Source organism: Phyllostomus hastatus, unplaced genomic scaffold (assembly GCF_019186645.2).
Source record: "Phyllostomus hastatus isolate PE091 unplaced genomic scaffold, TTU_PhHast_1.1 phas_scaffold_200, whole genome shotgun sequence".
In the NCBI taxonomy this organism is placed as follows: Eukaryota; Metazoa; Chordata; class Mammalia; order Chiroptera; family Phyllostomidae; genus Phyllostomus; species Phyllostomus hastatus.
In genome coordinates this window covers 11,576,845-11,645,034 of record NW_025334016.1, presented here as the reverse complement: position 1 = coordinate 11,645,034, position 68,190 = coordinate 11,576,845, and the positions used below count along the sequence as shown (strand labels likewise).

At 39.0% G+C, this 68,190-nt stretch overlaps 1 protein-coding gene, 1 non-coding gene and 1 pseudogene across 2 annotated transcripts; 1 reads left to right on the top strand and 2 right to left on the bottom strand.

Annotated features, from left to right (window-relative positions):
- Nucleotides 1-21,570: 21,570 nt before the first annotated feature.
- ZNF157 (zinc finger protein 157) lies at nt 21,571-47,587 on the bottom strand. The gene is made up of 5 exons (XM_045860438.1): nt 47,558-47,587; nt 32,351-32,527; nt 24,083-24,209; nt 23,696-23,791; nt 21,571-22,796 (listed from the first exon to the last, which is right to left on the bottom strand). The coding sequence occupies exons 2-5, from the start codon at nt 32,363-32,365 to the stop codon at nt 21,571-21,573; spliced, it is 1,464 nt and encodes a 487-aa protein (XP_045716394.1). The 5' UTR covers nt 32,366-32,527; nt 47,558-47,587.
- On the bottom strand, nt 41,601-41,707 carry LOC123832852. The gene has a single exon (XR_006788114.1). It is a non-coding gene; the product is annotated as a U6 spliceosomal RNA (small nuclear RNA).
- Nucleotides 47,588-61,032: 13,445 nt separating the features above from the next.
- On the top strand, nt 61,033-63,805 carry LOC123832823 (annotated as a pseudogene).
- Nucleotides 63,806-68,190: the final 4,385 nt, after the last annotated feature.

Here is a 68,190-nt window from a genome sequence, read left to right as displayed (position 1 = left end):
CCCCATTCTGGGTCAGGACACATCCTAGGTTACATGCAAGAGGCAATCAATTGACGTTTTTTCTCTCATATCGATGTTACTCTCTGTCTCTCTCTCCCTCCCTCTCTCATCAATGGCAACATGTCCTCGTGTGAGTATTTTTAAAATTATACACACACACACACACACACACACACACACGTTTAATGGTTATCATCACTTGTGTCCAAGTGGGTTGAACGGTCCCCATGCACATTAAATTCTGTAAATAAAAGCCACCTTTTGTTGAAATTTTGTTCCAATAAAACTTACCAAAGCCTGAAAAAATGTATTTAAATTTTTTTTTAAAGAAAAAGAACAGCCCTGGCCAGTGTGGCTCAGTGGATTGGGCATCATTCCACAAAGCAAAAGGCCACTATTTCAATTCCCGCTGAGGGCACATACCTGGGTTGTGGGTTTGGTCCCCAGTCAGGGCATGTATGAGAGGCAACTGATTGGCTTTTCTCTCTCACATCAATGTTTCTCTCCCTCTCTCCCTCCCTTCCTCTCTCTCTAAAATAAACAAATAAAATCTTTACAAAAATAAATAAAAATGAAAAAAAATACACTTTTGCTTTTTAAAAAAATCATTGAAATGTACAATTTAAATATGAAATGTAAATTATACCTCAATAAAGTCTCTTTTTCAGTTATTTTGGCTATTCTAGGTCCTTGACACTTACATGTGAATTGCAGAATAAGTTTGTCCATTTCCACAACAACAAAAAAGCTACTATGATTTTCATTGGGATTGGTTTTTTAATCATTTTTATTTTCAATTACAGTTGTCATACATTACTGTATTACTTTCAGGTGTATACCTCAGTGATTAGACATTATATAACTTAATAAGTGATCATCCTGATAAGTCTCACACCCATCTGACACCATATGTAATTATTAGACTATTATTGACTACCTTCCCTATGCTGTATTAGACTATATTATTGACTACCTTCCCTATGCCCATGACTTATTCTGTAACAACCAATTTTTATTTCATAATCCCTTCACCTTTTCTGCCCATCCTCCTAACCCCCTCCCATCTGGCAGCCATCAAAATATTCTCTATATCTATGATTCTGTTTCTGTACCACTTGTTCATTTATTTTGTTTTTTAGATTCAATTGTTGATAAATATGTATTTATTGCCACTTTGTTGTTCATATTTTTTATCTTCTTCATGAAGAAGACCCTCTAACACAAGGGTGTAGCCCAGAATGGCTACAAACGCAGCCCAATATAAAATCATAAACTTACTTAAAACATTATTAGATTTTTTGTGATTACATGTCACAATGTCATATAAAATAAATGTGCAATGATGTGTAAAATAAATGTATGTACAATGATATTTTATTAGATATGTACACTTTCTATATTAGTGATCACAAACTTGGGACCTGCTTGATGATTTTAAAAGATTATCAAGCCCTGGCTGGTGTGGCTCAGTGGATTGAGTGCCAGCCTTCGAACCAAAGGGTCACAGGTTCAAATCCTAGTCAGGGCACATGCCTGGGCCACAGATGGGGCCCCTGGTGGGGGGCACATGAGGGGTAACCACACATTGATGTTTCTCTTCCTCTCTCCCCCACTTCCTCTCTATCTAAAAATAAATTGAAATCTTTTTAAAAACGATTATTGAAAGGGCTGCTGCATAATGAGGTTATTATGTGAGGATTTCTTTGCTTATCTGTGGTGGCAGACATCATGAAAATTATGCACAGGCCTGTTTTTTTTTGCTCATCAGTTTTCATTAGTATTTGTGTATTTAACGTGTGGCCCAAGACAACTCTTCTTTTTCTAGTGTGGCCCAGAGATGCCAAAAGGTTGGACACCCCTGCTCTAACATTTCATATAATACTGGTTTGGTGGTGATGAACTCCTTTAGCTTTTTCTTGTCTAGGAAGCTTTTTATCTGTCCTTCCATTCTAAATGATAGCTTGCTGGTTAGAGTAATATTGGTTGGTAGGTCCTTGCTTTTCATCACTTTGAGTATTTCTGCCACTCCCTTCTGGCCTGCAAAGGTTCTTTTAAAAAATTAGCAGACAGTCTTATGGGAGTTCCCTTGTAGGTAACAAACTGCTTTTCCCTTGCTGTTTTAGGCTTTTCTTTAACCCTTGACATTTTAATTATGATATGTCTTGGAGTGGGCCTCTTTTGGTTCACCTTGTTTGGGACTCTCTGTGCTTCCTGGATTTTTATGTCTATTTCCTTCACCAAGTTAGGGACGTTTCTCTCATTATTTTTTCAAATAAGTTTTCAATTTCTTGTTCTCTCTTTTTTTCCTTCTGGCACCCCTATGATGTGAATGTTGGTATACTTGACATTGTCCCAGAGGCTCCTTACACTATTTTCATTTTTTAATTCTTTTTTATTCTTACTGTTCTGATTGGGTGTTTTTGCTTCCTTATATTCCAAATTGCTGATTTGATTCTTGGCTTCTTCCACTCCACTGTTGATTTCCTATAACTTATTCTTTATTTCAATTAGTGTATCCTTCATTTATGACTGGGTTTTTTATGTTGTTGAGGTTCTCACTAAGTTCACCAAATATCATTATAACCAGTGTTTTGAACTCTGCATCTTATAGATTGCTTGTCTCCATTTTGTTTAGTTATTTTTCTGGAGTTTTGATCTGTTCTTTCATTTGGGCCATGTTTTTTTGTCTTCTCATTTTGACAGCCTCCTGTGTTTGATTCTCTGTATTAAGTAGAGCTGTTACATCTTCCAGGCTTGATAGAGTGGCCTAATGTAATAGATATCCTGTAGGGTCCAGTGGCACAGCCTCCCCTATCAACTAAGCTGGGTACTCAAAGTATAACTTCTGCGTGGACTGAGTACTCTCTCCTCTTGCAGTTGAGCCTTGATTGCTGTTGGCATGTCAATGGGAGGGATTTACCCACGAGAATAAGCTGCAAGGAATGGCTGTGACCACGGACAACCAACCTCCATCCACCATGGAGGATCATCTGTGCAGAGGCCCAGTCCACAGAGCAAGACTAACTTTAACAGAGCTCTTGTACCCACTGAGTCTGCTCCTTGAATGTGTCACTTGTGGAGGTGGTTGGGTGGTGGTGTTCCAATGCAGTCTGAAGCTGTCCACTAGATGGGTTGACTCTGGGGCCTCCCAGGAGGGGCAAGCCAAGGTCAACCACCATCTGTGCTCTTCTTGGAGCAGCCCCCACCTCAGCATAAGCTACAAAGTGATCTTCAGGTGGCTGCTATTTGTACTGGACTTGGAGGTATTCAGGCAAGGCCAAGCTGTGAACCAAGGCTGGCTGCTGCTAGTGCCTGTCCTGCAGCCACTTAGCAAGAGGTATGAGGCTAGCTGAGGCCAGATACTGCTTCTTTGAAAGAATTTAAGACAATCTGAAGTGTGAGCCAAGATAAGCCATTTGCATGGAAAAGCCACTGGTATCATCTTTGCTGGCCCAGAAAGCTGGGTGATGTGAGGGCCTCAAGCAATCACGGGGGGTAGGGCAAACAATGTGAGCCAGGGTGATGGAGTCTCAGATATGGCATCCGCCTGCCAGTTTTGAGGGGGGATGACTCAAAAAAGGAACAATGGCCTCTTCCAGCAATTCTGTCTGGGAGAAAGCTGCTCCCCGGCTCTTGCTTTAATGCTGAACAATTCAGTGCCTCTCAGTATGTCTCTGGTGCAGTGCCTTTCAAGCTGCTTTCCCCTGCACTGGAGCTCAGAGGGAGTAAGTCCAAGTAAGTCCATACATGGGCCCTTTAACAGGAACTGCCTAGGACTTCATTAGTTTCCATCTTCCTCAGCCTCAATCTGCTGGTTTTTACAGCCAGAAGTTATGGGGTCTTCTCTTCCTGGTACTGGAACCTTTGGCTGGGGAGTCTGGTGTGGGCCTGGGACCCCTAGCTCCTGAGATGTCCCTTCTGAATTTTATCTGCCACACATGGGTGTGGGACCAAATCATTCTGTGTCTCCACCCCTCCAACCAGTCTCAGTGTGGTTTCTTCTTTAATTCCATAGTTGTAGGACTTACATTCAGCTAGATTTCTGGCAGTCCTGAATGATGGTTGTTCTGTAGTTTAGTTGTAATTTTGATGTGGTTGTGTGAGGCAAGTACCGTGTTTACCTCTTGGGACTGGTTTGAATCTATAGATTAATTTGAGGAGAATTGAAATCTCAGCAATATTGAGTTTTCTGACCCATCAATAAGGTACATCCCTCCATTACTGTAAGTATTCTTTGATTTCTCTCAGAAATATTTTTTTGTTTTCAGTGTACAGGTCTTTCACATCTTCTGATAAATTATCCCCTAAATATTTTATATTTTTGATGCTGTTTTGCTTGGTGGTGTCTTATTTCAACTTTATTGTGTGGTATTGGTTTTTAATTTCAATTTCTTGCTAATTACTCATATATTGAAAATCAATTGATATTTGTATGTTTATCTTGTGCAGAAGTTAGAAGAAACAGTCCCCACAAAACTTCCCTCCTAATACCAATTGCAAGTTCAAGTTCAAAGCTCTCCAATACCACCCTCGGGTTCAATAATTTACCAGATTGATTCACAGAACTCACAGAAAGCTATTATACTCATAGGTATATTTTATTACAGCTAAAGAATAGAGATTAAAATCAGCCAAGGGATGAAGCACATAGGGCAGAGTCAAGGATGGTAAACAAATGCAGAGCTTCCACTTATTATCTCCCCACAGAATCAAGACAACATTACTCTCCAGGCACTGATTGCAATAGCATGGAGTACTACCAACCAGGGAAACTCACCAAAACCTTGGTGTCCAAAGCCTTTAATGGTGCCCCATTATTTTAAGCACAGGTGACTGCTTGCTCACATGGCTGTGTTCAGTTTCCAACCCTCAGGAGGACAAGTTTCATGACCCAAAGGCCCCACCCTTCATCATGTTGTTGATGTGGCTCTGAGCCCCCATCCTAAATCATAGATACTGTCTGGATAGCACAAGGCCCCCAGGTAAACAAAGACATTCCTACCAGGTATGACACTCCAAAGGCCTAGAGATTACCTCCCAGAAGGTGAGGGCAAAGGCAAGGTCTCTCTGTGGTTAAGGTTGAATACTTTACTACACATGCCACCCCTAGCCTTTGGCCAAGGCTCTTTCACAGCAAAATATATTTGTCTGGGCATCTAGTTTTAGTATAGCACTTATATAACACACAGCAATAGTAAAAAATTAATTTATCCTACAAAACAATTATACACATGTTCATATTTTAATACTAATGATAACTCTTCCCCTTTGATCTACTTCTATTTGTACCTTATGATACACTTGTGCTGAATTATTTAGCATAGAAATTAGTTGATGACCAGCTAAATCCATTTCTTCCTCAAGCCAGTCATTTCCATTAGTATTCTATCCTGAAAAGTCTTTAACTCAACTCCCTGATATATTACACCATCAATATAAATATAATCTTAGCAACAATGCTAGTGTTACACCATATCATAGTATGGTAGTAGATGTAAACTGCATGTAACACTATACCTATAGTCAAAAATAATATACTATACTTTTAAATATTTGTTAAAAGGTTATATCTCCTAAGTGTTCTTCCCAAAATAAAACAACAAAATAAAATACTGAAAAGATACTGGCACATTACTAGAGTCCCACTTCGCAACAGCATGGATGGAACTGAAGAGCATTATGCTAAATGAAATAAATAAGCCAGGCAGTGAAAGACAAATACCATATCATTTCACCTACAAGTGGAACCTAATCAACAAAACAAACAAGCAAGCAAAATACAACCAGAGAGAGTGAAATTGAGAACAAACTGACAGTAATGGGGGGGGGGAGATACTGGGGTAAATGGGGGAAGGGTTTCAGAAACATGTATAAAGGACACATAAAAAGAACAAAAGGGGGTAGGATCAAGGGTGGGGAGTGGGGATGGCTGGGGTAGGGAAGAGTTGGGAGGAATGGAGACAACTGTACTTGAACAAATATATATGCTTATAACCACTCAGTGAAGACAAAAGTCCTGACTCCATGATCAATTTTTTTTCTGACACCACCTTGACAGGGGTTTGGCATGACTTTTAGGGCCTGTTGAGGGTAAAAATATAAGCTACTCACTTGGCATGTGTTAGTATGAGTGGGAATTGGGCCACATGTTTTTTTCTATATTGTTCAGATGCAATAAAGCAACTATTTTCTATAATTTTACTGTCTTGTTAGGCTGCCCATTTCCTGGTTCTTTGACTAGAGAAAACTGGCTTTTTTAGGGTCTTTTTTTGTATGGGTCCACTGACATTCCAAGTTGCCAGGTTTTCCAGCATAGTCTCAGATATAGGAGGCAAAAAGGGAAAACCCATGAAACTCACCAATATACCCTTTTGGGGGTCCTAAGGTCCCTATCCAGTCTACATTCTATACTCCACCTTTTAGAATCATATTGTTTGTTGTATGAATATCATTTCCAGGGTTTTTTGTTGGACATAGCAGCAGGAATAGGGAAAAGTACATCTCCATTTTCTCAGAAGTAGGAGTCTTATATTTGAGCCTTTCCCCCACTATTTTCCATGTCTCTACTAACTTTCTCAGCATGTGGAATACATTTATAGTAACTTTTTATATATCCCTGTTGACTAATTCTAACATTTCTGTCAGTTTTGGGTTGGTTGATTGCTTGATTATTCTCATTATGTGTCCTATTTTCCTACTTCTTTGCATGTCTAGTAATATTTGATTGAATGCCAGACGTGAATTTAACTTTGTTGGCACATTACTGTGTATATTTATGCATGCCTATAAATTATCTTGAGTTTTGTTCTGGGACACAGCTAAGTTACTTGGAAACAGTTTAATTTTTACAGGTCTTGCTTATATAACTTTTAGATATATCTAATTAATCCCCGCTACTGAGACAACAGCTTCCTGAATTCTCTACCCAGTGACCTATTTTTCCAGTCTAGCTAGTGAGAACAGCCCTGTGTGAGCATCAGTTACTATTTGCTCTTATCCTTCCAGATGCTTCTTTCCCTGGCTTTAGTTTCCTCATACACATGTGCTGATCAGTACTCTACAGAACACTCAAGGATACAGAATACCTAGGCAAATCAACTGGGTCTTGTTTCTGTGAAGTTTTCTCCACTCTGATTGCATGCCCTATGAATTCTAGCTGTCTTGTTCTCCTTAGACTTTCAGTTCTTTCTCAACTTAGGGAATTCACCAACGTCTTCCTCAGTTCCCCCTCTTTCCAATGCCTTGAAATCCCTCTCAAGGAAATAATGCTGGACCAATCATAGGGCTAACCTCATTTGTTTCCCTTTTCTCAGAGATCACTGTTCTTCATTTCCTGACATCCAGTGACTTGAAAACCATTTTTTTCCAACATATTTTGTCTATTTTTGTTTTCTTTGTTTATTCCAGGCATGAGGGTAAATCCAGTTACTGTGACTCCATCTTGGCAGGAAAAAGTCACAGGCAGGAATTTATGAATGTGGAAATTTGTCAGTGGAGGTCATCAATACAAGATATATTCAAAATGGTGTAATTTTATGAATAGGGAATATTGTAACCTGGGTTTGTGACAAGTATGCCAGTGAACTTGATCTGTGAATGGGGAACTTGTATCTTAAGTGCTCATCAGTGTGAGGTATAGTGAGAAGTATTTAAGAAAGGGGATATATGTCAATATAGACTATCAACGAGAGGTACTCTCTGATAGCTAAATAGTTATGAGTATGTTCAACTGGGATTCTCAAAAGTAAAAAAATCCAGTGGGCAGGTGTTTGCATATCAGATTTATGAATTGAGTTGTCAATAAGAGTTTTGTCCTTGGTGAATATTTAAGAAGAAAGAGATTTGTCAACAGTGATCATCAATGGAGTTACACTTGGAAGGAAGGTAGTTATTAGTATATAACCCAGTAAATATGGAGCTGTCAAACAGTGATACATTGATAGATGTATATGAATGAGGAAATATACAATAGGTATTGCCAACGGGGTACATACATCAACAGAGGTATTTATGATGGATATATTTGTAAAATGACCTGGGCAATATGACATATGCCAACAGGCAGGTGTTTAAAAATAAGGCCATTTGTCAGCAAAGGTTATAAATGGGTTATACCACAAGGTGGGTTTTTATGAATATTGATATTTGCCCTGGTTGGTGTAGCTCAGTGGATTGAGCACAGGCCTGCAAACCAAAGGGTCACCAGGTCAATTCCTAGTCAGGGTACATGCCTGGGTTTCAGGCCAGGTCCCCAGTAGGGGGTGTGTGAAAGGCAACCACACATTGATGTTTTTCTTCTTCTCTTTCTCCTTCCTTCCCTCCCCCTCTCTCTAAAATAAATAATAAAATCTAAAAAAAGAATATAGATATTTTCCAGTGGTCAAGCAACAATGGAATATGTATTATAATGGTTATTTATAAAAAGAGATTTTTCAACAGGGGTTATAAATAAGAAATATGCCTGTGGGTGTTTATGGATAAGATTTTTTAAACCCTGGCTGGCGTAGTTCAGTGGATTGAGCGTGGGCTGGGAACCAAAGTGTCCCAGGTTCGATTCCCAGCCAGGGTACATGCCTGGGTTGCAGGCCATAACCCCCAGCAACCGCACATTGATGTTTCTGTCTCTCTCTCTATCTCCCTCCCTTCCCTCTCTAAAAATAAATAAATAAAATATTTTAAAAAAGATTTTTTAATGGCCAGAATATAATGGTTGATATGTCAATGTTTTTTATTTCTCAGTGGGAAGATTTGTCAAGAGGACTCATGAATGGAGATGTTTTAATGGATATTTTTTAAAAAATATATTCTATTGATTATGTTGTCCCATTTACCCCCTTGACTCCCCTCCACCCTGTACACCCTCTCCTACCCACTTATCCCCCTTTAGTTCATGTCCATGTGTCATACTTATACGTTCTTTAGCTTCTACATTTCTCATACTATCCTTACCCTCCTCCTGTCTATTTTATGCCTACAATCTATGCTACTTATTCTCTGTACCTTTTCCCCCTCTCTCCTCCTCCCACTCCCCTGTTGATAACCCTCCATGTGCCCTCCATTTCTGTGGTTCTGTTCCTGTTCTAGTTGTTTGCTTAGTTTCTTTTGGTTTTGTTTTAGGTGTGGTTGTTAATAATTGTGAGTTTGCTGTCATTTTTAATGGATACTTTTGAATGAGGTGATCTTTTCCCCAATGGGTTAATTGATGAAAGATTTGCCAAAGGGTAGGTATTTATGAAAGAGGAGGTTTGCCAAAGGGGATCATCAATAGAGATATTCCAGTGGGATTTTTATGAATAAGAAGACAGTACAACAGTGGTTAGGGTAGGCAGAATTATAAGACCCCAAATATCCCTCTCACCCCTATATAAACTTAACCCCTTAAATGTGGGTGGAACCTATAAATATGATGAGATATAACTCTATGATTATTTTATGACAAAAGGGGTCTTATAAATATAATTAAGGTTACTAATCAGTTGACCTTAAAATAGGGAACTAATCCAAGTGAGCCTAACCTAATTAATTAAGCTCATAAGCCCTTCAAAAATGAAGAGTTTTCTCCTCTTGGTGGCAGAAGAGGACCTCAGAGAAACTAGAAGTATGAGAAGCATTTGGCTCATCCTAATTGGCTTTGAAGACAAAGAGGCCCATGTGGTGAGGCATGCAGCTGGCCTCTAGAAGCAGAGAGCAACCACTGGCTGTCAGCCAGCAAAGAAATGGGAATCTCAGTGCTACAACTGTAAGGTACTAAATTGCCAATAACCTGAATAAGGTTGGAAATAGATCTTTCTGAGAGCCTCCAGAGAAGAATCCAGTGTGGCAAGCACTTTGACTTTGGGTCTGTGAGATCATTAAGCAGAGAACTCTGCCAAACTCACTTGGACTTCTGACATACAGAACTGTGAGATAATAAATGGGTGTTGTTTTAGGCTGCTAAGTTTGTGGTAATTTGTTACACAGCAATGGAAAACTAATATAATATTTGCCAATTGGGTATTTGTGAAAGAGGGGATATGCCACAATTAAGAGAGAGGACTTTTCAAGGTAATGATTTATCAAGGGCTTGGGGATTTGTCATCTGTAGTCTTGGAAATAGTAGAGATTTATAAACATTAGGATGTGACCATAGCGAGGACTGCATAATGGTGGACTGTTATGGGTTGAATTGTGTCCTCCAAAAAGATACATTGAAGTCTTAACCCCCAGTACCTCAAGATGTGAGCTTACTTGGAAATAGAAAACAGGAAAATTATCACTTGGGGGAATGGTTGTCCTCAGAAGTCTTTGAAAATGTTAGTATTTGTCAGTGGGGAATCTACACACTAGAAATTATTGTATGAGCAACATCATTAGTAGAAAAATATTATAGTAAGCATATGAAATATTCAAAGTATCTTTGGGAGAGATTATTAAAATGTGAGTTAAATTAAAGGTGCCAAAGTATATGAAATTATTACTATGATGTATTGTTTATAATATTATAAATTATCATTCTTAATAAACATTATTCACAATATTATAAATAATCATTACTAACATTTATCACTACTAGGTTATAAATTAAATTATATTTACCATTACTACTACAAGTAATAATACATACAGCTATGTGCCTAGCACTGTTTTAAGCATTTACATATATAACTTGATTTAATACTCGCTTTGTCCCTATGAATTAATAAGCATTATTTTATCTCCATTTTATAGATGTAGAAACAGGCATAGAGAGGCAATATGATTTCTCCAATAACACACAGAAAGTATAAGAAAAAAAGCAGAATTTTTTTTCAAAATGCAAGATACTAATTAAAATTTTTTTGTTATGACCTAGTTAAAATCTTTTTATTTTATATATTTTTAAAACTTTATTGATATGCAATTCACATACAGTAAAATTTATCCATTTAATGTGACAATTAAATTAATATATTCACGAAGTTGTGTGATAATCACAATAGAATTTTAGAATATTTTCATCATCCCAAATGAAACCCCATACCCATTAGCAGTCACTCTACATTTATCCCACCTCTCCCCACCCCAGCCCTATACAACCACTAATCTACTTTCACCATAGTCTCCAAAGATTTGACTATTCTAGACATTTCATATATATAGAATCATACAATATGCGGTATTTTATGACTGGCTTCTCTGAATTAACATGTTCTCAAAATTCGTTCATGTTGCAGCATGTATCAGTACATTTCTTTTCATTACTGAATAATATACCATTGTGTGAATAGACCATATTTTTATTATCCACTCATCAGCTGATGGACATTTGGGTTGCTTCCACTTTTTGACTATGAATAATATTGCTGTACACATTTGTGTATAAGTTTTTGTATGGAACTGTTTTCATTTTCTTGGGTGTGTACCCAGGAGTAAAATTCCTGAATCATGTGGTAACTCATTTTGAGAAACTTCAAAACTGTTTTCCAAAACAGCTACACCACTTTACATTATACCAGCAATATAAGATGGATTCAATTATTCTACATCCTCGTTAACATTTATTATTATCTATCTTTTTATCCTAGCCATACTGGTGGATGTGAAGTGGTATCTTTTGGTTTTGATTTTCATCTTCCTGAATGCCTAATGATATTGAGAAGCTTTTCAGGTGCTTAGGCCATTTGAATATTTCATTCAGAGAAATGTTTATACAGATCCTTTGCCCATTTTTAAGTTAGGTTATTTATTAGTTTTTATTATTGAGTTTCAGTTCTTTATATACTCTGGACAGAAATTATGCTTATCAGATATATGATTAGCAAATAATTGCTCTCATTCTGTGGGTTGACTTTTTACCTTATTTACAGTACCATTTGCAGCATAAAAAATTTAAATTTTGATGAAGTCAAATTCACCTTTTTGTTTTATAGTGTGTGCTTTTTGGTACTGTGTTTAAGAAACTATTAAGGGTCAGGCTATCAATACAGATTTGGCTCCAATGTTCATGTTCTTCATTAATATATTACACAGCCTGTCTAAAAATCAAATTGCTGTTAGTAATATTATACATGAAGTTATTGTTAGGAGAGTTTCATGTTTTGACCTGAAAAATTACTGAGGGGTGAATACATCCATGGATCATATTCCAACCCTAGCGCAGACCTTGGAAGGATTCTGGGTAGGGACTGTGAAGCCCATTTTTTATGGAGAAGTACTGAAGCTTGACTGAGGGAAAAGCCAGCCCCCAGACTACCCATTGAGCTAGACCCCATGCTGAACACCTCACAGGGCTGTCACCCCCATGTGCTTCCCCTCAGTATGCAGGATCTCTCCCAAGCATAGATTCACAGACACACAGAATGCTGGGGTAGGGGTAAGGGTAACTTACTTTACTCTAGTGGGTTTTCTAGAAGTGTGATGGGGAGATATAGTGACCTCAGGACTACAGATACCCTGCCAGGAGCCACACCAGGAGCCTGAAGTAGGCAGCCTCTCTGTGGTGTGTATGTCTCCATAGCAGCTGTAGCTAAAGGGATCTACCTGAAAGAAAGGTACTACCTGAGAAGCCTGAGAGTTCTACTTGCTGTTTAATGTCTCTGGCCATATCTAGTATATGTAAAAGTCTTGGTGATGAGAAACAATTGGAGAAACCAGAATATAGGTAGAAGGAAGATGTATAAATATATTCAGGACTGAGGTAATAATTGGGAAGGTAAGGTAACCTATTTCAGGTACTGCAGAACAACTAGAAGCAGCAGGAAGAGTCTGTGATTCCAGACAATAGGCCAGGGCTGGGGAAACATCCCAGAGCACTACAAAAGAGCCAGAAGAACCAGGGAACACTCACTGCAGTGATGTGAACAGTCAGAGAGACTATTAAACAGCCAGAGTGCCAGAGAATAGTCCTTATAGTTAAATGACAGCCAAAGAAGCTGTAGAACAGCCAAATGGAAAAGGAAATCATCCCTAAATCTCATGCAACAGCTAAAACTACACAGGAGAGATAAGGGAACAATCTTGGGATGAGGGAACAGCCAGAGAAACAAGGAAATAGTTGAAGGGACAAGGGAACAGTGTTTGGACTTGAGGAACAGAGGAATTATCAAACATCTGGAAAGACCATAGACAACCTTGTATTTAGAGGATAGTCAGAGAGAGGCTCTACAAAACAGCCAGAGCAACAGGAGATAAACCCTCAGGATCAACCCATAGCCCAAAGACCAAGGAACAGCCTCTAAAGTGCAGAAAATAGAAAAATAAGAAAGCAACCTGTCCCTGGCTGGCGTGGCTCAGTGGATTGAGTGCTAGACTACAAACCGAAGCATTACCAGTTCAATTCTCAGTCAGGGCACATGCCTGGGTTGCAGGTTGGGTCCCCATTTGGGGGCATGTGAGAGGCAACCACACATTGATATTTCTCTCCCTCCTTCCCCAATAAAAACAAAAGAAAGCATTCTGAAAGACTGAGGAACCACTAGAGTCCAAGGAACAATTGCAGGGATTAAAAAAACAGCCAACAAACATACAAAGATCCAAGAACAATGATTGGTCCTATGATAGGGTAATTACAAAATGTGGGGAATAATTACAAAGATCAAAAACACTATACTGATGACTAGAGGGAATTCAACAGACATGAAAGCTAATATAGTACCAGCAGACATAGCTATGGGGACTCATGAGGGTCAAAGACACCGTGACTCATACAAGATCATCTGAAGCCATGAAGTGTTCTAATGTAGGGTAGGCTCTAATGAGTCCCAGCATAGTGCCTTATGCTGCCACTCTTTAGGTCAATACATTGTACCAGTGGATAAGGAAAGACCAGCATCTGCAGGGATGGGGGTAGTGAATGGGCTGATGCTGGGATGGAGACAAAATCACTTTAGTAGTGGCTAATGGCTTATCAACAGAATGATACAGGGCTAAAATGGGGTCAGTGGACACTGAATTGATTTTTTATGAAGATCAAAGACAATACTTGCAACCAAGATTAGCAGATACAGTGATGATACTAATTAATACAAGGTCAGCAGCACATACCATGATTCAGAAACATGAGGCAAAAACTAAACTAGTGGCTAGTCGTCAGCAGTCAGTATTGAGACTAATATAGAGTTAGCATACACAGTGAAGGGCTCAAAGGTATGGCCAGCATGCACTATACTGGGGCATCATCGCATTTATTTATTTGTAAAAAATATGTATTTATTTTTAGAGAGAGGGGAAGGAAGGGAGAAACAGAGGGAGAGAAACATCGATGTGAGAGAGAAACATCAATCAGTTGTCTCTCACATGCTACTTCAACTGTGGACTAAACCTGCAACCCAGGCATGTGCCCTAGCTGGGAACAAATCCACGACCTTCTGGTTTGAGGGATAACTCTCCAACCCCCTGAGCCACACCAGTCAGGGTGTATTTAGACAGTATAAGTGGCTAATGGGGATCAATAGGCACAGTGATGAGAGTTAATGCGTGGTCAGCAACACTGTGATTAGGACCTATGAGAATCAAAGACACTGTAGTCATGGCTAACAGGTAGTCAGTAAGGTGATACTAGTGTGGAATCAGCAGAGACTGTGCTGGAAGCTCACATAGGTTAGTCTCCACTCTTGTGGCTAAGTGGGGATCACCAGAATGATGGCAGCCAATGTGGCTTCAGAAAATACATGCTAGTCTCATGGATGTCAAAGAAATTGTACTGTTGGCTAATGGAGGATCAACAGACACCTTGATGGGAGCTAATATGGGGTCAGCAGACTACTCAGGTTTGAATGGGTCAAAGACACAATACTAGTGGCTAAAAAGGGTGGGATTCAGCAGACATAGTAATTCAACTATGGAAATGACCAAAAACATGGTGCTGGGACCTAAAGGTTGAACTCTGTGTTGCTGACTAATAAATCAGAAGACATTAATGTATGGTCAGCAGATACACTGATAGTACACTGACAGACTATAATGTAGGGTCAGAAGACACAGTGATGATAGCTATTTTAAAGAAAACAGACACTACTGGGTCCTCAGGTTTAAAAAAATTGAAAATTAGTAAATGGGGAATCAGAAGACAATGTGATAAGGTCATGTGAGTTCTGCAGACATTGTGCTAGGGCTCAGGAGGATCAAAGTCACCATATTGGTGGCAAATTGTGGAACAGCAGATAAATATTGCTGCAATTGTGCTGTACTGTGGGTTTATGGGGGTCAAGACACTGTACTGGTGGCTAGTGGAAAATCAGTAGACATAGTAATGAGAACTAATGTAGGATGATCAGACACCATGATTAGAACACATATGGTTAAATATCTTGTATAGCCCTGGCTGGTGTACCTCAGTGGATTGAGTGCCGACCTGCAAACCAAAGGGTTGCTGGTTCAATTCCCAGGCAGAGCACATGCCTGGGTTGCAAACCAGGTCATCAGTGGGGGGCATGTGAGAAGCAATTACACATTGATGTTTCTCTCCCTCTCTTTCTCCTTCCCTTCCCTTCTCTGTAAAAATAAAATATTTTAAAATAAATATCTTGTATGGTAATCAATGGAAGATCAATAGACAAAATGGTGAGGACAGACATGGGGTCAAGCAGACACTACATGAGATCTAAAGAAAGGTGATAGAACATCCCTGTGAGCTAATGGGAGGTCAGCATTCACCATGCTGAGTCTAAAGGAGGGTAAAAAGATACGATACTGAGTTAATGAAGGATTATCAGTCACCAAGCTGGAGGTGAAATGGGTGAAAAAACACTATGCTATGAGCAAATGGGGATCAACAAAAATTATAATTGATCCTAGGCTTATTGGGGTAATTAATTCCTGAGTTATATAAAAGTCTAATCACTATGTTGTACAACTAATATAATATGGTATGACAACTGTAAATGAAAAGTTAAAAATTAAAAATAAATGTACACTTTAAAATGGATAAAGCTGTGAACCTCATGTGAATTTTATCTCAATAAATGTTTTTTCAATAAAAATTTTTAAACAAAAACTATAATGGTAGCTAAAAGAGGTTGTGAGACATGATGCTATGAGCAATGGTGGAGGTGGTCAGCAGACCCTGATGGAGCAAAAAGTAGTGATAAGATTTTGTGAGCTAATGGTGGGTCAGCAGACATTGTGCTCTGGACTAAAAGAGGTTATAAGAACTGCTATTAGATAATGAGGTGTTTGTAGATACTGTGCTGCCATGTCATCGGGTAAAACCTACTGTGTGGTAGGTAATGGCGGTCAGGAGAGACTGCACTTAGGATACTGAGAGTCAAATACACACAGTAGGGGGATGACTATGTAAGTGATGGTAGCTAAGAGGACCAGGGCAATCTATCATGGGCCTCAGTAAAGGTCATTTTCATGGAGTAAGACAATTTCTAAAGCCTTAGGAGGACTAAGTCTCTCATTGCCAATGTCTTTCATTTCAGCTAGTGGTCAAAATTCCTGTTTTTCTCCCAGGCAGCTCCTGGTGTGGGAAAGGGAACTTTTTATTGTTTTTAATTTTTAAGTAAGACATAATTTACATACAATAAAATACACAGATTTTTTAAAATTTTATTTTAATCATTGTTCAAATACAGTTTTCTCCCTTTTACTCCCAAACCAGCCCACCCTCCCACCCCTCCCCACTTCCCTCCCATTACCGCCCTCCCCCTAGTTTTTGTCCATATTAAGTTTGTTCCCATGAACCCTTCCCAATGTCCCCTGAAATTCCCTCTACTCTCCCCTGTGGTCACTGTCAGCCTGTCCTCTATTTCAGTGTCTTTGGTTATATTTTGCTTGTTTCTTTGTTTTGTTGTTTAGGTTCCTGTTAAAGGTGAGATCATATGGTATTTGTCTTTCACTGCCTGGCTTGTTTCGCTTAGCATAATGTTTTCCAGCTCCATCCAAGCTGTTGCGAAGGGTAGGAGCTCCTTCTTTCTTTCTGCTGCATAAAATTCCATTGTGTAAATGTACCAGTTTTTTGATCCATTCATTTACTGATGGGCATCTTGGTTGCTTCCAACACTTGGCTATTGTAAATTGTGCTGCTATGAACTTTGGGATGCATAGGTTCTTTTGGATTGGTGTTTTAGTATTCTTAGGATAGAGTCCCAGCAGTGGAATCACAGGGTCAAAAGGCAGATCCATTTTTAGTTTTCTGAGGAAGTTCCATACTGCTTTCCATAGTGGTTGTACCAGTCTGCAGTCCCACCAACAGTGCACTAGAGACCCCTTTTCTCCACAACCTCTCCAACACTTGTTGTTTGTTGCTTTGTTTATGATGGCCATTCTGACTGGTGGGAAGTGGTATCTCATTGTGGTTTTAATTTGCATCTCTCTGATAGCTAGCGATATTGAATATTGTTTCATGTGTCTTTGGATTTTCTGTATGTCCTCCTTGGAGAAGTGTCTGTCCAAGTCCTTTGCCCATTTTTTAATTGGATTCCTTGTCTTCTTAGAGTGCAGTCATGTAAGTTCTTTATATATTTTGGAGATTAAACCCTTGTCTGAGGTATCATTGGCAAATATGTTTTCCCATACAGTTGGTTCTCTTTTAATTTTAATACTGAAAATACACAGATCTTAAGTTTACTCTTTTGATGACTATTGTATACACCCATTAACAAACATTCTAATCAATATACAGAATAGTTCCATCATCCCAGAAAGTTCCCTCTTACCACTTATGAATTAATTCTCACTCCAGAGATGACCACTGATCTGCTTTCTATCATTATAGATTGTTTTATTTATGCTTGGCATTTTCCATAATAATAATTTTAAAACATCAAATTTGTCAGTAAAAAAGAAGGAAATCTTACTCTTTGTGACAGTATGGATGGACCTAGAGTACATTGTGCTAAGTGAAATAAGCCAGTCAGAGAAAGACAAATACCATATGATCTCATATATGGAATCAAATGAACAAAAGTAAACTAACAACCAAAATACAGACAGACTCATAGATGGAGAAGAGACTGACAGCTATCAGAGGGGAGGAGGATTGCAGGGCTGGATGAAAGGTGAAGGGATTAAGCTATAACAAAACAAAAGAAAACAACTCATAGACACAGACAACAGTATGGTGGTTACCAGAGGGAAAGTGGGTGGAGGGAGGTAGTAGAGGGCATAATGGGTTAAACAGTGATGGAAGGATACTTGACTTTGGGTGGTGAACACACAATACAGTATACAGATGGTGTGTTATAGAGTTGTACACCTGAAACCTATATAACTTTATTAACCAATGTCACCCCAATAAATTCAATTAAAAAGTTAAAAAAAGAACTCTTGGCAGGGGAGTGGGGCTGGAGATTAAGTTATTAAGTTTAACCACCAATGATTTAATCAGCCATGTCTATGTAATAAAACCTCCATAAACACCCAAAATGATGGGTTTTAGAGAACTTCAAAGCCAGTAAACATATAGAAATTTGGAAAGAGTGGTACACTCAGAGGGCATGAAAGTTCCACATCCTTTCCCCATAACTTGCCCTATGCATCTCTTCCACCTGTTAAATAAAATGTTTTCTGAGCTCTGAAAAAAATCAAATTTAATGTTTTAAATAGGTAAGTTGAAGGTTAGAAGAATTGATGAGATAACATCTTCATAAATTAATATTTAGCAAATGGAGGTGAGGCATTCTGTATACAAAATTCAGAAAGTGTAATATGTATATTCAAGTTTATGCTATATTGGGGAGCCATCTGATAATTAATTCAAATATCCTGGATCATCATAATTCATTATAGGACATTCAGGGGAAAAAAGCAAAAAAGAAAAAGGCATTTAATTTAGCATCAATTTACTATGGCATAGTCACCAAATGCTAAAGGTAAAAGACTTGCTTTTGCTTATCAAATAAGGTGCAATAGAAAACATTCTCAGACAAAGTTGAGGTTTGCTGTTAACAGACCTCCACTACAGAAAACTCTAATAGGTATTTTTCAGAAAATGATCCTGGAAGGAATGCAGAAAGGAATAAAGAGCAATCAAGGTGGAGAATATGGGAGTAAAACAAAATGAATGTATACAGCAAAAATTTGCATGTGTGTGTGTTTATACACATAAACATCATTATACATCAATATATTTTGAATTACAATATATACATTATGCTCATGTATATGAGCAAAGTTTCTATTAAAAGATTAACTTTCAAAGATAATTTATTGGGGAAAACCATAAAATATTATTGAAGGTCAAAAAATATGCATTAAAAATAAAAAAGGCAAACCACATTCATGAATGTAAAGGTTTAAAGCCATTTTATACTTTTCTGATTGGCAACAATTTGAAAGACTGATAATAAGTATTGATGAATACATGGGAAAATGTAAATTTTTTCTCCAACTGCTCATTAGATTGTAAATTAGTACAATTTGGAGGGAAATTCAATTCTTATTTTTTATTCACTGATTTGAGAAAGGAAAAAACATTCATTTGTTATTCCACTTATTTATACATTCATTGGTTGATTCTTATACATGCCCTGATCAGGGATTGAACCTGCAACTTTGGCATATTGGGATGATGCTCTAACCAACTGAGCTAACTGTCCAGGGCTCAATTATTTAATAAAGTTGAAAAACTTTTATGTTAACTAGAACCCAGCTAGGGGACAGAAGCCTTATCAGTTATTTTAATAGAAAGAACTTACTATGAAGAATTCTTAACTGATTATGAAGTTATTAATCACATAAATGAAAAGTCAAAAAGAGAACATTAAAGTTATCATGGAGGTAGCAACTTCACAAAGAAGCCAGGCTGGAGTAGTAAGGGAAGAAAAGAATCCATTAAAAATTAGAAGGTTGGGGGAGGGGGTCTCATGTGGCTAGGACTCATACCTCTAGTGGCACCAGCCAGATGCTGCTAATGACTCTAGAGGATTAGGGGACCATAAGGCTGTTGTGTGAATGGTGGAAAGCTGCAAAGTGGATTAAACTGCTGCTACTCTGAGGAACTGCTTACTGCCCCAGTGAAGAAGTAATGCCAGCCTGACACTCAGATAAACAGGGAGGCCCAAAAGGGAGCAGCTGACAAGACAGAAATGTGCTTTGTAGAGTCATGGCCCCACATCACAAAACACAGTATAGAAGGATAGGTTTGGAGCTAGTGCACAGTAGCTTAAGCACACCTCCTATACCCTATGACCAATCAGTTTCACTTCTAGATTTAGACACTAAACACAGAGACATCACAAATGCCTTTCACTAGGGGAATGAAGACAAATGAATAAACCAGATCTATATTTATCAATATGGATAGATCCTAGAAAGGAAACATTTTGTGAAAAAAAAAAAGAAAGTTGTGGAAGTTTAAACATAGTGTGATATCATAATTAAAGTTTTTACACAGACACAGAAAGACAACAGCATGATGGTTACCAGAAGGAAGGGGGGTGGGCAGGAGTGAAGGGTAGAGGGAGTCAAACATATGGTGATGGAAGATGATTTGACTTTGGGTAGTGGCCACACAATATAATATACAGATTATATATCATAGAAATGTACACTTGAAATCTATATGATCTTATTAACCAATGTTACCCCAATACATTTAATAAAATAAAAAACAATATATCTATAAATAAATAAACTTTTAAAAAGCAATATATCATTCTATATTGCAGAATTCATACTATATTTTAAAAACTCAGGATACATTAAAATTCTAAACACTGAAAGAAAAATTTTAACTTTGGAGGAAAGTATAAGAGAAATACTATCACCTTGAAACTGACAATATTAAAACATAAAACTTGAGCAGAAAAAAAGAGTTAACAAAATTCAAGAACCACTCATAGTCTGGGAGCTCTTTGCAACACACATGACTAAAAAAATTTTATAGTCTCATATATTAAAAAACAACAACAAATAACATTTCAAACAAGAGGTAAGCCTGACTGGCATGGCTCAGGTGGTTGGGGATCATTTCGCAAAGCAAAAGGTCACTGGTTCGCTTCCCCATCAGGGCACATGCCTAGGTTGTGAGCCAGGTCTCTGGCTGGGGTGCATGTGAGAGGAAACCAATTGATGTTTCTCTCTCCCATCAATGTTTCTCTCCCTCTCTTTATCCCTCCCTTCCCCTCTCTCTAAAAATAAATAAAGTCGTTTAAAAAAACCCAAGAGGTCAAAGATAAACTGCCCATTAGAAAACAATGAGGAGTCCTAGCTGGTGTGGCTCAGTGGATTGAGTGTTGGCCTGTGAACCAAAGGGTTGCCAGTTCAATTCCCAGTCTAGGATACATGCCTGGGTTGTGGGCCAGGTCCCCAGTAGGGGGCACACAAGAGACAACCACACATTGATGTTTCTCTCCTCTTTCTCCCTCCCTTCCCCTCTGTCTAAAAATAAATAAAATCTTTTTAAAAAGAAAAGAAAACAATGAGCAAAAGGATATGAATAGAGGATCAGAACAAAAACCCAAATAGCCAATCAACAGAGAGGAAGATGTTCAACTTCACCACTAATTAAGAAAATCCAAATGAAAGAAAAACAACAATGAGCTATCCCCTAAGGGGATCAGGACATATTTTCACACCAATGTAGGAGTCAAACTGTAACAGGTGCATTCTGTGTGCTCTGGTGATCAGATGGTCCAAACGGGCTTGATCAAATGATGAGGGGAGTCTTCACAGAGAAACTTTCTCCACAGCATAAGGCAAGCGCTGACCTATGTGCATTCTCTGATGTTCTGTGAGGTGTGCTTTGCGGCAAAAGGCTTTCCCACATTCTTGACATTCAAAGGGTCTCTCTCCTGTGTGAATTCGCTGATGTTCAATAAGACGTATTTTCAAATAAAAGGCATTTCCGCATTCACTACACTCATAAGGTTTCTCTCCTGTGTGAGTTTTCTGGTGTTGACAAAGGGATTTCTTCATACTAAAGATCTTTCCACATTCACCACATTCATAAGGTTTCTCTCCTGAATGCATTCTCTGATGTTCAATGAGGCGTGCTTTAACATAGAAGGCGTTACCACATTTATTACATTCATAAGGTTTCTCTCCTGTGTGAATTCGCTGATGTATCCCAAGAGATGAGTGCACCCTGAATGATTTTCCACATTCATTACACTGATAGGGTTTTTCACCTGTGTGAGTTCTCTGATGATTATTGAGAGTAGTCCTCATTCTAAAGAATTTCCCACATTCCTCACACTTATAGGGTTTCTCACCTGTGTGAGTTCTCTGGTGTTGATTTAGGGATTTCTTTGCACGGAAGTTTTTCCCACAGTCACCACATTCATAGGGTTTCTCCCCAGTGTGAGTTCTCTGGTGCTGGGTAAGGGATATTTTAACACGAAATTTTCTCCCACATTCCCTACACTCATAGGGTTTCTCCCCTGTGTGAGTTCTCTGATGAATTGTGAGGGTTGCCTTCTCAGAAAAGGTTTTCTTACATTCAGTACATTCATATGGTCTCTCTCCTGTGTGTGTTCTCTGATGTAGAATGAGTTGTGACTTCCTACCAAAAGATTTCCCACATTCATTACATTCAAAGGGCTTTTCCCCTGTGTGAGTTTTATGATGAGCAATGAGGTATGATCTTGCACTAAAGGTTTTTTCACAGTCATTACATTTATAAGGTTTCTCCCCTGTGTGTACTCTCAGATGTTCAATAAGGTTTGATTTCCTACAGTAAGTTTTCCCACATTCATAACAGTCAAAGGTTTTATCTCTTGTATGTGTTCTTTTATGTCCAACAAAGCCCATTTTCTTGTACAAGACTTTCCCATATCCACTATATTCAAGAGTTTGATCCAAAATTTGAATCTTCTGATGCTGAAGAAGGTCATTATCATGCCTGAGGGCATTACCCCCAACAGAATTGTTGCCACACAGCAGTGAAAGAGATCCTTTTAAAACAAATTGGATCATATCACTCACTCAAAACCCAACATGGCTTTCCTTGTCACAATACAAAATTAAGTTGCTTAACACAGCCTATAAAACTCTACATAATTTGGCCTCTAGCTAATGTTCTGATATTACCTCTTAACACTCTCACCACCCACACTTAAGCTACACTGTCCTCTTTGCTATTGCTAGGATATATCACTCAGACTAGGCTTGGCACTTACTGATCTCTGTGCCCAGAATATTCACAACCTACATGGCTACATCTCTTTCACTTCACTGATATTGGTGCAATGATGTTAACCTTACCAGAAAGTCTTCCCTGACCACATTCCTTAAAAGTTCATATCTTGTCATTGGCTATCCTTCTTATCCTACATTGATTTTCCTTTCACTGCCAACCATTATGTATTTGTTTACTTCTGGTATATTGCCCTCATGTAGAATTGCAAGCTCCAGGAGAAAAGATATTAGTTTATTCATGCTGGACCCCCAATACCTGGAACATAACCAGCATATAGTTGACACTCATGAATGTATGAATGAATGCCCACAACAGAAGGCATCCAAGGCAACAGAAAGAAGGAAGGCACTGAGAATACTAAAGAGAGACTAGGTAAGGATAAATGTCTAAGATGAGGCAGGCAGAGATTGATAAGTAGTAAATAACCACAAAAATCAAGATAAAATAGGAAAGAGCACTTAAGTGTGTACATGATATTGGGATATGTGATTTAGGCATCTGGAGCATACAGCCCTCTGTCCTCCAGTCATTTTCAAAGAACAAGGGCCTCTAGAGAAAGATTCCTGAAAAATACTGCCAAAAGGTAACCTTAGACCTGAATTTCTAGGCTCTTATCTCCCCTATTATCCATATGTCCAGTTCTTGCTCACTCACCTGGGTAACCATGGCCTGAGGATTCCTCCTCTAATACCCAGAACTCTTCTCCTTGCTCCAGCTTGAAGATCATCTCTGGTTTGGCCACGCAGAGGCCTGTTAATGGGAAATGGCACAGGACATGGGCCAACTTGTCTGAGCTTTAGGGCCTCTGATGGAGGAGGAAGGTGCATCTTCATGAGCTGCACAAGGAAGGGGGCCCATTTAAACCTTTCAGCGGGGGAAGTAAGAACATACACACTCTTCCTGGTGCCCCAAACTGATCAATCATCTGTGATCCTTGAATCTAAAGCTAAAGTATCATTAAACTTTACAAAGGCTGTACACATACAGCAACCGAAAAAGGAAACACATGATACAAGGAGTTACATGGACAATAATCCTCACCTACAGATGCCAAGTTGCTGTAGTTCTCTAGCATCACATCCTTGTGCATAGTCCTCTGAGCAGGGTCCAGTTGCTGCCACTCCTGTCGAGTAAAATCCACAGCCACGTCCTCAAAAGACACAGATCCCTGTAACAACAATCTGCAATGATCAGAATGGGACATATGGAAAAGATGTTGGGGAATTAATTATGTCAATAGCACTATTGAGAATTGACTAGGACAACTACACAAGGCACATCTCCCTGTATTGCTTGATATTATACTTTGTGGGGGCAGAGGGACCCAGAATAGCCCTGCTTCTATGTTACTTTATCAATTCATGAAGAAAAGACTACATAGTACTGAGTTAACACTAAGCACTTTAACCTGCCCCAGTTGCTGGGGAAAGAAAAAGGAAAAAGGAGGAGTGCCTACTCTCAAGGAGCTTATACCCCAGTAAGGATACTTGTATATGAACACATATACAAGTAATGAGCTGTGATGAGCTGTTACAGGAGCTATACTGGATATGTATACAGGGTGCAATGGGCTTTCACCAGAGAAGGAACCAGATTGCATTTTGTGTTATGAGACTGAACTTCACTTGGGGAGGTAGCACTTTGAATCCTTAAATGAGAATATCATTTCTCTCATGAATATGGGGCAATAACATAAGAAAAGGCAGGAAGACACAAACCAAAGATAGTGAGTTATAGAATTATGTAGCACAGTATGACAGGAAAACAGTGCTTCAAGCTGTGATGAGATAAAAGGCTACAGCAGCAATTTCAACTGGTGTGCCACAAGTATTTTTAAAACATGCAATACCTGACTATTTTAGTCAGGAGCACTGACCTCTTTTTCCTTAGACTATCAAATAAAAAATGAAAACAGCAATACAATAGCCATCCAGTGTGAATGAGCCAAATTATACATATTTTTCTCAGATTGGCAAAAAAAAATTTTGGTGTGCTGCAGAATTTTAGTTATTAGTTCATGTGTGCCATGAGATGAAAAAGGTTGAAAATTGCTGGGCTATAGAGACATTGAGGGGCCAGACAGTGGAGGAATTATCAACTTTTTTTTCTATAGATCATCAGTCTCCAAAATACTTGACTCCCTATACCATCAGAATATTTTCTGACCTTCTCACAATATATTTATATTTATAAGTTACACAGAATAGTATCAAGTGGGAAAAAGGGAGACTATATTAGTCCCAGGATAATGGCATGAGCAGCTGAGTTGAGGCTGGTGCCATATATTGAGATTAGCAAAACAGGAAAGAACAAGGGTAGGCAAAAGGAGAAATTGAGATAGATCTTGGACTTGAACTAGAGTGTTTGTGCTACATACTAATAGAGACGTCCAGCTGGCAGGTGATTCTGGAGCTCAGAAGAGAATGCTAAGATAGACCAATAATTGCAAATACTGAAGAAGGCATGCTAATACTGAAATATGCTAAGAGTAGATTTCAGGTGCACTTAGCATACAAAAACGGGTAACTATGTGAGGAGACATGTTAATTAGCTTAACAACAGTACCCATTTCACTATGTTAATATATGCATATCAAGTCATCATGTTGCATACTTTAAATATATACAATTTGGGGTGGGGACTAAGGAAAGGTTTATTAAAGGTTTATTGATCAAGGAGGCACCAACTGAGAAGATAGGAGCCCTAGTGGTACCTCAAATCCATCTTCAGAAAGTACAGACTTCAATTTTTTTCTAGTATTTTCTCTACTAAAAAAGAGAAATAAAAATACAGACTTCAGGCTTCACTTATGTCAAGGAAAGGAAAAATGGGAGGAGCTGTTTTTGTAGAACTCAAGCCACAGGCAAAATTCCTCTAATGATTAACCTGTCTACGTGCAAGACTAAGCAGAAGCTATCAGCCTGAGGGCCATGGGAACAAAGCAGGCTTAAATAAGATGGAATCAGAGAGAGACTAAGCTTTCACTTTGTTACAATCTCCCCCTTTTTTGTTTATTCCTCCATCTTGAGGGAAATAGGGCAATCAGTAAATATATACAATTTTTTATAAATAAATAATAAGAAGAAAGAAAAAAGGGTTAACTAAGTATACTATAAAAGAGTATTAACTCAAAGGTAACCCCAGCATAAAAATATAAACCTTCTTAATTACAAAAAAAAAAAAAGTAGAAGAAACACTCAAGAGAGAAAGAAACACAGTAAATATGATGAGGTCTGTCCGGGAAAAGTCCAGCCATTATTAATATAATGAGATTGGTTTGTATGACATTGATGTAACCTGGCAGCCAAGGACAGTGGACTACAATGTGCATGTGTGAAGAATGACAACTTCACTGAACTCGTCAGTGGGGGCAGTAGATGCTATTGAGTGAGCATGTGTATTGTATGGCCGTCACATTCAAAATGAGCATGTAAACCAATGAATCTGCATCAGATTTTAGGTCAACCTTGAACATTGTTCTGCAAAAGCTATTTGGATGATTCAGAAGGCCATGGCTATGGGCAACTGGTGATTGGCAGCTTCATTACAACAACACACCCACTCATGCATCATGTATCATGCACACTTTTTTGGCACAACATCAAATCGCCCAGGTGACTCAGCCCCACTACAGCCCAGATTTGGCACTCTGTAACTTCTGGCTTTTCCCAAAACTAAAATCACCTTTGAAAGGGAAGAGATTTCAGACCATCGATGAAATTCAAGAAAATATGATGGGGCAACTGGTGTCAATTGGGAGAACTGTGGGAGGTTCCAAGGTGCCTACTTTGAAGGGAACTGAGGTGTCATTGTCCTATGTACAATGTTTTTTGTACCTTTTATCTTCTTCAATAAATGTCTCTATTTTTCATAGTACATGGCTGGATACCTTCTGGACAGACCTCTTATAACAAATACACATAGTAATTACAAAATATTTAAATGAGAAAATTGAGACCAAACATATTTGTATTATTTATATTACCAAATAGTAATACAAATAAATGTGTATGGGCTTACCTCACCTATTAAAAGAAAAAGGTTTTCCCATTGCCTCATAAAGCAGAACCCAACACCATGCTATATATACAAGAAACAAGCTTAAAACACGGTCATTCAAAAAGGCTAAAATTAAAGAAATGGACAAAGATTTACCAAATTAAGACAATATAAAAGCAGGGATTAAAATCCTGATAACAAACAAAGTAATATCTGAAAGTAATTATATCATACAAAGTAATGTTTATCAGCCTTTGTAATGTTAAAAACTTTGTCCACAATAAAGATATAACAATAAAGACATTTGTGAATACCTATGCACAAAGTAACACAGCAAAATCCTATATTAACCAAAACCTACAGGAATGCAAGAAGAAATAGAAACATTCTCGAAAGGGAGACTTTTAACATACTAGATTAAGTGGACAAAAAAAATGTTATCCTATAAAAGACCTAAAACAACATAATCAATAATGTGGAACTTCTATTTTTGTAATATGTTTATTGATTTTAGAGAGAGAGGAAAAGGAGGGGAGAGACAGACAGAGAGACATTTATATGAAAGAAAAACATCAACTGGTTGCCTCCCATACATGTCCCAACCAGGTATGAAACCCACAACCTAGGTATGTGCCCTGACTGATAATTGAACCTGCAACCTTGTGGTATATGGGAGGCTGCTCCAACCACCTGAGCCATACTGGCCAGGGCAACAATGTAGATCTTTTAGATGTGTGTGTGTGTGTGTATGAGGGGGGACCGAAAAAATCGAATTTATTTATTAAAAATTGTGTTTCTATTCTTACAAGTTTAAACTTAAGTCACCTTCAAAGTACTCTCCATTTGATGCAATACACCTATCAAGACATTTTTCCCACTGTTTAAAATAGTTTTTGAACTCATCAATTTAATGCCTTTTAGTGCTTCTGCCATTTTTTTGTTTCACCTCTTCCACATCAGCAAAATATTTCCCTTTGAAGACTTTTTTTATCCAGACAAACAAAAAGTTGCTGGAGGAAAGATGAAATGAATAGGGAGGTTGGGGCATGGGGGGCATGCTGTGTTTGGTCAAAAACTGCTGAACAGTCATTGCAGTGTGGGCAGGTGTGCCCATTAATCACCCATCTTGAAATGAGCGAACAAATTGAAAGAGTTTTCAGAAAAAAAATCACTGAAACTGAATGCAGCCTCTCACAACAATGCCAGCTAGTAAACTGATACAGATGGGTCCCTAGAACACTTACCTAGCAGGGGAAGCCTGTATTACAAGGGGCCTACCCTCTAGAATGTAATTCTAGTGTTTTTTGGTGATATATATATATATATATATATATATATATACCCCAAAATAGATATATAATATATATATAAAACATATAAATATATATTTATATATTTATATAAATATATAAAAACAACTATATATATTATATATTTATATTTTATAATATAATATATAGTTGCATATATAATACATTATATAAACTATATAATATATAGTTTACTATATAATATATATATATAGTTGTTTTTATATATATATAACACTACATAAATATCTACTCACTGGGTTGTACACCTGAAACTAATACAGGGGTGGGCAAAAGTAGGTTTACAGTTATTTGTATGGAAAATAGTACAATAATTAATAAGTAATAATATAAGAATAAACTGTTTCATTTACTTACAATTGTAAACCTAGTTTTGTCCACCCCTGTATAATATTGCATGTCAACTGTAATTGAAAAAATAGAAATTATTTAAATGTTAGAATTGGATATTGATTTTGAAAAATCTCTAGGAATTAAATCAATGTATTTCATTTGTTTTTTTTATGTATGTATAATAGTGAACTTGATTAAAATCTATGTTTAAAAATCAAAAAACTGTGATACATTTACACAATGGGATACTATGCAGCAGAAAGAAAGAAGGAGCTCCTACCCTTTGCAACAGCATGGATGGAACTGGAGAGCATTATGCTAAGTGAAATAAGTCAGGCGGTAAAAGACAAATACCATATGATCTCACCTACAAGTGGAACCTAAACAATAAAACAAGCAAGCAAAATATAACCAGAGACATGGAAATAAAGAACAAACTGACAGTAACCAGAGGGGAAAGGGGAGGAGGATAACAAGGCAAAGAAGGGGAGGGGTCATCAAGGAACATGTATAAAAGGACCCATGACCAGACAACAGAGGGTGGAGGATTGAATATGGAAGGTGGGGGTGGGTATGATGGGAGAGAGTAATGGGGGAAAAGGGGACAAATGCAATTAAACAACAATACAAAAAATAAAAATAAAACTAATAAAACCCTACACCTGGATCATACAAAATATACTGGGTACTTTTTCTCAAGTACCTATGGAACATTCACAAAAATGGAACATATACTAGTGTACAAAAACAGCAATCTCAGTAGGTTCCTTAAAATAAAAATATTACAAACAGCACTGATCACACACACACACACACACACACACACACACACACACGAGACAAAACAGAGTCTAGAAGTGACCCACACATGTATGGTCAATTGATGTCTGAGAAAGGTATCAAGGATATTCAGTGGGGAAAGACTACTCTCTACAACAAATGGCTCTGGAATAATTGGACAGTCATATTGAAAAAAAAATCATTGTTCTCAAGTATATTTACTGAACTGTTAAGCATAAAATGATCTCCAAAAGATAAGATTATGATGAATTTTCAAATATAAAAATTTCTATTTTTCTCATCAGGTAGTCAAGGTAATATCTATCAGGTCACTCCATTGTAAAATCTCCAATTTGCCCTATGCAATTAATGTGCAATCTGTGGGGACATACCATAAGACTACATAAATAATTTGTTCTTCATTAAACTTTTAACCAATAGCTTTGGCATCCACCTACGATTTTTGCTTGGCTCAATGGTTGTAAAATGTTTTTGTTTTTTTTTAAATAAGATTTTATTTATTTTTAGAGAGGGAAGGGAGGGAGAGAAACATCAATGTGTGGTTGCCTCTCACATACCCCCTACTGGGGACTTGGCCCGCAGCCCAGGCATGTGCCCTGACTGGGGATCAAACCAGCAACCCTTTGGTTCACAGGCTCATGCTCAATCCACTGAGCCACACCAGCCCAGGCTATTTTTCCAACTTTATCATTCTTTCCACATTAGTAATTGTCATTAGGCATTAAGGAAGAGCTTTCCCTTCTCTGTTGTTTGTTCATTTATTATGAGTATGGACTCATGGTTTATCTTGGTCTCCAGCCAGGGATCCAAGGTCATGTGTGGGTTAAATGGCCAGGGAGTAGAAAAGAAACTTTTCTGTAACTCTTTGATACAGAAGAACAATACACCAGTTGATGTATTAAGATACAATAGCTGACGGGATTAAGGTAAAAATTATGATGAAAATGGGAATGTTTGAATGAATTTTATGTGAAGTAGTTACATATCTTTCATTTAGATGTATTATTGATTTGGATACTATGTCTGACTGGGAAACACTTCCATCTAGTATTGCAAAAAAAGCAATGTAAGTTTACCCTTTGGCCCATATTATTTGCACATGATAAATGAGAATCTTTAGAACTGTCCAAGTCCATCCATACAAGTTTTTATTTTGAAGCAGTATAGAATACATGATGGACGAAAAGAGATTACCACTTTAATTAATGACATGTCAGAAGCTGGAGTGCTGGTCCAACAAATTCTCTTTAGAATTCTCTTTAGAATAGACTTGTGTGGCCTATGAAAAAGATGGATGGCTCAGAGAGACTAACAAGACTTACATAAATTAGTATTGCATACAGCATCAGTAGTTCCTGATATGGTTCAACAGTGAAAATACAGGAAACTAAAGGAGTCTGTTTCTCACTGACTGATCCTGCAAATGCTTTTTTCTCTATCACATTATTGGAAATCAGTCAACTGCCATTTGCTTTCACATGGGAAGGATCCAAATTTACATTTATTGTACCGCCAAAGTAGTATTTGAATTCAACAGTTGTCATAATTCAACTGTCATAATTTGGTTAGAAAAGATTTGAACTTGATGCAGGTCCAAAGTATAGCAACAGACTTCATTGATGACATCATGATAATATCAGAAACTGAAGCTCAAGCTAGACTGACTTAAATGCAATAGTGACACACATTTATCAACTGAAGCTTGTTGATAAATGCAATAAAAATCCAAGGGCCCAGGGAGTGAAGAAGTGAAATTCGTAGGAATAATACCCTGGGTAGGAGCCGCCCATGACACTCCAGAACCGAAAATAAACTGCTATTGTTGCCTACCCCTGGTACGAAGCAAGAAACAACACCTGATCAGTTACTTGAATTTCACAGGATACACATTCCATATCTGTGAATATCACTAGCTCCTCTCCATAAAACTACATAAAAGAGGTCATATTTGGATAAGGTCCTGAAAAAAAATAACCTATCTCTGAACAACAATCCACAACAGCTCACCCTGGATGGTGTGGTTCAGTTGGTTGGAGTTTTGTCCCATAGACCAAAAGGTTGCGGGTTCAATCCCAAGTCAGAGGGTGTACAAGAAGGCAACCAGTTTCTCTCTCATATTCTCTCTCACATTCACTCTTTCCCCTTCTCCCTTCCCTTCTCCTTCCCTCTCCCTCTCTCCCTCCCTCCCCTCTCTCCCCTCCCTCCCCTCCCTCCCCCTCCCTCTCCCCCTCTCTCCCTTGCCTTCTATCTTTCTCTCTAAAAGCAATGAAAAAATGTCCTCAGGTGAGGATTAAAAAAAAGCAATAGTTCTCTTGATGCCTTTGGACACTCATGCATGATCCACACTTAGATATGATTCTTGAAGTGTGTGCAACTTGGACTAACGAAGATGGGAGCCCAGTAGGCTCATGACCAAAATGACCACAGTGATAAGGATGGAGGTTATGCACAGATTTAACAACATGGACTTCCAGTCACCAAGGGTGACCTGGCTACCCTGGCAGAGAGCCTAATTTGCCAACAGCAAAGAACAACACTGAATCCCTGATATGGTACCATTCCCCAGGGTGATCAGCCAGCTATCTGGTGGCAGGTTGATTCCATTGGATTATTTCCATCATGGAAGGGGCAGCACATTGTTCTTATTGCAATAGACAGTTACTCTGGATATGGATTTGCCTCCCCTGCATACAGTGCTTCTGCCAAAACTGCCATCTGTGTTCTTCCAGAATGCCTTATCTACCATGATGGCATTCCACACAGCATTGCTTCTGATCAAGAAACTCACGCCACAGCAAATGAAGTGCAGCAATGGGTCCAATCTCATGGAATTCACTTGTCTTACCATGTTCTCCACCATCCCAAAGCAGCTGGCTTGATAGAATGGTGGAATGGCCTTGTGAAGACTCAAGTAGGCCTTTGAAACAACATGGAGTTCCTGCAGGTCCTGAAGAATGAACTGCAGAAGTCAGTGGCCACAGTAGCTTCTGCAGCTATATGCAAATTTTCTTCAGGACAAATCCTGTTGGTACATTAGTGGGGGAAGACAAAAATGAAAACGAATACTATGGAGACAATAAGCAGTTGTTTGGTTGTCACCAATATGTTATATACACAGTATTTCTCCCCCCCCTTATCCACAGGATACATGTTCTAGGACCCCCCAGTGGATGCCTGAAACCACAGACAGTGATATAGCCACGAGCCAAAGAACAACTTGAATTGCTAGAAGGTAGAAGAGGCAAGGAAGGATTCTCCTCTAGAGCCTTCAGAAGGACCACGGCTCTGCCAACACCTTGATTTCAGACTTTTGGCCTCCAGAACTATAAAATAATAAATATTTGTTGTTTAAAGCTAAGTTTTTGGTCATTAGTTATGGCATACCTGGAAACTAATATTAATTGTATTGGGACATGAGGTACTGTAATAAATACCTAAAATGTGGAAGTGATTTTGGCTTGGGATAATTTGTAGAATCTGGAAGAATTTTGAGGCATGTGACAGAAAAAGCCTAGATTGCCTTGAAGAGACTATTGGAAGAAACATGGACATTAAAGGCACTCCTGCAAAGGCCTCAGAAGGAAGTGAGAAAGACAGTAGAGGAAACTTCTATCATCTTAGAGAATATGTGTATCATCATGAGCAGAATGTTAATAGAAGTATGACCATTAAAAGTGCTTCTATGGTGAGATATCAGATGAAAATAAGGAACATGTTATTAGAAACTGGAGGAAAGACTACCCTTGTTATATAGTGGCAGAAAATATGACAGATTATGTTCTATGGTTGTGTGGCAAATAGAACTTATATGGAATTAACGGATATTTAGCTGAGAGATTTTCAAGCAAAATATTGAAGGTATAGCCTGGTTTTGTCTTGCTGCTTATAGTAAAATGTGAGACAAAAGAAACATATTAAGGAAGAAACTATTAAGAAAAAAGGAACCAACACTTGATGATTTGGGATATTCTTGGCCAACCCATATTGTAAAGAATGCTAAAATTAGAAAATTCAGTGTTACTAACTAGTGTTATGGAGAAAAAGTCAAGAGTATGGCTAGAGATTTTTTTCCTGAAGATATTAGGTATGTGACTCCTGGACTTACTGAACCATCTAGGAATAGAGATGGGATTATCTAGTAAAGATCTCTTGTCTCATGGGGACATACACAAGACAGCTACAAGGCTTTTGAGAAACATTGCATGCCTGAACTGAAAGGGACAGACACTGGACGAAATGAAAGAAGGCTGTCAGGCTCCCAAAATTTTGCAGGTAGGAAACCTTCTGATGGAACTACTTAGCTGTAAACATATGCTACTTTGCAAAAAAGGAAGAATGACTTCAAGGGCAGAGCCTTGGGTGCAGTCAGAGGGTGGAGATGCAGGCCCAGAGGTGGAGACCAATGGAATAGTAGGCAGTGCAGGGGTTGAAAGTGTTGCCACAGACACAAAAGATGGAGCCACCACAGCCCCAAAGGGCAGAGAATTATGCCACAAAGAATTAGTTTCAGGCCTTGTGTATGGATGTAGTTGTGAAACAAAACTAACTCCATCTTTGTGTCCCTGATTTCTTTTCTACTCACATTTTTCATGCTGTGAACTCTGACCAACCTCTCTATTCTCAACCAGCATGCCAAAGCCTTACAGTTAATCATTATCTGTTTCTTAAACCTATACAATGTGGCTGTAAAGATTCTTGTCAGTAATTGGCCAGAATGGAATGACAACTGAGATAAATATCAAACCAGTGTGAGTGTCCATTCTAAGTAGTCATTATCACAAAACCACCAGGAGGTATGGTTCCTGGAACATACTGCATTCTTAGTCCCTTTGTGTTGTCAATCATTAATACCTAAGGTATACTATAAAAAATATACTGTAAAGCAGTCTGATAGCGAAGAATATCTGCTCATAATGTTGTGTCACCTATCCACTCCAATCCTATCCCTGTAAGGAACTTACCTTATAATAAATTCTTTTATGATCTGTGGAATTGGCTGCATCATATTTTTGGTCTCAAAAAACCCTTTCATTACAGTGGCCACTACACTGGTGTTCTACCCTCAGACACCTCAAAACCTAATGGAGCCCTGGCTGATGTGGTTCTGTGGATTGAGAGCTGGCCTGTGAACCAAAGGGTCACAGTTCAATCCCTGGTCTGGGGAGCATGTCTGGGTTGCAGGTCAGGTCCCCAGTAGGGGGAGCAGGAGATGGAACCACATATTGACGTTTCTCTCCCTCTATTTCTCCCTCCCTTCCCCTCTCTAAAAATAAATAAATAAATACACAAACAAATAAATAAATCTTAAAAAAAAGAAACCTAATGGAATTGCCATGCTGAACTGCATACTTGCTTTATTCCTTCCAATTTCTCCTTTTTGGAATGGGAATGTCTATTTCATGCCTGATATACCATTGTATCTTGGATAACCTGTTCTCTCATTTCACAGATTCGTAGATGGAAAGAAAGTTTGCCCCAGGATGAATCATACCCAGAGTCTCAACCCATCCATACCTGACTTAGATGATTTAAATAGTAAGATCAAGGGCTTTTTGATCTGATGATACTTAGATGAGATTCTGGACTTAGATTTGAAGCTATAATGGGTTAAGATTTAAGAATGTTGGGATGTGGTGAATTTATTTTGTATGTGTGACAAATTTGAATTTGGGGATTAGAGGATGGACTGTAATAGGTTCAATGGTAGCCCCCCCAAAATATGTCCACATGCTAACACCCAGATTCTGTGAACATTAACTTATTTGGGAAAATGATCTTTGCATATGCTGTTAAGGATCTTAAATTGAGATCATCCTGAATTACCTGGGTGGACCCTAAATCCAATGACAAGTGTCCTTATAACAGAACAGCAGAGGAGATGTGAGTGATGTTGTGGTTCCTAGGCACCATTCAGATCACCAGCACATTGCCCAAGATGAGCAACATGGTCTTCATGGTGTTTGTGACAGGTAATGAGGAGCAGTCTATACAGGTGGCTGCAAGTTGGGAAGATGACAAAGTGATAGAAGCATCCTTAAAAAGTTCTGTTGCAGCCTGGCTGGCGTAGCTCAGTGGATTGAGCGCGGGCTGCAAACCAAAGTGTCGCAGGTTCGATTCCCAGTCAGGTTACATGGCTGGGTTGCAGGCCATGACTCCTAGCAACTGCACATTGATGTTTCTCTCTATCTCCCTCCCTTCCGTCTCTAAAAAATAAATAAATAAAATCTTTAAAAAAAAGTTCTGTTGCTGTTAAAATCAATACCAAAATATACACTCACTAAAAGTTGAAACACCAGTTGCAAATGGGAACCAGTCAGAAAATTTAATCTGGCCCCTACTGGTGTGGCCCAGTGGGTTGGGCTTCACCCTGCATACTGAGAGGGCTCTCGTTCAATTCTCATTCAGGGCACATGTGTGGGCTACAGGCCAGGTCCCCAGTTGTGGGTATGTGACAGGCAGCCAATCCATGTTTCTCTTACACATCAATGTTTCTCTTCCTCTCTTTCTCCCTCCCTTACCCTTTCTCTAAAAATAAATTAATTAATCATATTTTTTTTAAAAAAGAATGTTTACTCTGTTTTCATTCCTCATTTGAATCCTATAACACTTCTAAAAACTCTCAGTCCAAATTTTGTGATACACAACCTTCCTCTCTTAATAGAAAATCATATATTTAAACAGGAGGAGAAAGTTCAGGACATGCTACTCCCTCTGAAAAGCCTACTAGATGTTTAAATAAGAGACCTATCCAGTTAAAAAGACTTATCTAAGAAAAAGAAGATCAACACTATGAACAGTAACATGACAACAAACTCACAAATATCAACAACTGAACCTAAAAAAAACAAAAACAAAAACAAAAACAAACTAAGCAAACAACTAGAACAGGAACAGAACCACAGAAATGGAGATCATATGGAGGGTTATCAGTGGGGAGGGGGAGAATGGGGGGAAAGGTACAGGGAATAAGAAGCATAATTGGTAGGTACAAAATAGACAGGGGAAGGTTAAGAATAGTATAGGAAATGGAGAAGAAAAAGAACTTATATATATGAACCATGGACAAGAACTGGCGGGGGGGGGGGTGCTGGTGGGAGGGGGAGTGCAGGGCAGAGGGGAATAAAGGGGAGAAAAAAATGGGACAACTGTAATAGCATCATCAACAAAATATATTTTTTAAAAGAGATACCTACACAGAACCTCACTGTCAGTGTGAGAAAACTAACCAAAACATTTGAAGGAAGAAAAGTGAAAGAACAAAGGAAGATTAAGAAGGAAATTGAGACATCCAGTCAAGATGAAGATGTACATACACACAACTTGCCTCCTCGCTAGGCAAGCTGTAATTTTTGCTAGACTAAAAAAAACAACTATCACCCAGAATAATCAGAAAATCAAGCTATATGAAGTCTGAGAACTAAGGAATTAAAGAAGTCACATCATCCAGATGAGTAGGAGGGGTGGAGATGCAGAGACGCTGAACAGGTGGTCCCACACCCATGTGTGGCAGATAAAAATTAGGAGGGATATCTCGGGAGTGAGAGATGCCAGCCCCACACCAACCACCTAACCCAGGGTTCCACTGCCAGGAGGATAAATCTCCGTAAACTCTGGCTGTGAAAACCAGTGGGGACTGGGGCAGAGGAAGAAACTGTGGAGTTCTTAGGAGTCTCCTTTCAAAGGGCCCACGACGTACTTTGGACTTACACACACTCACTCCCTCTGGGTTCCATCACTGGGGCAGCAGATGGAAGAGTACCAGTGGCACACAGGGAGAAATTGAAGTGTCTGGCATGAGAGTTAGTGCTGGGGGACAGCTTCTTCCCAGAGAAAACTCCAGAGGCCAGGCCACGGCCATTGTCCCCTTTCTGAGCCCTCCCCCACACAGAGCCACAGAGCGGTGACACCATATCTGAGACTCGAACAACCTGGTTCACATGGGTTGTCCTGCCCTGGTGATTACCTAAGGATCCACCCCATCCAACTTACTGGTATACTCTTCCACAACAGGCCATGCTACTAAGACAAGGAGTCAAAGCAGCCCTACCTAATACATAGAAACAAACACAGGTAGGTGCCAAAACGAGGAGACAAAGAAATATTGCCCAAATGAAAGAACAGAACCAAACTCCAGAAAAATAACTAAATAAAATGGAGATAAACAATCTATCAGATGCAGAGTTCAAAACACTGGTTATTAGGATGCTCAAGGAACTCACTGGGTACTTCAAAAGCATAAAAAAAAATACCTGGGCAGAAATGAAGGTTATACTAAGTGAAATTTAAAAAACTTTAAAGGGAACCAACAGTGGAGTGGATGAAGCCAAGAATCAAATCAATTATGTGGTACATAAGAAAGAAGAATACATTCAATCAGAACAGCAAGAACAAAAAATAATTCAAAAAATAAAACAAAACAAGGATAGCTAAGGAGCCTCTGGGACAATTTCAAATGTACCAACACTCAAATCATAGGGGTGGCAGAAGGAGAAGAGGAAGAACAACAAATTGAAAACTTATTTGAAAAAATAATGAAGGAGAACTTCTGTATTTTTGGTGAAGAAAATAGACTTCCAGGAAGTCCAGGAAGCTCAGAAAGTCTCAAAGAAGTTGGAACCAGGGAAGCACACACCAAGGTACATCATAATTGCATTACCCAAGATTAAAAATAATGAGATAATCCTAAAAGCAGCAAGAGAAAAGTAGACAGTTACCTACAAAGGAGTTCCCATAAGACTAGCAGCTGATTTCTTGACAGAAACCTTACAGGCAAAAAGGGGCTGGAAAGAAGTATTCCAAGTTATGAAAGGCAAGGACATATATCTAAGATTACTCTATCCGGCAAAGCTATCATTTAGAATGGAAGGGCAGATCAAGTGCTTCCCAGACAAGGTCAAGTTAGAGGAGTTCATCATCACCAAGCCCTTACTATATGAAATGTTAAAGGGACTTAGCTAAGAAAAAGAAGATCAAAACTATGAACAGTAAAATGACAACAAGCTCACAACTATCAACAGCTGAACCTAAAAAGCAAAAACAAAAACTAAGCAAACAACTAGAACAGGAACAGAATCACAGAAATGGAAATCACATGGTATGTTATTAGTGGGGAGGGAGACAGGGAGAATGGGGAGAAAAGGTACAGGAAATAAGAAGCCTAGTTGGTAGGTACAAAATAGACAGGGGGAGGATAAGAACAGTATAGGAAATGGAGAAGCCAAAGAATTTATATGCATGACCCACAGAGATGAACCAATGGGGGATTGCTGGATGAAATGAGGGGTATCGGGTGGGGGGTGGCAAAAGGGTTATGCTATTACAAATTGGGACAACTGTAATAGTATAATCAATGAAATATATTTAAACTTCTGGCCAAGATGGAGGTGTAGGTAGACACACTGTGCCTCCCTCTCGACACAACCAAAAGGACAACAACAATTTATAAACAAAAAACAACCACTACTGACAGAAAACTGAACTGTATGGAAGTCCAACAATCAAGGAGATAAAGTAGACACATTCATCCAGATCAGTAGGAGGGGCAGGGTCGGACAGCTAGATGGACAGGGCTGGCGGACCCTGGGTGCGCAAGGCAGCAGTGGGCAGACCCAGCGAGGCAGCCGATTGTGGAGGGGTGCAGCTCACAAGGTGGCTGGGGGACTGGGTGGTCCCACATTTGCACACAGATAAACCAGGGGAGCGAGACAGACCATGCAACCCAGGGTCCCAGCACAGGGAAATAAAGCCTCAAAACACCAGCTGAAAACACCTTTGGGGGTTGAGGTACCGGGAGAAACACTCAGCCTCACAGGAGAGTTCATTGGAGACACCCACAGGGTACTAGAACGTATACAAACCCACCCACACAGGAAACAGCATCCAGAAGGGCCCGATTTGTTTGGGGGAAGTGGGGGAAATGACTGAAATCTGGCAGAGAGCAGAGCAAGTGCCACTGTTCCCTCTCTGACCCCAGCGCCACATACAGCATCACAACACAGACACCTGGGTTGCCCCACCCTAGTGAGCACCTAAGGCTCCGCCCCTTACTTGTTACTATGTAACAAGCACGTCAAGACAAAAAAAAAAAAAATGGCCCAAATGAAAGAACAGATCAAAGCTCCAGAAAAAATACAACTAAGCAACGAAGAAATAGCCAACCTATTAGATGCACAATTCAAAACACTGGTGATCAGGATGCTCAGAGAATTAGTTTAATTTGGTCACAAATTAGATGAAAAAATGAAGGCCATACTAAGTGAAATAAAGGAAAATGTACAGGGAACCACTAGTGATGGGAAGGAAACTGGGACTCAAATCAACGGAGTTCACCAGAAGGAAGAAAGAAACATCCAATCAGAAAAGAATGAAGAAACAAGAATTCAAAAATATGAGGAGAGGCTTAGGGACCTCCAGGACATCTTTAAACATCCCAACATCCAAATTATAGGGGTACTAGAAGGGGAAGAGGAAGAGCAACAAGTGGAAAAGCTATTTGAACAAATAATAAAGGAGAACTTCCCCAATCTGGCAAAGGAAATAGACTTTCAGGAAGTCCAGGAAGCTCAGAGAGTCCCAAAGAAGTTGGACCCAAGGAGGAACACACCAAGGCACACCATAATTACACTAGCCAAGATTAAAATTAAGGAGAGACTCTTAGAAGCAGCAAGAGAAATGAAGACAGTTACCCACAGGCATTCCCATCAGACTGTCAGCTGATTTCTCAAGAGACCTTGCAGTCAAGAAGGGGCTGGAAAGAAGTATTCCAAGTCATGAGAGGCAAGCACCTACATCCAAGATTGCTCTATCCAGCAAATCTTTCATTTAGAATGGAAGGCCAGATCAAGTGCTTCTCAGATAAGGTCAAGTTAGAGGAGTTCATCATCACCAAGCCCTTACTATATGAAATGTTAAAGGGACTTAGCTAAGAAAAAGAAGATAAAAGACGTGTACAGTAAAATGACAGCAAACTCACAACTATTAACAACCACACCTAAAACAAAAACAAACTAAGCAAACAACTAGAACAGGAACAGAATCACAGAAATGGAGATCACATGGAGGGGTATCAACAGGGGAATGGGAGGAGGAAAGAGGAGGAAAAGGTACAGAGAATAAGTAGCATAGATGGTAGGTAGAAAATAGACAGGAGGAAGGCAAGAATAACATGGGAAATGTGGAAGCTAAAGAACTTATGACCCATGGACATGAGCTAAAGGGGGGAAATGTGGGTGCCAGGGGATGTGCAGGGTGGAGGCGAATGAAGGGCAGAAAATGGGACAACTGTAATAGCATAATCAATAAAATATATTTTAAAAATTAAAAAATTTTAAAAAGAAATATATTTTTAAAAGAAGGAAATTGAGGAGGAAAATTGGAAAAGAAACACTGGCTATTAAAAGAAAGCAAGAAGTGTTGACAAACAGAATGGAAGAAGAGGAAAGAATGAGAAAAGACAGAAGATGGGGCACCTCAAGGACATATAAAACAGCAGATAGCACTGGACCATGCCAAGAGTGCTGCTTGTTTTACAAAGACAAAGCAAGAAGGAGAAAGTGCCAAAGCTGCTGCTTTATTGAAAACAGGCAGAAATAGAATTTAAGAGGGAATCTTATGCAAGAGAAGCCTTTCTGATGGTTTTTCCTTTACAAACCAGTTCCCTATACATGCTGGGAAAAGTGCCTGGCAGTTTGCTGCACAGGCAGGAAGACCAACTACATCCATGGTACACTCTTCCAGTAGAAACATATGGACACTGTTGGGAACAGTACTAAATACATGCCTTGTCTTCTAGATATTGATTAGCAATTTCTTTTTTCTGTTGAAAATTATTTAACAAGTTTATTTATTTATTTTACATAGATATACACATATTTATGCATATATATAATCTATATCACACAGTAATATATACAACTAAACAAAAATAATATCACATCTACATACTGTTTTGCAACTTGCTTTTTCTTCTCAGGTAAATCACTAAAACATACATTTTATATAATACTGTATTATAAAACTACAGTATACTTGGAGATATTCAGACTTTGGTTGATAAAAAAAAAGGAACAAAATACATATGTAAAATACTGAAGACCAAAAATATGGAATGCTTCACGAATTTGCGTGTCATCCTTGCACAGGGGCCATGCTAATCTTCTCTGTATTGTTCCAATTTTAGTATATGTGCTGCTGAAGCGAGCACTGATTAGCAGTTTCTTATTTCATAATGCTCTTCCTGCACAAATTTCTTTGATAACATCATCAGAACACTCAAATTGTACACCACCCAGCAACTAAGAAATAAAAAGAACCAGCCAGAAAAGTGCTAGAAAAGCATGGGGAAAACTTCAAAAGGAAGGGAAAGGTAGATGAAGTTCTCAGGATGATGGTGAAGATGAAAATACTTGGAATACAAATTCTACTTAACAGATGTAATGAGACTAGTACAAGATGTACAGTAGTCATTGTTTGTCTTATGATTTAATTCAACTAAAATTCTATTGGAGAGGTAGGACTGTTTTACGTTTTTGAACTAATCTATATTTTCAAGTGTTTCTTTAATCTTGCTTAGTGGGTGTAGGTTAAACTGGTCTAATTTAAGAAAGTCAAGATATAAAACTACTAAATGGCTACAAAGTCTCTGCAAATGGCAACCAACTATTAGAAATCTAAAGAATCTAAAGATCTGACAGGATTTTCCTCTATCACCTTTCTCATGCAGTGTTTCATGTACCCATTATCCCTATGCTCTCAGATAGTGTGTTTTGTTTAGAAACATTTTGCTCTAAAACTCTTAAGCCCACACAAAGTAAATGGCTTTTCAGACTATATAATTTGACTCTGGGTCAGACGCATTTTAATTAACCAATCAGATGATAATTTATGTTTAGCCTTTCTCTTATCACTCATCAACTACAAGCAAAATCTTGTAGTATTTAATCTTACTTAAATACCAAGTGAAAAATCTTTTCAAAAGGAAAAATACCTAGAGACCAGTAATAACATTTATGATGACTGTAATTGAAAATAATGTTTTTATCATCCATATTAAGATCTATGAAAAAGTTTCTCCACCCTCAGGTATCGGGAAATCTTTACTATAGAAGAATTATTGATTTCTCTGTGGGGTCATTGTAATTTGTGTGTCTGATTGCGCTAAATCTAGACTTCAAAGTTTCTAGCTATTAGGCCTGTCAACCAGCATGCCTACCTTCTAAAACTTGTGTTAATATTTTCTTCTTTTCACTTCCTTTATCCTAATATTTATCTACTTATAAGCTCCTTAAAAACCACAGGAAAACAAAGGCAGTAAGTAAATAAATGGCAATAAAACCTAGCTGGGAATGGAAGCATTTCTGACTCATCTTTGGAAGATCTATGAAGGAACAGTTGGGGAGGGTAGAGTACTGATGATAAGGAGAAAGTTGCCATGCATGGCTCAGGATCATCAGCCTCCAAACAGTATTACCACGCAGTGTGAAGAGGAAGACTTTTCACTGACATCCACTGAATTCCTTACACTTGAGTGATCCCTCTCCTGTGACACAAAAATTTAATTTCTGGAAAAATATCTTTAACAGATAATCATGGATGTGCATAAAAAATCCATCAAGGAATTTTACCACCAAATTTTCGTTTCTAATGAAAACCTACTGCCATTGCAAATGCTCAAAAGATGGAATGCTGTGTAACCATTAAAATTATGTAGAGATCTAGACATGGAAAAATATTTATTTTCTTGGTTTTTAACACTCCCAGTGTTTCTTGTTTTTAAGAGAAGGCAAACATTTTTATTTTTATTTTTTAGATTTTATTTATTTATTTTTTAGACAGGGAAGGGAGGGTCAGAGAGAGAGAGAGAGAGAGAGAGAGAGAGAGAGACATCAATGTGCAGTTGCTGAGGGTCATGACCTGCAACCCAGGCATGTGCCCTGACTGGGAATCGAACCTGCAACACTTTGGTTCACAGCCCGCACTCAATCCACTGAGCTACACCAGACAGGGTGCAAACATTTTTATTAGTTTTACTTTATCCTTCCATTATTTTGTAAATTATAGGACAAACCAAGGAAATAATTATGTTAATATCATTATGACCCCTCTACCAAAAAAATATAAAGTATGATATCAAAGAAGTAAAAGTTCTCTAATTTTAATCTGTACTGGAAAAGAGCTCTGTATTCTTTTCCTCTTAAGAAGTAAGCTTACCTCTGCTTCCAGAAAAAAACCGTAAATGTACTTTTCCCTATTCTTCCTGCTAAGTACAGCTAAAACCCTGACACTATATATAAAACAAAGGGAAGACTCTGACAGTTGAAGAGAAAGCAGACCAGCCACAGACCTCAGAACCTGAGGAACAACATAGCAGTGATTCCCACCCTGGCCAGTGTGGCTCAGTTGGGTGGGCATCACCCTGCAAACTGAAAGTCTCAGGTTCAATTCTCAGCCAGGGCACATGCCTAGGTTGTGAGTTTGGCCCTGGCTGGGGCACATACAAGAAGCAACCGATCGATGTTTCTCTCTCACATTGATGTTTCTCTCTTTCCCCTCCCTTCCCTTCTCTCTAAAAATAAATAATAAAGTTAAAAAAACAAAGGTCATTCCTTTGAGTTTGCTTTTTATCTCATATATCTCAGACTAGGTGCTGGAGAAGCTGGAAACCCAAAAATGCCAGTGGACACAAACAAATACAGCTCTAAGAAAGCCTATTTTCTCAAGTCCAAGGACAAGCAAATGAACAACCTAGAAAGACAGAAAAATTTTAAGTAATAACTACCTTACTCCAGCCAAGCATCATGGAAAAAAATTATGGGTCCCAACACCATCTCATCAGCAAAAGCCAAATCGGGAGTACATTATTTCCACTCTTATCTGGCTATAGTAAAGTGCTACACCTGCTACAACACTGGTGTGATATAAGATCAAGTGGGGGAAATAAGGCTCATCTGTTCTGGGCAGTAATGAGGCTCCTCATTCAGTGCTGGCAGTGGAGAAACCATGGGGAGCCTGGACTTCTACCCCAAATCAGCAGTAATGAGACATCCATCCTCCATCCCACTGGAGTAGTGTCAGGGGAGGCCTGCTGGTCAGGGCTTTCATCACGGCCAAGGAGCAGCAAGCGCAAACCCCGACCCTTACATGGTATCAGGGGAATAATGGGGAAGCAGCAATTAGGCACTACTACTCCTTCCACCCAGGGAGGAATCAGGTGAGACAGTGGAAAGCTAGAATTCCACCCCCACCCAGAAGTAGTTCTCCACCTTGGGTGTCATGGGAAGCTAAATGGGAGACCTGGACTTCCTCCCCCACCTGGCTATAATGAAATGGTGTCTCACCTTCCTCAGGTGGAGACCAGATAAAATGGGTTTAAATAAGAACCAACTTTGGCTCTGGCTGGTGTGGCTCAGTGGACTGAGTGCCAGCCTGTAAACCAAAAAATTACTGGTTTGAATACCAATCAGGGCACGTGCTTGGATTGCAGGCCAGGTTTCCAGTTGGCAGCATGTGTGAGACAACTGATGAAGATATTTCTCTCACACATTGGTGTTTCTCTCCCTCTCTTTAAAAATAAATAAATATATTTTTTAAAAACTCCTGAAGAATCAGCCCTCGCTGGTGTGGCCCAGTGGATTGAGTGCCAGCCTGCAAACCAAAGGGCTGCTGGTTCAATTACCAGTCGGGCAGGTGCCTGGGTTGCGGGCCAGGTCCCCGGTAGTGGGCGCACAAGAGGCAACCACACATTGATGTTTCTCTCCCTTTCCCCCTCCCTTTCCCTCTATCTAAAAATAAATAAATAAAATCTTAGAAAAAACTCCTTAAGAATCAAATTCTAGTAACATAATACCAAAAGAATCTAGGTTTCAGTTGAGAATTACTCATATCAAGGACCACAAAAATCTCAAACTGAATGAAAAAAAAAGTACCAAGAATGAGAGAACAAAGATAATTATCCAACAAAGATTTTGAATCAACCATCACAAAAATGTTCTTACATACAAGTTGGTAGTTACAGAATAGCCATGGGGATGTAAAGTACAGTATAGTAAATGGAGTAGCCAAAGAACTTATACCCATGGCCCATGAACATGAACAAAGGTGTGGGGATTGCCTGAGGGAGTGCTGGGTGGAGGGGGGCAAAGGGGAAAAATTGGGACTACTGTAATAGAATAATCAATAAAATATAATTAAAAAACCAAAAATGCTTCACAAGCAGGTCTCAGCAAAAAACATAGAAGATGGAAATTTTAGACCTGAAAAATACAATAGTCAAAATTAAAATTCAATGGATGGCCTCAACAACAGAACAGAGAGGACAGAGGAAAGAATCAGTGAAATAGAGCACAGAAGAATAGAAACTTAAAAACGAAAACAAAAACTAAGCAAACAACTAGAACAGGAACAGAATCACAGAAATGGACATCACATGGAGGGATTTCAGTGGGGACTGGGAGGAGGGAAATGGGGGGAAAGGTGCAGGGAAGAAGCATAATTGGTAGGCACAAAATAGATGGGAGGAGGTTAAGAATAGTATAGGAAATTGAGAAGCCAAAGAACTTATATGTACAATCCATGGACGTGAACTAAGAGAGGAATGCTGGAGGGTTGGGGGGTGCAGAGTGGAGGGCGGATAAAGAGGGAAAAATTTGGAAAACTGTAATAGCATAATCAATATAATATACTTTAAAAAGTCAAATGATGAAGCTATTGCTGTTAAAATTAGCAACAAGATAGGGATGCCTGATACAATTGAAAATTGTTTTCCTGGCTTTGGCTCACACAATAGAAGATGAAACAATCAGAAAATATTGCAAAGAAATAAAAATGTAACTTTCTTTGCCACAGATATGATGTAATATGTAGAAATTAGAATTCACTAGATTGGGAGTAAAAGGGAGAAAACTGTACTTGAACAATGATTAAAATTAAAAAAAAATAATTCATTGGATAATTTCATAAGGGGCTAGATACAAGATAAATTTATAAGAGCAGATAGTTTTTCCTCTATAACAGCAATGATGAAGTGAAAATGGGAAAAAGACCCATTAGTAATGATAACAAGAAATATATAAAACAAACTTGTTTAAGGAACTAGACTCATACAGTTAAATTTTAAAAATTGACAAATATAAAACAGTCACACAGACATACCATATCCCTGGATAAGAAGATTTAATAGATTTAATAGCACTATATTAAGGTAATGTAAAGAATAAATTAAAGGAAAAATGTAAACACAAAGCTCAATAATAAGATGGTGCATAGAAAATTTTAGCTAAAGAGCCTCTTAGAAGGATATTCATGCTCTTGAATGATTTTTCACAAAGGAAGGCTGAATATTAATGAATTAACATGTAATTTAAAAAGTTAGATAAAGAGAAAATAGTAAAGGTTAGAGCAAAAATTAAGGAAATAGAAAACAAAGCTATATTAGAGAGGATCAACAAGGCCAAACGTTGGTTCTTTGGAAAGACTAATAAAATTAGCAAGCCTCTGGGGAGACTGATGAAGGACAAATCTAAACAAACATACTATTAATTATTAAGACTTGACAACAACACACAGCAAGGAGTCTAAAAACTAACAACCACAGAAACCTCCATCCCTGACCCACATAGACTCCCATTCACTAGATTCTTTTTAAAAATTATTTTATTGTTGTTCAAGTACAGTTGTCTGCATTTACCCTCCCCTACTCCCACCCACCCCATCCATACCCACCTCCCTCCCCTGATTCCACCCCTCTTGGTTTTGTCTATGTGTCCTTTATAGTTGTTCCTGAAAATTCACTAGATTCTTTAATTCCCCATCAGTTGAACTCACTGACAGTAGTGTATCTTTCCCAAAAGCCAACAAAGCCATCACCTCAAAAATCACCACAGTGACTGTCAAGCCACAAACCTTCGTGCATTCGCTTTAGCGCCACGCACCACCAAGACTTAAAACGGCCTCTGAGGGCCACTATCGTTTCTGGCCATCACCCCTGCCACTGCCCCTTTCAGGGATATTCGTTTCGCACACGATCATAAGGGCTGTGAGGCTGTGATCTACTCACTCTGAATCAGGTGCAGTTACGAATCCGCCCAGACTTTATCCGTGAGTGACGTTGTCGGTCAAAAAACATGGCTGCTCCCAGGTGTCCCCACGTGAGGGGCGCCATCTTAGCATCTATTCCGTACAATGGGTGGTTCCACAGAAAGTGGGGGTGGCGTTATTCATGGGTAGAAACCTTGTGAATGCGAGCTTCAGGAGCACCTAGTCTTTGGAGCTGGGTTCTAATGGTCTGTGCAAAGTTTACAGAAGCAGAGGTGGCAAACTCCGATCCCTGAGGAGAGAGGAGAAGTTTCCAGATCTTCAGTGGAGATACTACTGGGGAGAGGGGGAAAGGATTAGTTTCTTCCTAGGAGATGTCACTAGGAGGAAAGAAGTTAGGATGGTACAGTCCTCCCTCCAGGCTAATACTATTGGGCAAGAGAGGGAAGAAGGCAAGGTGGTACAATCCTCTCCTTGGAGATATTGCCAGGAAAACGGGAAAAAGAGTAATGAAGGTTCCCTTCTGGAGGATACCGGTGGAGGAGAGGAGTGAGACATCAAGGTGGTACAATCTCCTCTTGATGGGGGGGGGGGGGGTGTTAGTATGGAAGAGCCTTGAATTACCGTCAATATTGATTTCCTGCATTATCCCACTAAAATAGTAGCCAGGAATAATAATTATAATGCTAGCCTTTGATATGGACAACTAATGTTTTTCAGTATACCCTCCTGCAGAAAGCCTTCTCTGACAAGAGGTAGAGAGGGCTCTTTCTCCACTGAAGGCATTTCAAACCCAACAGGCCCTGGCTAAACTTCAGTATGGATTGCTGGGTACTCAAATGATACTCAGATCTCTCTGGGCCTCAGCTTAAGAATCAAGAGAGTTAGATTGTCAGCCTCACAGAGTATTCCATTTTCTTTGTCTCTCCTATAATATTTGTGAATTGAATGGGAGATAGAATGGCAAATGTGAGAATATTGCTGTAACACACACACTTCTACAGAAGCTACCGAAACTTATTATTGTCATGACTTCTCTGCATTTCAAATCCTGGGCTCTGGTAACTTCCATCATCAATGCCTCCTTGGCTTATCTCAGACTTGGGCCTTTTTTTCCGTTTTTATTGAATTTATTGGGGTGACATTGGTTAACAAAATTATACAAGTTACAGGTTCACAATTCCACAACACATCATGCGTACACTATTGGGCTTTTTTTTAAAACTCTACCAACACCTATGTTGTACTCTTCTGATCTGGATTCATGTCCTATATTAGTGATTTCATTATCAATGTCTCTTTATTTGGACCCTGAATTTAAACTGCTGCTAACCCTTCCATAATATATGCCCTTTATAGATTGAGAGACTAGGCATACGTTAATTTTCCACTATCAGTGTCTCTCTGGTCTAGATCTCAACTATCAGACCCTGCTTAACTTTTCAACTATCAGTGTGTTTTAGATTCCTCCAAAACAGTCCTCTGTTATAGATGTCTGGTTTCAAGTTCAAACCAGAGAAGTAATGATGTTTGTAAAGTAACAGAGACCCAAGTTGAAGAACTGGACCTAAAGACCATTGAAGGTAGACATTTATTCATGGGAAAATGTCTGCTTATAGGCCTGGGCTTATGGCCTATAAACAAGATGCTGATTTCTGGAAAAAGCATTAACTGACATTTTCAGACCAAACCAAGAAGAATGATAATGGATACATTAATATTTTTCTAGGATATAGACATGGAATAGTTAATGGAGGTCCAGGGTTCAAGGTCAGAAGTGATGGTTTGTCATTTCAGAGATTAAGTTATAAAAGACCTTGGCTGCCATTTTGTGTGTTCATGCTTTCTCTCTCTCCCTCCCTCCCTCTGTTCCTCTTATCTCTCACTCAGGGAGAAGCCACCTGCTATGTCACAATGGCACTCAGGCAGGCTTTGGAGAAGCCCATGTACCAAGAACTCCTGCCAATAGCCGGTGAGGAACTGAGGCCTCCAGCCTGTACCCATGTGAATGAGCCATCTTGAAAGTGAAACCTTCAGCCCTAGCTTACTGCAATCCAAGTTGATAATTTAACTGCAATGTTAGGAGAGACCCTGAAATAAAACCACTCAGCCAAGCCACTCCCAAGTTCTTGATTCCACAGACACTGTGAGATAATAAATGTTTGTTGTTTTAAGCTTCTATGTTTAAGAGTAATTTGTTACATAGCAATAGATAACTAATGCAGGCATTTAAAGTTTTGGTATTTCACTCATCATGGATTTTTACATTAATTTAGACTTTTGAAAATATTGTACTAAAACATTTATCTTGATTACTGAGTTTTTTGTCCCCCTCCCTAAATTTTGCACTTTGAGGTGAGTGCCTTACTTGCCTCACTGTAGTGTGAGCCCTACTGTGAAACCTTGTTCTCTAAAGTCATAGACAATCAGAAATTTTGCCATTTGAAATTGTATCAGTAAGAATAAAACATACCACTCTTGTTTGGAGGATCCAAGCCACACAGAGAAGCAGCCTCCATTTCTAAGCCAGGCTCTGAGCTTCAAATAAGGAGCATCTGGAGCAAACATGTCATATATATTTTTGCTTTAGTGTTTCCAAATAAAAATATCCTTGGATCTACTTCACAGTCCAGAGGTAACATTAACTCTTTTACATACCAACATGCTTTACTTTGGGTTAATCAAAACACTTCATTTAAATTTTAACTAAGCTCAGTGCTTCCCCAAAACCCTATAGTAATTCTATTTTTTTTCTTTGTTTGGTGAGATTTGGGTGATCAACCATCTCCATTTGCTCAGGACTAAAGGGTTTACTGAAGCAATGGACATTCACTGCTAAAATTAGGAAAGTTCTGGGAAAACTGGGACAAGTTGACTACCCTAGATAAGATTTCCCCATGGTTCCCGTGGTCTGTGGTCTCCCCTGTGGCAGCAAGTTATTTCACCCATTTCTTTGGGACTGTGGATGTGACCCTGGTGGTCTTTATCAGATAGGCTTTATCAAGGTCATTAATGTTGGAAGGTTTCACAGAGGTTGACTTTGAGATCAGTCCTAGTATACCTTGATGGTGGAGAAATTAACAGGCTTGGGTTCAAGGTCCAGATCAGAGGGATATTGATGGAGTAACAGTTAGTTGAAGGCTTAATGCCAAACCATACCAGATAAGCATGGTAGAAGAGTTATTAGAGCTCTGGATTAGAGCACGGTAGAAGAGTTATTAGAGCTCTGGATTAGAGGTCATACTAGACCTTTACTAATAACATTAAAAATTGGTACAGAGTTGGTGAAAATGTTAATAAGGGTCTGGATTTTAAATTTGGACAAGGGAGCCATTGATGGTGAATTGGATAACAAATGACCAAATTCAAGAGCCAGCCAGATAAACCATGATGGTGGAAGAGTTAATAGATGACAGCAATTTGAGCTCTCTGGTCTATACCAAGTCTGAGGGGTGTAGATAGATGGTGCAGCCAGCCAGTATCTGTGTATGAGAGATGGAATCTGGCTTCTGGTGGCCAATGGGATGAAACAGCAGCATGTTACTAGGAAGAAGCCTCTGTTGCTATTTGCTCAGTGAGAGAGACAGGGTCTAGCCAGAGTTGCTACAGAAATATAATTACCCAATGCCTGAAGAAGTTGGCTTTAGTCTTTTCAGCCAATGGTAAAATGTTACCAGGTAGTAACCCCCACTGCCACGTGAAATGAAGCAGCCAAAGTGTCTCTGGAGAGGCACAGTTAGCAAATAGCTGAGAGTAAGAATCAGGCTCCAGCAAGGGTCTGTAAATCAGCAGAGGTCCCCATTGTCCACTGCAGGTAGAGGGCAGGGCATAGGCTGAGGGAATACAGATAGATGACACAGCCCTGCACAGAAAGTGGAAACGGGTAGGGCAAGGCCTGCGGTTGCTTTTACATGGTGCAGCTGACCAATGGCTTTGTGTGGGAGATAGGTTTTAGTCTCCATGGCTACTGAAATGTGAACATCCCTGTTGCTATGCAACAATAACTTTACCGTTCCAAATTATATGAGTAAGAATGAAACCTCTCACTCTTGCCTGGAGAATCTGAATCACTTTGACTCAGAACAGCAGCCTCAGTTTCCAAACCAGGTGGAAGAGGAGAGGGGAACTTAGCATGAGGGTGTCCAGACAGATGACACATTAAAAAGAAAAGAAACAAATGAAATTTAATAATATACTTTATATAAGCTACATATCTAAAATATTGTCATTTCAACATGTAATCAATTTTTTAAATTATCAATAAGATATTTGGCATTGTTATTGTTGTAATAAGTCTGTGAAATCAGATATATATTTTATACTTACATCTCAATTAGAATGCTAAATATTCATCAAAATATTTGATTTGTAGTTAGAGTTCATAAAATTTAGTTGAAAATCGATTAATATTCACAAGTTATTCCAAACATACTTCAGAAGTTTTCCAGTAACTAAACTGAGTATGTATTTTAAGTTTTAATTAGTTAAAATAAATACAATTTAAAATTTAATTCTCAGTCTCACAAGCCTCATTTCAAGTGCTCAGTAGCAATATGTGGTTAGTGTCTGTCATGTCAGATGGCACAGTACTAGACAACATGTCATTGATGGATGCAGTTGAAAGAGCCATGGTTTTGAGTTGTAAACCAGAGGAGCATGGATGGAAGAAGACTTCATAGAGGCCAAGGATAAAGATATATGAGATAGGTGTTTGGGTAGTTGGTGTTGCAGGCTGTGAAAGAGAAGAAATTCACAAAGAGAAGAAAGTGCAGAGGGTAAAGTTTTTATTTTAGTTTCTCAAAGAAGGGAAAGGGCTACGTGCAGAGATGTGCATCAGCACCAGCCCTGAGGGGTGGGGGCTTTGAGAATTTGCCAGGTAATGGAGCAGTTGTAGAGCAGGATGTTTCAGCTGGGCTGCAACTTGTTTCGATATTATCTTTGGGTACAGGGTCTGGTGGTCATTGTGGTCTGGTATGTCCTGTTCTGTAAGTTCCAGGAGCCTCAGTGCCTTCAGGGCTCTTCCAGTAATTTTCTAGTCCTGAGGATAAGGGCTTATAAAACAATTAGGGTCAGTCATGCTTTATGGGGTCCAGCTAGCTCTGGGAAAGAGGGCCTGAGAAAGTGGCTTTTGTCCTATTAATAGGCACTGGTGGTGAATTGGTGACAGAAGCTTACATGCAAGGCCAGACCAATGTTGCACTGGCCATGGAAGAGTTAACAGACATTTGGGTTTGAGGTCAGGCGCCAGAGGCATTGATACTGTAGGGCTGGAAAAATTTTCCTTCTACCCTCTAGGACCTTTGGCTGGTGTAATAGTTAAATTGACATAAGACAGATTAACAAGAGAAAAACAAAAGTTCAATAACATATTATACAAAAATTTTATATAAAAAATAAAAGAGCTTATTTGGACATTGCTAACAACAACAACAACAAAACAGTCTTGGGGCACGGAGTCTAAACCACCTGCCAGCTGCATGGTAGGTAGAAAAAACAAGCATGGCCTTCATCCCAGAGTTTTGTGAGAGTTTTCATACGTCAAGCAGTGCAGTGAAGATGTAAGCCATTCTGAAAGGATTTACCTTAGCTACAGACAAAAGGGGTGGGGGAAGGTGAAGCAGGGCTAGTTCTGGGAGAGAAGCAGCAGAATCCACTGTAGAGTCCATAAAGCTCCTATGTAAACAAGAAGCGGAGGTTCCTGGGGTTCCATGGCGCCTGGCTATTTTCTTTTTCTTTTCTTTTTTTTTAAGATAATCTTGGAAATAGCCACCAAGTTTAAGCAGTCCTTTGTTGGTTTTGTGCTGCAGTTGTTAATTAATTAACCCCTTTTTGTCTCTCCCTTCTACCCTCTGCTCTGAAGTAATTTAATTTAGGACTTCAGAATTTTCTCCTTGTCAATGTATATCTCCCATAAATACGGAAAAGACCCAGGAAAACAGAAACTCTCAGAAATGGTGGAAACCATTACCTTAAATACGATCTTCAGCTGAAAAAAAAATGTTAGGTTGGGGGAGCCAGTTATGGGAGTCTCTCAGGAAAATCACAGTAAATAAAGGTAAGGCTGTTATGCAGATTTAAGTCATAGCCTTTTCCATTGATAGGGGTTTCTAAAGATTGAGTCACTCCCCCCTTCCTGCAGACACCCTGACAAATGGAGATTTTCCTTACAAATGTAAATGTCTCCTTACAAAGGATAATTTATTGGTTTTCTGAGCTTCTCTTCTGAATGCTTTTTCTTAAAAACAACCAGCCTAAAATAATACTTATGCCAAAGAGACATTTTGGGGTGGAAAATTCTGCTCCCCTACAATAGTTTAAAATAGAGGTTTCCAGTCCAAAAAGATAGCATAGACACATTTCTCCTTGTTTATTCCTGCTAAGCACAACCATCAACCCAGGAAATAAAACAAAGACAAAGGAAAACTATGAAAGGTGGTCAGAAGAAGGTGAGCTCATTTAGGATCCCAGGACTATAGGAACACACAACTGTAGGGCATCTTATGTTCCCCTGACCCAACAGAAGAAGGCAACTCAGGCCCAGCATTTACCAGTGCCCAACCTAGCAACATAACACAGTTCAAGTAGCCTCCTTCTTTCCCTGGATCAATGGAAGTCCCTCTAAGAACATAAGACAACCTTCATTCCACAAGGGAAGGAAGTTCACTTGTAATAAGTGGCCATGAGAAGTGCCCTCCTTCTCCGCTGGGCCTGAGACTACTCTCCCGCATCAGTACCCCTGGAGCAGGCAGCTGGAACCTGCAAGAGGGATGCAGCCACAGCAAGAGGCCAGGCCTGGAAAACCTCTCTTACCTTGAAGTTCCCTGCGGGGGTACAAAAATATATACTTTCCCTTCTACCTTCTAAATTCTTCTAGTGGGGCCAATAATCAAATTAATAGAGACAGATTAACAGGAGAAAAATCAAAGTTTTAATATGTGCACATGGGGAATTCACATAAGGGTGAAAATTCCAAAGACAGGCAACATTGGGTATACACACATTTTTGGACAAAGGAGAAAAGGAGAAAAGGGGTATTAGATTCCAGAAGTGAGAATGGGCAATTTATAGGTAGTTGTGGAAGATCAGAAAATAGATGGCAGGAACATTCTTCCTAGGCAATTCCAGAAGCTCAGAGAGTCCCCAAGAAGTCAGACCCAAAGATGCACACACCAAGGCACATCATAATTATATTACCCAAGATTAAAGATAATGAGAAAATCCTAAAAGCAGCAAGAGAAAAGGAGAGAGTTACCTACAAAGGAGTGCCCATAAGACTAGCAGCTGATGTCTCAAAAGAAACCTTGCAGGCAAGAAGAGGCTGGAAAGAAGTATTCAAAGTCATGAAAGGCAAGGACCTACATCCAAGATTGCTCCATCTAGTAAAGCTATGATTTAGAATGGAAGGGCAGATAAAGTGCTTCTCAGATAAGGTCAAGTTAAAGGAGTTCATCATCACCACACCCTTATTATATGAAATGTTAAAGGGACTTATCTAAGAAACAGAAGATGATCAAAACTATGAACAGTAAAATGACAACAAACTCACAGCTATGAACAACTGAACCTAAAAAAACAAAAACAAACTAAGCAAACAACTAGAACAGGAAAAGAATCACAGAAATGGAGATCACATGGAGGGTTATCAGCGGAGGAGTGGTAGGCAGAGAGAGGGAGGAAAGGTACAGGGAATAAGAAGCATAACTGGTAGGTACAAAATAGACAGGGAGAGGTTAAGAATAGTGTAGGAAATGGAGAAGTCAAAGAATATATATGTATGAACCATGGACATGAATAAGGGGAAGAATGCGGGTGGGTGTTGTGTGCAGGGTGGAAGGAAACAAAGGGAGAAAAAAAATGAGACAACTGTAGTAGCATAATCAGTAAAATGTATATATCTGTTTTAAAGAAAAATTTTTTTTTCTAGGCAACTCAGAAACTATGGGACACAGTGAGCATCTAGCTAAAGGGCTTGGAGTCTTCCCAGCTAATGCTAGGGTAAGATTCTTAAAGTGATTAAGCCAAGGCTCCCTCCCTAAAGCAGGTTTCTTTGTTTGAATCTCTTGAGCAGGAAAGAGGAGAGGGTCAAATGTTTCTTAATAAACAGCTGAAAATCACTATCCCCCACAAACAGCTACAGGGTGGGAAAAGTTCGGTCCCTTCATCCCAAATACCTAAGATTCCCTTCTCCCAATGAGAGGTCTGGGACTAGTGGGTGAAAAAGTGGCAGGAAGGACCCAGCAAGATGGCCAGACTTGTAATACCCCTCCCCTGCCCAAAGGCACTGGGGCAGGCAGGGAGAATCAGCAACAGGTACCCAGCCACAACAAACTTCCTGGCCCAGCATGCCTACTTTGACCTTGCAAGTCTGAGATACTCATTCCCTGCACAGAGTCATCTGGGCAGCCAAAAGTCATTGGATAGGGCAGTCCATCACATCCCTTTACCACTGAGAAACACTGAAGACCTATCTTGTAGAAATTGGTCCCAAACTGTAAGGTAACACCAACAAAGACAAGCGGGAGCCCCAGAGGGACCATTTAGACCAAGCAGATGAAAAATAACACCACAAAGTCTCTGAAAATTCAACTGTTACTGTAACAGCACAAAAACTAGGCCAAAATCTGCATGCCAAAACTAAATAGGGTGACTGGCTGCTGAAATATGAAGATTTTAATGGGACCCAGAGTCTCCTAACATCCCTAGGATATAATAGAAATCCCTAGGATACAATAGAAAATTATCCATTACTCCAAGAACCAAGAAAAAGTCACAACTTGAATGAGAAAAGATAATTAACTGATGCCAACACTGAGATGATTCAGATGTTCAAATTATCTGACAAGGATTTTTAAGCAGCCATCATAAAAATGTTCCAACAATCAATTACAAATTCTATAAATTATCTTGGAACAAATGAAAAATAATAAAAATTTCAGCAAAAAATAGGATTTTTTTCAACAACTGGAAATTATACAACTTAAAAATACAGTAAAACAAATATAAACTTCACTGTATGGGCTCAGTAATAGAGTGGAGATGGCAGCAGATGAAATGAGTAAACTTAAAGACAGATTGATAGAATTCATCCAATCTGTACGACAGAGAGAAAGTTGACTGAAAATATTGAACAGAGGTTCATAGATCTGAGAGACACTAACAAAAGGTCCAGCATTCATATGATGGAAGCCCAGAAGTCTCTTGAAAAGCAGTGAGGCCAAAGACTGAATTGACAAGGAAAAAAATCTGATGTCCTAAAACAATTACAGCAGGCCAATGGGTGAAAGGAAGAGACAAAAATGGGTTAATAGTTAACAACTGCAGTGCAAAACCAACAAAATACTGCTTACACTCAGTGGATATTTCTGAGATTATCTAAAAAGAGAGAAACTCAGGGCCATGGAACCCCAGGAGCCTCTGCTGCTTGTTTACACAGGAGCTTTATGGCCTCAGGGATTCTGCTGCTTCTGTTCCAAAACTAACCACACTTCACCCTCTCCCACCCCCTTTGCCTATAGCTAAGGTAAATCCATTCAAAATGGTTTACATCCTCACCCCTCTACTTGATACATGAAAACTCGTGCAAAACTCTGGAATCAAGGCCATGCTTGTTTTTTCTACCTAGCATGCAGCTTGCAGGTAGTTTAGACCCTGTGCCCCAAGACAGGATATATTTTTTGGTTGGTTGGTTGTTTTTGTTTTGTTTTGTTTTGTTTGCTAGCAATGGCCTAATAAACTCTTTTCTTTAAAAAGACTTTAAGCTGTGACAGTTAAAATATTTTGTTTGACAGAATAAGTAATTAATAACCCAAATTTGGCAAAAGACACAAACCTATAGATCCAAGAAGCTGAGGGAATCTCAACATGGTATACCCAAAGGAATTCATGTCAAGATATATCATAATTAAACTTTTGAAAACTAAAGACAATCAAAATAATTTGAAAGCAGTCAGAAACAAACAAAGCATTACTTTTAGGGGAACAGTAATTTAATGACAGCAGATTGGATGGGGGAATTGGGGAAATGTTATTAAAGGGTACAAATTTGCAACTGCTAGATAAATAAGTCTTACAGATCTAATGCACAGCATGGTGAATGTAGTTAATGATAATGCATTATATACTTGACTGTTGTTGTGGAGAAGGAATAATCTTCTCTACCCTGAAGGTTCTTTTGACTGATTTAATAATCAAATAAATAAGAGACAAATCAGGAAGAGAAAAAAAACAAATTTGATACACAGAGTGGGGCAAAAGTACATTTGCGGTTGTTCATACAGAAAATAATACACTAATTAATAAATAATACAAGAATAAACTCTGTATTTCGTGTATTCACAACTGTAAACCTACTTTTGCCTCACCCTGTATATGTATGTATGGCAACTTCTCATACGTAAGAAAGTCAGAGACCTCCACATGCACAAGAGGTTCACAGAAAGGAAACATGGGGTATATAAGACATTCTGAGCAAGGGATGAGAGGTAAGGTGCCTTGGGGACTTCAAAGGGTCATTGCAGAATGATCAAAACAATAGATGTTTAGTAAACAAGGGTTTATCCTGCCATATACGTGGGTTAAAGAGAGATAATCTTTTATTATGGGCAAGGCCCCTAATTCTTCTATGTAGTTAAAGGAAGGGCCAGATGTTTTTCTTGATCCTAAAGCTAAAATCGCCTTAGCTCAAAATAATCCACATACCACTGAGGCACATCTTTGGGTGGCTCATTCTGAACCACCATATTGCCTGAAGAGTAGACCTTAAATTTTCTCACTGCAGAAAAGAAATGATAACTATGTGACAAGAAGGAGGTAGTAGCTAATGCTATAATGGTAATCATCTTGCAATAAATAAGTGCATCAAATCAACATATTGCACATCTTAAATTTACACAATGTTATATGTCAATTATATCCCAATTTTTTAAATGCAAAATAATTTTTTAAAAATAGGCTTTTAAAAAATGATAGCAAATTTGTCATCTGGATGCCAGAAGGAAATGGCTTAACATTTTTCAAAGTGCTGGGAGAAAATGATTTTCAACTGCAGATTCTATATCTGGTGAAACTATCCTTCATGTAAGAAGAGGAAATAAAAAGCTTCTGGGTTGGTGAATACATGGAGATTTGTGAAGAATGGCTCACCTGGAGAGGGCAGGAAAGCTCTAAACCCCCTCCTACATACCTTGACCTGTGCGTCTCTTCCATCTGGCTGTTCCTGGGTTATATCCTTTTATAATAACCCAGTAATCTAGTAAGTAAAATGTTTCTCTGAGTTCTGTGAGCCACTCTAGCTAATTGATCAAACCCAAGGAGGGAGTCATGAGAACCTCTGGTTGATAGCCAGTGATCAGGAGTTACAACTGGTATCTGAAGTGGTAGGGAAGAGGCAGTCTTGTAGGACCAAACCCTTAATTTTTAGAATGGCAATTTGAATGGCATTTACTGGAATTTATGCTTTATAAAAAGCAATCTTGTGATTTTTAAATATTTATTGATTGATTTAGAGAGACACAGAGAGAGAGAGAGAAGAGGGGGTAGAGAGAGAAAAACATTGATTTGTTGTTTTACTTATTGACGATTTTTGTATGTGCCCTGACCAAGGATCGAACCTGCAGCCTAGGCATATCAAAACAATGGTGTAACCAACTGAGCTACCTGGCCAGTGTGCTATTGGGCATTATAAATTGAAGCTACCTCTATGACTGAAGGATATAACATTATCTTAAAACCTGAAATAGCCATAATGTCTAGGATGATGTTGGAGAAATGGATGGAAGTGCCCAGAAGAGTGCCATAATGATGTGGAAATAGTTTATACAGGACCATGCTGCCTGGGGAATGCAAGGAGGAGATACTTGCAAGCAAGGAGCCTCTTTTCCCTTAGGATTGACTCTGAAACTGTGTGAGGAGCTACTGAATTCTGTTTTCACTTGGTCAGTGCCCTATAAACAGCTCTCAAGTGACTGCTTGGATAGCTGTTCCATGGTAAATGGACAACATTCTGTTTGGAAGGCCACTGCTCTGATTGAAGATAAAAACAAATCAGCTCAGTGGTTTGCAGTGCATGTTGTTTGCCCAGCAGTTATGGAACACCTGAATAGTGGTAAAAGCCCCTGTTTGTGTTTTTACTGAGTCTTGGGCTGTGGCCAGTGGCCTGGCCCTATGGTCAGGCAGAAGGACAATGGAAACCTGGCCTAGTAAAGGGATGCCTGTGCAAGGCATGATCCTATGGAAATTTGAAGGGTACATTAAAGTAGGATATGTCAATGCTCATCAGATGAACACCTTTCCAGGTTTGGAAGATAGCTGGAACTAATAAGCAGGTATCCCTATGTACTCATTTAAGGTGGCCACCTTGCGTCCACAAGATGTGTAGACATGGGGGTGTGCAGCAATGCAGAGATGGGCTGAATGTAGACATAGTCCTCTTGCACCCTCTGAGGCACAAAATGCCAATAACAACTGTTCTGTCTGCCAAGAAGAGAACCAGAGAATACAAGCTGCTATGTGGTAGATTCCCTGAGAGGAAGGCCTAGGACATAGCTGGCAAGTCAAACTGATACCAGTACCCCTGGGGGGCTACAAATGGATCGACAGGAATAAATAATAAGACAAAAGCCACTTTCTTAGGCCCTCTTTCCCAAAGGTAACTGGACCCCATAAAGCATGACTGACCCTAATTGTTTTGTGAGCCTTAATCCTCAGGACTAGAAAATTACTGGAAGTGCCCTGAAGGCTCAGAGTGCTTATAGAATTTACAAAACAGGACCACCAGACCACAATGATCCTGACTAGACCCTGCACCCGAAGATAACACTGAAACAAGTTACAGCCCAACTGAAACACCCTGCTCTATAACTACCCTATTACCCCATCCACCCCCCATAACAGTCCAAAGCCCTAACCCCTCCAGGCTGGTGCATTTCTCCACACAAAGCCCTTTCCCTCCCTTGAGAAAGTAAAAACCTTAATCTCTGCACTTTCTTCTCTTTGGGAATTCTTTCACAGCCTGTGTAACCAACCACCCTAACAATAGACACTGACTCTAGACTGGGCTTGGCTTACCTGGGTGGTAAATGCAAATATTCAGAGTATTACAATACAAAAGAACCAGGACAGAAGATAGCGTATCAATTTGGATACCTGAGCATCATTTCTTCAAACCAAGAGACACACTTTACAGCTGATAATGTCCAACAATGGGCAGAGATATCTTCCTCAGAGTAATATTTTCATAGAGAATTAGAACATGCAGTAAAAACTGTTTGTCTGACTGGACCCCACCTGCTGAGGCCCACACCCCTTCAGCCAGGGGCTTCATGCTGCCCAAGGGCCAGGGGTCAGTGTGACTGTCGTCTGTGGTGTGAAGGGTATGCCTTCTGTAGCCAAGGGCATGGAACAGAGACTCCCCTGGCCTTGAGGACACTGCTCTTATTTTATCTTCAGAGGTGTGAATGCCCTCAGTCCAGGAGGTGCCCCATAACCCACACTCATAAGATGAGTGCCAACAAGGACCAGAAGGTGGAACTGGAAGCATTACATAATATATAGAAAGAGATGAAACTTTCCAGGAATTAAGCTCAATTTCATTTCAATATAGTATACATGAAAATGGTAATCCCGAAGCTTTCTTAATAGAAAATTCCTGACTGAAACATATACCCAGACACCTCCAATTACATCTATGAAGGCTTTAAAAACTGCCATGTCCTCAGCTGTAAAGCAGAGCATATACCCAAGTTTATTACAGGAAGCAGTAGAAGTTAATCTTGACACTGCTATGACCTATACCTTGTTTGAATATGCTAAGAACAATAAAGAACATTTTATGGAGAATTATCATCCTGTTAATTCTACGATATACATAAGCAATATCATCTCAGTTGGGACTCCTAAATAGCCCCATCAAGTAAAGAAAAGCAAAGCCCTGGCCAGGTAGTTCAGTTGGTTGTATTGTCATCCGATACACCAAAAGGTTGCAGGTTCAATTCTTAGTCCAGGTACATAACTAGGTTGTGAGTTTGATGCCTAGTCAGTTGGAGCACACATCAATGGGGCAACTGACTGATGTTTCTCTCTAACATCGATGTTTCTCTCTAACATCGATGTTTCTCTTCTTTCCTTTCCCTTCTTGTCAGTCTAAAATCAATAAACATACCTAGGGTGAGGATTTTTTTAAACATTAAAAAAAAAAAACAAGGGGTCTCTTTTGGAGCACACCCACACCTTTTTTCCCCAGGTTTGTACAGCTGCAGTTGTCTTGGGCTTACCCCCTATTCCTGTCTCCAAGGCCCCCTTTTCTCTGACTTTTCAGTGAACTAACAGCAGCCCCACCGTGGCTCACTATTTCCTATAATGTTTCTAGGGAGCCAAAGCAGAGCACTGCCTAGGCTTGTTCTACCCTAGGCCCTTCCTTTGTTTCACTGTATGCAGCTTTAATAAACATACTCTCAAAAATTAAAAAAAAATTCCCTTTTCTGCACATCTTCACCAGCACTTGTTAGTTCTTATCTTTTTGATGCTAGCCATTCTAACAGGTGTAAGATGATATCTCATTGTGGTTTTGATTTGCATTTCTCTGATAATTAGTGGTGTCGAGCGCCTTTTCATGTACTTGTTAGTAATCTGTATTTTTTTTGAAAAATGTCTACTCAAATCCTTTGCTGATATTTTAAAAAAAATTTTAAATTATTTATTTATTTTTAGAGAGAACAGGGAAGGGAAGGGTAAAGGGAGAAAGAAACATCAATGTGTGGTCGCTTCTCACACACCCCATGCTGGGGACCTGGCCCACAACCCAGGCATGTGCCCTGACTGGGAATCAAACTGGCAACCCTTTGTTTGCAGTCTGGTGCTCAATCCACTTAGCCACACCAGCCAGGGCTAAAAAATTTTTAAAGAAAGAGGTATTTATTTTATTATTTTATTTGTCATTAGAAAGAGGAAAAGGGAGGGAGAAAAACATGGATGTTTGAGATACATTGATCTGTTGCCTTTCACACACCCCCAACTAGGAACCTTTTGGCTTGCAGGTTGGCACTCAATCCACTGAGCTAAACCACTCAGTGCCCTCGGCTGATTTTTTAATTGGATTGTTTGTTTGTATCACTTTTTAATTTTTTATTTTATTGATTTTTGGAGAGAGAGGAAGGGTGAGAGAAACATCCATTTGTTGCTCTACTTATTTATGCATTCATTGGTTGACTCTTGTATGTGCCCTGACTGGGGATTGAACCTGCAATTCTGGAGTATCAAGACAATGCTGTAACCAACTGAGCTACCTGGCCAGGTCTATTTTTGTTATTTTTTAACTTTATGGCCTGAGAATGTTGATTTACCTCAAATAGCTCGGGTAATAAAAGTACTAAAATCAAGATTCCCAAGATCTGGGACTTAATCTTGTTCATTGCTGAATCTCCTATCTCTAACAACTAGACCATGTCTGGTACACACACTACACAGATAATAACTAGTAAGTTACTGAATCATTGATTATAATTGTTAATTTTTTAACAAATAAAAGTTTCTATATAAATGCTTTGGTCCTGGCTGGTGTGGCTCAGTGGATTGAGCGCTGACCTGTGAACCAAAGGGTCACCAGTTCAATTCCCAGTCAGGGCACATGCTTGGGTTGAGGGTCAGGTCCCCAGTACAGGGCATGTGAAAGGCAACCACACATTGATGTTTCCCTCCCTCTTTCTCCCTCTCTTCCCCTCTCTCTAAAAATAAATAAATGAAATCTTGAAAAAATGCTTTGGAAGTATTACTTTAGTAACTGAGAAAGAACTTGCATTAAGTTTTAGTTGTTGACAATGAATATGATAGCTAGACAAAAATTATTGTAAAAACACTAGTGGGGAGAATTTTTAAAATTTAACTCACAAATGCTACAAGTAATGAGAATGACAAGAGGAAAGCCATTTAACTTTTTGGAATATTTCATCTTCTTTATATGGTTTAAGGAAATTTTCAGATGTCTTAGGACACAGTATTGTAAATATTTACTTACTTTGCAGGTTAATTAAAAGTGAAAAATTGAAAGTTACATCTACTTATATAAATTTTTATATTAATCTTATTACAGAAACTTCAATGAAAGATTCATTATACTTAGAAAAGAAAACAAAAAAAAGCAAGAGAACAACTTTCAAAAGTTCAGAAACGTAAACTGGAAGATAAAACAGATCACAAAGGAGAACTTCCTCAAGGATGGAACTGAGTTGAGGTGGTAAAGCATTTAAACAGAACTGGCTCTAAAGATGATGAATAGCTCTCGGCATTTGAAGCAAGGGAAGAGCATACTTGAAAAATAAACTGGGGCCCTGGCTCATGTGATTCAGTGGATTGAGTGTCGGCCTGCAAACCAAAGGATCACTGGTTCAATTCCCAGTCAGGGCCCATGCCTGGGTTGGAGGCCAGGTCCCCAATAGGGGGCACATGAGAGGCAACCACACATTGATGTTTCTCTCCCTCTCTTTCTCCCTCCCTTCCCCTTTCTCTAAAAATAAATAAATAAAATCTTTTTAAAATGTTTAAAAAATTAATAAATAAACTGGGACCCTCGCCAGGTAGCTCAATTGGTTAGAATGTCATCCTGATACACCAAGGTTGCAGGGAGCATACAAGAACCAACCAGTGAATGCACAAATAAGTGTAACTACAAATTGATGTTTCTTTCTCTGTCTCTTTCTCTCTCTCTCTAAAATATAAGTAAGTAAATCAGTAAATAAATAAATAAATAAATAAATGTTAAAAAATAAACTGGGTTCAAAGTATTTTATTGCTCTTTTCTGGTATTGAAGTGGGTTTTCATAATACAATTTTTGTATGTTTTTTACATAAAAGTGTTTTAGGGTGCAAGTTCATCAACAGATTTGGTTGTATTAAATTATTTTCAGAAACTTGCCTTAATAAAAGGTGAAAATATTGCTGTTTAGTGTACTTTCAAAGCTTTTTAAGCTTTGTCAATGGACAAATACAGAAGATAATAATCAATGTTAATTTGTGTCATCTTATTCTAGTGATAACTAGATAAGTTTTGTGATAAATTTTTAAGCAGTATGAAGCCTTTTCAAAAAGTCTTGTCCCAGTAGAATAGAATATGCATGAACAATTATTCAGCAGCATGGTCCATATTAATAGGTTTCTTGTCTTAATAAAATTTTCATTTCTTCTTTCTCTTAATTACTGAAGCATAAATTGCTTCAGAGACATTTAAATACTGGCATTTGAGCTTTACACATAATATTCTTTGTAGTCCTTTTTTTATTTTTCAAGTGTGAACTACTTCTCTTTAATAAGCAAATATTTGTTTATACTTTCCTCTTGGTTTGGGTCATGATGTTTGATCATGAAAGCTTTCCATGGTATGTGGAATAGGAGAATATAAAAATGAACCTGCTAAATACATTAGAAAGCATCTGAATAGAAGTGCTGGTTCCTATTTAAAACATCTCACTGAATATACCAAGATGGGAGTAAAAGATGCTTTAGCATTTATTTTTTGTATTGTTGGAAACAATGGTTTTAATAAATTTCTATTTATCTGCTAATGTGTATTTTTAGTTGTTTGGTAACTGAGGTCTTCTAAATGATTTCATGTAAAACCACATTTCAATGTTTGTTTCTTTTCAAGTATTCAAATGTGTTTCTCAACCCAAGCATCTTTGTAATTAGAAAGAAGTATTTGAAATGCTGAACTGTACTACATGCTTAATTTTTAAAAAACAAATCATTAATAGAGGAAACCATTAGTGCAGTTTTATCAGGGAGTAATTGATGTCTTTGTGAGATTTACAGTGATTCTGTACCTGCTCCTCAGCTTTAAAATACTTAGGACTACTGCAGTGGTATCTGGAAGGGAAGGTTGTTGGTTCCTCGGTTCTACTTGTGAAGCTTGGGTCTGACTTTTCAAAGAACAATTAAGTTTTAAAGAGGTTTCTTCAGCATAAGAGCAGTTTGGGTTGTACTCATGGTTTTTACTGGGTTAATATTAGCCCAGTAAGAAACTTCTAAGTTTCTAAGATTTCTAAGCAAGAAACACTGTTAAATCATTGGAATTATAAAGTAAGTATAATTATGGCAAGAAGTTTAATCTCATTTTTAAAAGCTGAGTCGCACTTTGTTTCTTAAAATAATATGATAGAAACATTAAAATTCAGGGCCACTGAAATATGCTGACTTTTATTTTGGGGTTGTATGTGTATTTTTTGTTATGTTGATTTGCTTGTTTTTTAAAGAAACAAACTGCTACACCTGCTAGTAGAAGAAAATACTTTGCTTTGCTCTGAAGATTCCAAAACTGTTCAAGCTTATCATGATTCATAGATTGCAAAGAATAATGCTAATAAAATGTCAATGAACTATTTTTACTCTTTTTTGTGTGAAGTGTACAAATTCCAGGGGGTGATGGTGGCAGTGATGCCTCTTGCTACCTTCAGTAAAATACTGGAATATTCTCTCATCAATATTGCCATCACCATTTAACACTCCCAAGTATATTTTCTCAAACTCTGCTTACTTAAAATTGAATGGAAGGACATATTATAAACAATAAAATCTGAATTACACACACACACACACACACACACACACACACACACAAAACAGTGGTTTTCTAAAACTGGGAGATAAAAGCATGAAGGCCTGGCTTACATACCTTCATGAGTGTGTGCTCACACTCAACATGAACATGAGTTGGGGCTAAAGGAGTGTTTGTACTGGATAGATTTTTCTTTTATTTGGTGGATCTGGAGAAGTGGGGGTAGGAAAGGTGCTAGTATTCTTTCTTACTCACATCAACTTTCTCCTCCCTACTTGATGCAATAGTAGCAGGACCAGGGCTGCAACTATAAGGGCTGGAAACTAGGATGATTTCTAAGCAAGAAACACTGTAACTGTGTTTTTAACCTTTATGTCAGAATTCTTAAGGGACAGAATTCCTATGGGACAGGAAGGCCGTGCCATACCCCATCTGGATAAATTGGGGCTAACAGTGAATGCAGCTCTATTGCCTAGTGGTAAAGACAGCCCAGTCATTGATTCTATACCTGTGTGACCTTACTCTAATATGAACAGGAGTGCACTGAGGAGGAAGCACTTGCTAGACTAACTAGACTAGTATTGAAGCCTGCAATCTAGGCCAGTAGAGTGGCCAAACCTAATGTCCCTTCCAGAGGTGGAAAAGTTTGGGCATAAATAGAGAGAAGGAAAAATAGTAGCTGAAGGTAAGGGATGAATAAATGGGGTATGTAATGGGAGAAATCCAATATTATATTAACATCTCAAAAGAGGCTCAGAGCTGGAGATAATATTGTCTTGTAACTCAATTATACCAGATGCCTGAAAAGATTAAGCCATATATTACTGAGACCACTCCTGCTTTTAGAACCTGACAAGATCAAACGGAAACCTGCAAGCCTGGGTGGCTCACCCTGGGAAGTATTTTTATATGATATGAAACTGGACAGGATAGTTATAATGACTGAATGAGATTCTAGTAATGTGCCAGTATCTTTGACTTTTATGATTATTTTGCTATTAAGGATCAGTGTTACAAGGCTGGGGGTGGACTGTGATATTATGATTTACAGTAAGAAATATATATTTGGTCCTTATCCCACTCCCTGTCACAAATCTCCTAAAACCCTTAAGAGTTCTTAAGTGGTAAGAGCAATAAGTTCTCTTGGGTTGTTAATGAGGTGACTTTTGAAACACATCTAAAGGTGGGGGCTGCTTGCCCAGGGAACAACCATGTGATTAGAAGGTTGGAATTTTCAGTCCCACCCCCTGAATTCTGGAGAGGGGAGTGGCCAGGAGATTGAGAACAATCTTCAATGGCAAAGACAGCAATGTAAGAAAATATGGCTCACCTTCTCACACAGCCACATCAAAACTGCAACTAAAATATAGAACAACCATCACTCAAAACTGTCAGAAATGAAGTTGAATGGAAGTCTGACAACTATGGATTTAAAGAAACTATAGCCATCCAGACTGGTAGGAAGGGTGGAGATGTGGAATGGGCTGGTCCCACGCCCATGTGTGGTAGATAAAAATTAGGGAGGGATATCTCAGGAGTGATGAGTCCCAGCCTCACACCAGGCCCCCAGCCCAGGGTTCCAGTGCTAGGAAGGTAAGTCCCTATAACTTCTGACTGTAAAAACCAATGTGGATTGAGTCAGAGGAAGAATCTACTTGAGTCCCAAGCAGTTCCCCGTAAAGAATCTACACACAGACTTACACAGACCAATATTCTTAGAGCTCCAGCACCACTGGGGTAGCAGCTTCAAAGGCACCACTGGCATACAGGGAGGAACTGAAGTGTTTGGCATCAAGGCAGGATCTGGGGAACAAATTTCTCCCAGACAGAAAGGCGAGCAGAGGCCATTGTTCTTTTTCTGAACCCTCTCCCCACAAATCCACAGAGCTAGCAGGCAGGTGCCATATCTGAGAATCCATCAACCTGGCTAACACTATTTGTCCCACCCTGGAGGTACCCTGAGACTTCTTCCCACCCAGGTTATGGGCCCATGCAAACTGTTAACTGTGACTTCTCCATATGAATGGCTGGACTTGGTTCATGCTTTGCAACTTCCTAAATCTTCTCAAACAAGCAATAGCCAAGTGGTCCCAGGCCTGGCAATAGCAGCAGTC

Excerpts from the sequence above, each read along its gene's own strand:
- ZNF157 (XM_045860438.1), bottom strand. Across the intron at positions 23,792-24,082 it reads CAGCAACTTGGCATCTGTAG|GCCTCTGCGTGGCCAAACCA; the intron begins GTGAGGATTATT and ends TCCCATTAACAG. Across the intron at positions 22,797-23,695 it reads CTCAGGCCATGGTTACCCAG|GATCTCTTTCACTGCTGTGT; the intron begins GTGAGTGAGCAA and ends TTGTTTTAAAAG.